At 41.7% G+C, this 72089-nt stretch overlaps 3 protein-coding genes across 5 annotated transcripts; 1 reads left to right on the forward strand and 2 right to left on the reverse strand.

Moving 5' to 3' along the window:
- Positions 1 to 1342: 1342 nt before the first annotated feature.
- On the reverse strand, positions 1343 to 5928 carry LOC127317152 (ERAD-associated E3 ubiquitin-protein ligase HRD1). Of its 2 annotated transcripts, none has more exons than XM_051347670.2 (8): positions 5493 to 5928; positions 4842 to 5403; positions 4598 to 4774; positions 4367 to 4516; positions 4069 to 4283; positions 3744 to 3885; positions 2745 to 2931; positions 1343 to 1713 (listed from the first exon to the last, which is right to left on the reverse strand). In XM_051347670.2, exons 2-8 carry the CDS (start codon positions 5372 to 5374, stop codon positions 1630 to 1632), a joined length of 1488 nt encoding a protein of 495 aa, XP_051203630.1. In that variant the 5' UTR covers positions 5375 to 5403; positions 5493 to 5928; the 3' UTR covers positions 1343 to 1629. The 2 variants fall into 2 exon arrangements, with proteins under 2 accessions (XP_051203630.1, XP_051203631.1); XM_051347671.2 differs by having other exon boundaries at positions 4087 to 4283; positions 5493 to 5926.
- Positions 5929 to 7410: 1482 nt separating this feature from the next.
- On the reverse strand, positions 7411 to 9904 carry LOC127317151 (protein FATTY ACID EXPORT 1, chloroplastic). Its single transcript, XM_051347669.2, has 6 exons — positions 9612 to 9904; positions 8741 to 8939; positions 8290 to 8457; positions 7966 to 8012; positions 7846 to 7886; positions 7411 to 7757 (listed from the first exon to the last, which is right to left on the reverse strand). The coding sequence occupies exons 1-6, from the start codon at positions 9774 to 9776 to the stop codon at positions 7658 to 7660; spliced, it is 720 nt and encodes a 239-aa protein (XP_051203629.1). The 5' UTR covers positions 9777 to 9904; the 3' UTR covers positions 7411 to 7657.
- Positions 9905 to 20113: 10209 nt separating this feature from the next.
- On the forward strand, positions 20114 to 35837 carry LOC127317150 (proteasome activator subunit 4). Of its 2 annotated transcripts, none has more exons than XM_071824547.1 (35): positions 20114 to 20443; positions 21886 to 21988; positions 22086 to 22198; positions 22278 to 22400; positions 22774 to 22875; positions 22967 to 23132; positions 24894 to 25010; positions 25475 to 25542; positions 25628 to 25729; positions 25819 to 26035; positions 26171 to 26398; positions 26489 to 26616; positions 26716 to 26833; positions 26920 to 27135; positions 27213 to 27362; positions 27451 to 27527; positions 27609 to 27826; positions 28910 to 29123; positions 29238 to 29317; positions 29387 to 29504; positions 29586 to 29756; positions 30058 to 30226; positions 30311 to 30354; positions 30579 to 30621; positions 30700 to 30845; positions 31147 to 31241; positions 31369 to 32267; positions 32965 to 33249; positions 33326 to 33421; positions 33751 to 33929; positions 34268 to 34349; positions 34607 to 34728; positions 34837 to 34929; positions 35198 to 35441; positions 35522 to 35837. In XM_071824547.1, exons 1-35 carry the CDS (start codon positions 20280 to 20282, stop codon positions 35561 to 35563), a joined length of 5532 nt encoding a protein of 1843 aa, XP_071680648.1. In that variant the 5' UTR covers positions 20114 to 20279; the 3' UTR covers positions 35564 to 35837. The 2 variants fall into 2 exon arrangements, with proteins under 2 accessions (XP_071680648.1, XP_051203628.1); XM_051347668.2 differs by having other exon boundaries at positions 20116 to 20443; positions 35288 to 35441.
- The last annotated feature ends 36252 nt before the right edge of the window (positions 35838 to 72089 follow it).

Below are 72089 nucleotides of genomic sequence, written 5' to 3' on the forward strand. Positions count from 1 at the left end.
TTTCTCCTTTTTCACACTGGATTTAAAGGAGTTTTAACGACATATCCTACCATACTCCTCACATTTCCCCACAGGGTTTTAGAGGAGATAATTCCATGACTCTAAAGATGATCAATCACGAGGACATGGAAAGGATTAGGGAGAGTGTTATGATTTAATTAATAGATTGATTAAAGGGATAATCCTCCCATGTAATTCTCTGTGTCGGTTTGCAATATGGCAACCGTCATACCTTGCACGGTTGCACCCCCTCGAACGACATCTCTTCACTCACGCCCGTTCTCCATGTATATAAGCGATGCTCATCAATGAAATAAACAACAGTTGAATCCGATTGTCTCCGTTTGTCTACAATCTACTTCTAATAAGTAGTTCAGATTATCAAACCTCCTTGGGAGGCAAACATCCGCAGTTTCACATGGACACGGGTCATCTGACGCACCTTGCATTTACCTGATTTTCGGCATGTGTCATGGACTCAAAGAGGTGTGTCTTACCACATGTAATCCTCTTCCATTGCACATTGAGTGCACATGTGCTGGAATCACGATTCATGAATAGCTGAGATCTTTAGTGGTGAAATGTTACGTACTAGTACAAGATTCATTATTTGTCCAGGCTCGAGTGACATAATTATCCAACAACTAAGGGGCAAGGGCCCTAACCAACCTAGACTTAGCGATCCCTTGACCCCTTACATATATGAGCATACAAATCCATTCTTAGGTTTGTGTGACATACTCCTTTTCCTATCTCTCGGGAGAGCAAATTAAGTAGGAACGGAATACACAAGTTGAGTGCAGTGGGGGTGGGAGACGTCGCGGAATAAACATGTTCTACTGGTTGAGCTGGGTCCTCGCTCCAGATTTAACAATGTAGAAACACCCCTGCCGACAGAGCTATACTTGTTGGTAATGCAGCTCGGTGTTGAAATAATTCTACGTAGCTAGATGACCTGCAAATGGTTGAAACACGCTTTGCTGCTACTGCCAAATATGTCATGACTACAGACAACTTCCAAACTAGTTAGTTGGCTCGAGGGAACAGGAGACACGGAGCTACTAGCCTATCAACCTCAGCGGTAAAGAACACGAATTTAGACTGAAACAGCTTCGCAATGCAGCTAGTGAGATTCTGTTCAAAAAGGCCCAGCAGGGGTACTGATTCTAGGCTGTAACACCATGTGATGAAAAAATATGTTCTTCATCAATACAATAGTTTCAGGATTTCACTAGCATATATAATCATATGAGCTCGACCAATCCAAATGCCATTTTCAATCCCAGCAGCCAAAAATTCCCGGTTCCAGTAGCATAACGAAGGAAAACAGAGTAGTCTAAACTTCTGATGGCACGTCGAGGATCATCTTTATCCCTCGCAGACATATGTATAATCTTGATTCATCAACAAGATAAATTAGTACCAGCTAGAACAAACAGACATCTGATGTCGACACGGAGGCTGCTAATATACAAATAACTAGACAGAGCCTACCAAAATAAACAAGACATCACGTCAGAGTTCCACATCAGGTATAGCACAACTTCCATCTACATCCTTTGTATATCCTCACAATCTCCATCTACAACATCTGCTTATCCTCTTTGCCTACTTACCGCTTCACTTATTTCAGGCATGTTCAGCACTCGCATTGTTAGTTGCCGCTGGTGTTGTAGCCCTTTCCTGCACCATTTGCAATTGAATTTGCAACACCTGGAGATAAAGTCACATGAATTATGTTGGCTAGCATCAACGGGGAGATAAATATCAAACGATGCCATTTACACAGAGCAAGATCTAGTTACTTCACTGCATTTGTTAGTTCTTACCACTAGACAAACATTTATATCATGAGAATTGTGGCAGATTATAATCATGCAGCAATGAAGAAGACTATCCTTTGAAGGTGATGAACTATGTTTAATTTCTAAAGCTGTTTCATAATTATTATAGATTTATAGTTTCCCATCAAGAATGTTACTCCATCCGTTCACTAATGTAAGGCCTTTTAGCTTTTTTTTCTTAATAAAATGCATGTATTTAGACACATTTTAGTGTGTAGATTCACAAATTTTGGTCTGTATCTAGGTCCACTTTGAAATATCTAAAAGGTCTTACATTAGTGAACAGAGTAAGTACTCCCTCTGTTTCTCAACTTTCTCTAGATATGAATGTATGACACATTTTAGTTCTAGATACATCCGTATCTAGAAAAGGTTGAGAAGCTTTTTTTGAAACGGAGGGAGTATAAGATATACTGGAATGTTGCACATAATTCTCTACAAAAATCAAGGATATCTCAAGCTAGTAATGGAACTGAATAACTATAATAACAAAATAAATGGGCTGATGGTATTCCTATCGATCTCACACTATTATAAGTGAGTCAGTTGCAGCTGCTATTGACTAACATAAATATGGGCAATAAGCCATAGATAGCAGAAACGTTGGGATATATCTAGTGCAAATCTTTTACTATATGCAACTAAGCAAAGCCACTTTGGTTTGAATATCAAATAAATAGGGAAAGTTGACAAACAAATATGACGGTAGTGCTTAAGAATCATCCCAAATTCACAGTTGTTTTGTACTGGGATTCTAAGAGAAAATGGAGAAGGGCATTCTCGTATATGTTATTCAGAAATTAATCTAGCTGGCTCCTTGCAGCATTTTCATATGCAGCACTAGCTATACAAATACCAAGTTACAGAAGACTGCTATAAGAAATGATACTCATATATTACCTCTATCTGGCTCCTGATAGCTTTTTCATATGCCTTTTGTAGAGCATTTTCAGGGTCCCTGCTGCTTGCTGTAGAACCAACTGGACCATGTGAATAAAAAGGCTGAGGTTCTAAAGGATGGCCAGTGGAACTACTTGCTTCTCCTGATTGTGAAGTACTTGGTGCAGCATGCATAGGTCCTGAATGTCTGATGATTGAATGAAAAGTAATTTGTGTTATTAGTGTTAGCATGCACCGGACAAAGTAAATGTCGCTGTTTCATACTCTATCAGTCAAATATTAAAAACTGCTAAACACAGTGACAAAACCAATCTCAGGTAGCTGAAACACAGTGACTAACACAAACTCAAGTAACTAAGTTAGACAAATGGTAACCACCTAGTCCTAGCAGATTCTATGTATGCCACATAATAACTAGTACTCCCTCCGTCCTACATAATCTTCGACATGTTTCGTGGGACGGAGGGAGTACAAAAATCAAAGCCCAAAACTGAATAAAGCATGTTAACTTAAACTTGAATACAATAACCGTTAATATGTTCAAAAAGAGCACACGGCTGAGTGTTCATCCCATTGTTGCCACGTTGCACTGTTTGGGTCAACAGATCAATGAGACAACCGGTGCAGAAACAAAATAAAAATGTCACAACCCACACATTATTCCAAAGACCAAAAGGCTTAGTGGCAAAAAGAAAATTGTTCCAAAGACCAAGAGCATCTATACATTTATCAAGGAAAAACAACAATTTTGGACATTTTCATGCAGAATATTAAACCAGCATCAACATAGATTAGGTAAATCTGAACAATTCATAACCAAACTGGCAAAGTTGGGGATATGTTCCAAGTTAGCAATGTAGCCAGCTTGCAACTGACATGTCTATAAACTAAGGAAGTTTCAAATTAACTAAAAATAACAATCATTTATTATCATAACTAATGGATCTTTAACAGGATCATGACAAGCTTTGCCGTTTAAGCTACTCCAGTAAAATATACCTATTCAAAGTGCTTGCTGGAGGATAAGCAAATGATCTCCCATACACGGAAGCAGCTGAAGCAGCAGCCTCAAGTTTTGCTTGGCGCATGTTCACGTTCTCACTTGGTGCTCCTCCTGAAGTTGAAGTACCAGTGCCTGCAACTGTTTTCCGTACTGAATCAGGAATGACATATAGAACTCCTTTCATCATCTAGTACTAACTGATAAAAGTGGTTAAGTGCGAAATTCAAAAGGCCACTGAATCAGGAATGACATATAGAACTCCTTTCATCATCTAGTACTAACTGATAAAAGTGGTTAAGTGCGAAATTCAAAAGGCCAGACCATTGAAGAGAAGCTCACCAGGTTGAGCTCCATGTTGCTGTGCTGATGATGCTGCACGTCCATTGTCCGGAGGGATAATTGGAGCTCTACATGTGGGGCAAGTATGTTGGCGCTCTAGCCATGACCTAAGACAATGTACATGGAACAAGTGCCCACAAAGCAGCTTCTTTGCTGTGGTCATCTCTTCACGGCAAATAATACATGTGGCATCGCTCCTGAATATATAAAGAATCTACATTATAAAGAAGTTCCCTTGCCGAATCAACTGAAACAGTGTCAATGGAATCAAATAACTCACGCAGTGAGTTCATCTGTTGTAGCATCTGGAAAGCGCTCATTCATGTTGGAAGTTATCTTTCTGTAGCGTACATAATCTGATATCCGGATTCTGAAGTTGCGAAAGGTCTCATAGAGCTCACGGATCAAGTGCAGCGGGACTCCGTAGTTCCTGATTTCAGTATAGCGGATCAACCCACAGAAGTTCAAACTAGAGTATACTAATGGGAATGAACATCTTCGAACAACTTACAGGAAGATTGCTATGAAGAAGAGCATATACAAAGACAAGTGCACAAGGTCACTGATAAGCTCCAAATAAAACGTATACACTGCCTTTTTCTCCCATTGACCTTCCATTAGCATGTCGCTGACATAGAATACATACTTTAGGAATGTCGATATTGTGGATGTTGCCAGTATCATATACCTGGAACAAGATCGGGTTATATGTTAAGTGCTGAAAGTTGAACTAGATGTATGTTTTCAGAACTTACTCAAAGGAAAAGAAGATCGCAACAGATGCCTCCCGCTTGTGAATGAGCGAGCCGAGCGAGTTCCACAGGAAGATGCAGTCGACAACAAGAAGGAAGGCCATGAAGGAGACGATCCTGGCGTGCGAGAGCGCCGGCACCGAGGGCGTGGTCTCGATGTACTCGACCCGCTTGTGCGCGAGCCAGTGCAGCGCCTTGACGAGGAGCAGCGCGGCGACCATGACGAGGAAGGCGAGGGAGAACTCCTGGCGGAAGATGGTGACGGCGAAGAGCACCTCGACGGCCTCCCGCCAGGCCTGCTCGTTGAGGCGCTCGGCCTCGGCCTCCCGGAGCGGGCCGAGGAAGGCGCGGCGGACGAGCTGCCAGGCGGCGCACATGGCGACGAGGCCCGCGTTGAGGAGCAGCACGAGGCAGGGCTTGGAGGCCGAGAGGTGGGCCATCGCCGGGTAGAACTGGCCCCGCGTGCTGAAGGCGTGGTACACGGCGGCCGTCGTCGCCAGCAGGCTGAACGCCGCGTAGGTCCGTAGCCGGATCATCTCCGCCGCGCGCCGCGAGTTCGCTCGACCTGGAACAGAAGGCGGGAGTCAGAGGCCCAATCCGCGAGGGATTTTGCGCAGATTTGCATCAGACGATGGTGAGTTCGTGGTCGCTTACCGGTAGGAGGATTCCGGGAGTGATTGGGCGGGGAGCTGCTGCGGTAGTCGCCGGCGAATTGGCGACGGGGGGTTGTCTGCGCGGCTTTCACTCCCTCGGAGACATAGGCACTGAGGGCGGCGGCGGTAGCCTAGTTTCCTCCGGTGGGGTTGGGGACCTGATTGGTTGGATTGGGTAGGAAGGGGACTCTACACGAAACGGGACGCCATGGACGGTAGCATCAAGGGTGTTCCACACGTGGAGTTGGACGGGAGATGCAAGAGGAGTGGACGGCCGGAGTCGGAGAGGAGAAGGTCTGCGCAGCGGCGGCGGCGGCGGCCGGTGTACTTTGTGGTGGTCGTGCCAGGGTGGACGGTGGTGGCGTGTCTCTACCCAATGGACGGCCTCCACGCGTAGAGGAAACGTGGCATTTGCGTCCGGTGACGATAAACAATCACCACATATTCTTCACAATTTTGGGGCTCTCCTCTCCAATCGTACTATTTTATGAGAAACAAGTACTCCTCCATCGGATCGGATGTCTCAAATTTATTTAAATTTAGATGTATCTAGACACAATTTAGCGTATAGATACATCTAAATTTAGATAAAGTTGAGACATCCTTTGTTAGACGGATGAAGTAAAAGTTTTTATCAGCTCATCCATAAGGTCAGCAAGTGAGAACTCTGATATATTATTTTTTTGCAAGAAAGATTCGTATCTATTACATAAATTCATAAAACGTACAAAGTACCTCAAACAAAGTAAAATTACATTGAGGTTCTTGGACCACCTATAGACCACTATTGCCGCCGGAGTGAGCCGCTGACGCGCTACTATCGCCGCTCCTTTACTGTAGCCAGCCTGACGTTATTGATGACAATTGGGAAGGCTTGGTGCGCGTGCCCTGAGGACCAGCGCCCCAGAGCTGAAGTTGTCACCATTGAATCCTTGAATTGATCCGATCTTCTAATACCAAACCTAAAGCACACGTAGACTAGACGAGATCCACCGGCGAGATCGCCGCCAACGAGGTGGATGAGGAGGCAGGTATACCTTATTATTGTCCCGCACAACGCCGTCATAGCCACCGTAACAACGATGTCGATTGACTTCTACAGCGCCGAACGCAGGTCCAAGATCCCCACCCCCTCCAGCCGGCGGAGCAGCTAGCAAAGGAGGCGGGGGCCCGTTGATTCCCGGTCGTAGACGGCGAGAACGAGGCAGATAGCGGCAGCTGCTAGGGGTTTCCACCCTAGCCGCCGCCTCTTTTTCTTTCACGGGATGAGACGGAGTTATGTTTAGTTAGAACTCTGATATTATCAAATGCTCCTACAAAGATCTACACTCGGTTTTTCTCTCTCTTTTACTCCTTTGTAACTGTATAGAGATGGCATCAGGTAATTGGAATATGATGAATTTGCCTCAGCAACCGGTGGACTATGTGTGCTTATGCTTGAATCTCATAGTTCTCTAATTGATATCTTGAGTTAAGTGCAAGTCCGAATCAGCACGAACGGCTTACATATGGCATTGAATTGAACGTCCAGTGAGACATTTCCACGGTTCCTGAAGTACACTAACTGAGGTCAGATATATAATTAGCCATCGCATATTACAGGTGCAAGAGATGCTCCGTTTGCTTGACCAACAAGGCCAGCCATTGGCCAAATTAAGGACGTACAAGATTTCTACGGATCTAGCAAGCAACTCTGACCGTCTGTGGTGCTGTGGAAGTGAACCTGTGAACGGAGGCTAATTTACAGGCCTGAAGTTTCAGATAGTTGGAAACCTAACGCTTTATGGCCAAGACACGCGTAAGCTGTACGTATTGGCATGCCTATGTTGCTTTTGCGGATAGGAAAATAAGGAACATGCGTTACATGTAAGTACAACATTTGTGGTTTTGGTAGTACAAGGCAATATCTGGACATGCAGTGCAATAAAAGCAAAACTTTGTTCAGGCATAAGAACAATGTTCAGGAACAAAATTTCATGCAGAACCAGGGCAAGTTTAACCTACTCTAGATCTTCCATCAATTACAAAGACAAGCAGATGAACTATGCTACAACACAACCTGTTATTTCCAGGGTTTTCTATAATTAAAAGAAACAGAACACACCCATATCATCCATACATTTACTAGAGCACGACCTCGACGGTAACACAAGTAAAGACTCTGACTTATAGAGCAGGAGCAGGAGCAGCTGCTGCCTTCTTCTTCTTTGGCGGCGGATTCCCTCCAGCAAGCAAGACATATGAGTAGAAGCAGATCATTGCAGCACTGGTGCCAAGAGAAGTTGTCAGGGGGGGGCAGAAGAGTGCAATGGGCAGCTGAAACATGATACTAACAAGGGGCAATCGAGGACTACCTGAGTGCGGCGTAAAAGCCCCAAGGAAGCAGTTTCTTCGTCTGTCCAAAAAGAGTGGATTGATCAGGATGCGATTCAGATTCAGCAGTTTTCTCACAGAAAATTGGCAGTGTTACTTACTACGGTGTACGCCTGACAGTGCTTCCATGCTACCGCAGCAGCAACAGCTGTAAATGATGAGCAGAGCAAGTTAATTAGCATATATTTTTTCCACAATGTGGCACTTCAGTTTGGTTTTATAGCACTCCCTCCGATCCAAAATAAGTGTCGGTGACTTAGTATATAAACTTTGTACTAGATTAGTACAAAATCTCCGACACTTGTATGGATCGGAGGGAGTAGCAGACTACCAGGTCCAGGATGAAATATTTCTATAAGCATCAATATTGGAAAGGCGCGCCGTTATTATCGGAATTATTAGGATGTTAAGGAAAACTACAATACCTCCTTGTGCCAGTATAAATGGCAAGCTGGACTTTCCACTCCTCCAGCCCTTGAGACTAAGCACAGCAAGTGCCAATATAGCAAGCCCAGGTGCAACACCAAAAGTTAAACTTACAGGACTCCTCCAGAAAAGAAATCCAACAAGGCCCATGGAAAATAATAACCCGCCTGGATTGGGGAAACTGTAATCAATATGCAAGGAAATCTAAATGTGCCAAGATCAGGTAAATCAGGCGTCAGATACGGATAACATAACAGAGTATTTAGCAGCTTTCACAAAACATGGCATGTCAGGTGTAATACAAGAAATTTGGAGACATTTTACTGAGTGGATGCAAGGGCTAAGCCAAAATAATCAGGTTACTTCAAGACTCAAATAACGACTAGCTTGTCATCCAAGCTGTGAGTCACACTGAACTTTGCTATAAAAGGTACAAGTTGCCATCATTACCAAAAGGGATCCCGAGGCAGAAGTCGTGTATTATCGCACTCTTCTGTTGTGGAGCATCTCCCAGGTCTATATCTACCTCTTCAGTAGCAGCCACCACGGTGGTTGGCTCCGGAATTTCATCTCCTGTATGCTCAGGAGCAGTGGCGTGTTCGACGGGAGTACCAGTACATTTTGACTTCATGCACATCGCCGTCAACGGCTGCAACACCACAAGCTACACTGTCAAAAGAGGAATAGGTCTCCACAGCGATAATTACCAAGTTAGGTCGTATGCAAATATGGGGGGGGGGGGGGGGGGGCATCTCAAGAAAGGGAGAGTGCTACGAGAACAGAAAATACATGAATAAAATTCATGGGGCGCAACTAAAGATTGTTTTGGTCAGAATTATACTCCTCCAAAGACAACTACAAACACGGCAGTGTGATATAAAAAAAATATGGCCTAACTATCTTAGCACGGAGGGAGGTGAGAGCTGGCATTTTCTTTAAGCTTTGGCCTCAATAAAATTGATATTTGCCTAGGTGGAACCAGACAATCCATATAGGAACCTAGCAAGATGCAGTACCTTAAGATCATCACTTGGTTCACACTTCGGATACATACATACTTTGATGTTCATAGCTACATCCCTTTTTAGAACTAAATAAAATGAACTAATGCGTTCTGGCTCCCTACCACTTCCCCTGTCACCCAACCGAACCAGAGCACTAAAATCTAGCCAGGGGTCGTCCCCCTTAGCAGTAGTACGTGGTAAACCATTTCTCGAGGAGAACGCGATCCCCCAAGCCCAGATCGCAGGAGGACACGCTCTGCAGCACATGTACATCAGGGCGGTTGTAGATCCAAGCGGAGAGAAGGGCGAGGACGCACCTTGGTGGCCAAGCTAGCCGGAAAAAGGCCACCGGAGCGGAGGAGCCTGGTAGAGGCGGCGAGCGGCGCGGGGCGGACGAGGGCGGCGCGGGAGGGGGCCGGCCACCTCCTGCTCGCCGCCGCCGGAGATCCGCGGAGCTGGGCGTGCGCTGCTGCGGCGGCCATGGTCGCGTCGGGTTCGCGGGTGGGCCGGGATCCGGCCAGAGAGGTCGTCGGAGGAGGACGGTGGTGGTGGGATGGGGCGAGGGCGAGGAGGAGTCGTTGGCCACTCGGCTGTCTATTTTCTTCTCCATTCTCCCTTGGCGGCGGCGAGCAAGTCGCACGTGGAAAACGGGAGGGAGCCACCGACGCAGGTGGGCTGTCGGCCCACTGAAGCTCGATTCAGAATATTATCGTCCGGAAAAAAAAAACTTGAGTAGACTAAAAATAGGTGGCGAATGGAAATATAAAATCTTTAGAACTAATAACTAATAAAAATATAAACTGGAACAAATTTGAATGTGCTAAGAGTCAAAAATTAGTAATAACAAATAAAAATATGTCAATTATATATATTCTTCAGAACAGACGCGAACATAAACCCTATAATCAAAAGGCCTAAAAGTAGCCCAATCATTTTTTCTAAACTTGTTATCATAATTCGTGTTGACAAATAAAAGGTGATGAACTGAAAAATACATTAACAAGAACAACTTTATAGTAGGAATTACAAATCAAAAACTTGAATAACCCAAAAGAGGTGATGAACATAAAATGTAAAATCCTTGGAACTAAAAAAAACTATACTTGAACAAATTTAGATGGACCAAAACCCAGGTCGTCTCTAGCTACTACCTGAAAAGGAGGAACATGTTTCTTTTTATGTCACTACGTCAACTCCTTTTCATCAGACAATCCTTCGTCCGATGCATTATCTCGCACGCCCCCAATGGGCCAAGCCCAACGAACCCCCAGGAACCATTTCCGATCATAGACGATTTGATCGTCAGCCTCTGGCGCTACCTCAAGGAGGACCAACGAGATGGCGCAGGAGAGGACTCGGAGTAGAACTCACAAGTCTCGATAGTTGCTTGTGGGAGTCCTTGTCACCGTCGTCAACGCCACACCCACCTCTATAGCGCCACTCGTCGGTAGTCCACCTCGAGCGGTCTAACACCCTCCTCAATCTGGGAAGAGAGACCATGGATCCGGCCTATACTCTGGATCTCCGTCGCGCTGGATACCAACCCCACGCCCTAGACTTCGCTGGAATGTATGGTTTCTCATCAATTCAAAAAATACACCGCCTACAATGAGGCTTCTTACATGTGGAGCTCCTGCAGATACACAATATAGCTACCTATGCATGTCGTAGTCCAATTTTGTAGGGTGATGGTGGCAGTATTTGGACCAACTTATTTCAGACCACCAAATGAAGCAGACATAACTTGGAGTCTGGCACAAAAAAAGCATAGAGGTCCTGAGATGCTTAGAAGCATTGATTCCATGCATTGGGGATGAAATAAATATCCATTTGGTTAGCAACACTTGTATGATGTGATACTTTAATCTTTGAAAGATTATGAATCATTGTTGCAGCGCTCTTGACGGTTCACTAGACTTACTGAAGGTAATGCTCTAGCGTGCAACTATGTGATCAGTGTCCAGCAATATACTAACGGGTACTACTTAGCCGATGGCATCTATCTAATATGTTCGACATTTGTCAAGACAATCTCAGACCCTCTAGGCTACAAAAAACTTGGGATACCTCATGCCAACAGAGTTATAGCTTGAATGTCGAGTGGGCTTTTGGTGTGCTCCAAGCTTATTTTTCTATTATTCGGTACCCTGCTCTTACCTCGTTGACACTCTCATGTATGGAAGGTCATGAATGCTTGTGTGATCATGCATAACACGATCATCGAGAGTGAACACACTGCTCTAGTTGTTGAAGCTTTGTATTGCCTACAAGGACCTTTTGCACAAGTTGATCACTAGGTGTTTACCGAGTTTGTTGCTTTCCTCCGGGTGCATGGGGAGATTAGTGATGAACACTGCAAATCTAGTGGAGCATTTTTTAATGAAAAAAGGAAGCGTCGCATGAGATTTGATGAAGTTGAACTTCTCGAATTTTATTTTATATTAAACTGTATGATTTTTTATTTCTATTTTTAGGTATTGTAAAACCTATTTTATGTTGAAAACTGCACATCTTTGTTAGAAATATGGTTAAATTTAGAAAAAATGGAAGTGTCGTATGAGGTGGCCGGCTAGGTGCATGCTCTCCACAAACAACTGTCCCATATGCCAGCACACCCCATACGTATGTGCATTTCGAGCCCTGACTAGAGATGCTCTAAGAGACCATTTAAACATTTGAATGTCAACATCATGTGCCTCTCATCTCCTACTTCACCCCAAAACAATATCAGCTTCGTGAATTTTTTAGTTTCATTTGAGCTGCAAGATAAAAAGGTACCAAGCTCCAAATTATGTAGCATGACATTGGTAAGAAAATCTTAATGCTCTTTTTTACCTATGTTAGTGCAACTTTGAGCTTTTGAGAAGTTATCGTGTACTTTTCTCCCCGACTTTCACATCTCCATTGTTTTATTATATACTATGCCGCGGGTGCGTTTGCAGACACCAGAGATGTCGGGCACACCTTTTTGGTTCGACAAGTGGCACAGGAACGCTTGATTCTATGCCGCCTCAGATCCACACAAGGGAACTTTTTTTTTACCCAGGTTTAGGACGCTCTTACGAGCTAATAGCCGTACGTCCTGCCATATTGGATTGGTTGTTATGAAATGGGTCTCGTGACGACTAATTTTCAAATGTGACTTTCGTACAAGTCCATTTTATTATCACGATAGACCTTGTCAATCTATATGTGAATTACTGCCATCCTTGTAATAGCTCGACTGTCTTCTCGATTCATGATATGTGATTCATTAGACTAACTATTAATCGGTCACTTAACCTAGTCACGCATGGCCATGCTTCCGAATCATATGATCCGAGAGGGCATAGAGAATATCTCTCTGATCCAGAGGGGTAAAATATCATCTTGGTTATCCACGTCACACAACTTGATTCTCAGGTGGCCTGAACCCTTGATACGTCTCCAACGTATCTATAATTTCTTATGTTCCATGCTAGTTTTATGACAATACATACATGTTTTGTTCACACTTTATATCGTTTTGATGCATTTTCCGGAACTAACCTATTGACGAGATGCCGAAGGGCCGATTCTTTGTTCATTTGTTTTTGGTTTCAGAAATCCTACTAAGGAAATATTCTCGGAATTGGACGAAATCAACGCCCAGTATCTTATAATTCCACGAACCTTCCAGAACACCGGAGAGGGGCCAGAGGAGAGGCCTAGGGCCACCACACATGGTGGCGGCGCGGCCCAGGGGGGGCGCCCCCCTGTTGTCTGGCTGCCCCAGACCCCCTCCGACTCCGACTCTCCGCCTATAAAAGCCTTCCTGACCTAAAAACTTCGGAAGAATAAGCCACGGGACGAGAAAAGTTACGCAGCCGCCGCCATCGCGAAGCCAAGATTCGGGGGACAGAAGTCTCTGTTCCGGCACGCCGCCGGGACGGGGAAGTGCCCCCGGAAGGCATCTCCATCGACATCACCGCCATCTTCATCACCGCTGCTGTCTCCCATGAGGAGGGAGTAGTTCTCCCTCGAGGCTAAGGGCTGTACCGGTAGCTATGTGGTTAATCTCTCTTCCATGTACTTCAATACAATGATCTCATGAGCTGCCTTACATGATTGAGATTCATATGATGAGCTTCGTATCACTATTAATCTATGTGCTACTCTAGTGATGTTATTAAAGTACTCTATTCCTCCTTCATGATGTAAAGGTGACGGTGTGTGCATCATGTAGTTCTTGGCGTAGTTTATGATTGTAATCTCTTGTAGATTATGGAGTTAACTATTACTATGATAGTATTGATGTGATCTATTCCTCCTTTCATAGTCTGTCGGTGACGGTGTGCATGCTATGTTAGTACTCGGTATAATTGCGTTGGTCTATCATGCACTCTAAGGTTATTTAAATATGAACATCGAATGTTGTGGAGCTTGTTAACTCCGGCATTGAGGTGCTCTTGTAGCCTTACACAATTAATGGTGTTTGTCATCCAACAAGAGAGTGTAGAGTGGTTTTATTATGTGATCAATGTTGAGAGTGTCCACTAGTGAAAGTATGATCCCTAGGCCTTGTTTCCAAATACTGCAATCATCGGTTATTCTTGTTTCTTTGCATCTTTACTTCTGCAATATTACTACCATCAATCGCACGCCAAAGAAGCTATTTTTACGCGCCGTTACTCTTGCTCATATTCATTCATACCACTTGTATTTCACTATCTCTTCGCCGAACTAGTGCACCTATACATCTGACAAGTGTATTAGGTGTGTTGGGGACACAAGAGACTTCTTGTATCGTGATTGCAGGGTTGCTTGAGAGGGATATCTTTGACCTCTTCCTCCCTGAGTTCGATAAACCTTGGGTGATTCACTTAAGGGAAACTTGCTGCTGTTCTACAAACCTCTGCTCTTGGAGGCCCAACACCGTCTCTACAGGAATAGAAGCGTGCGTAGACATCAAGCTATTTTCTCGCCGTTCTTGTCAGGAGGAAAGGTAAAAGGCACTCACACTCCGGTCCCAGGTAACTAAGTTATTTTCTGGTGCCGTTGTAAGTGCTCGAAGCTATTTCCTTTAGATCCTGCAATTGCATCTTTTTGTTTCTTGTTTTACACTAGTAAGGCATAATGGAAAACAACTGTGAGCTTTTTAATCTATTTCCTGAGTTAAGACATGGATGGTTTGATGCGAAAATTAAAAAACCTATGGAATCTTATTTGCATGCTAGTAGCAATGATATTAGTATGAACGCTTTGAACACCATTGTTGCTAATGATATGGAAAATTCTAAGCTTGGGGAAGCTGGTTTTGAGGAGCATGATATTTTTAGTCCCCCAAGCATTGAGGAGAAAATTTTCTTTGATGATACTTTGCCTCCTATTTGTGATGATTATAATGATAGTGGTCTTTTGGTGCCGCCTACTATGGAGAGTAAATTTTATTATGATTATACTATGCCTCCTACACTTGATGAGAATAATAATGATAGCTACTTTGTTGAATTTGCTCCCACTACAACTAATAAAATTGATTATGCTTATGTGGAGAGTAATAATTTTATGCATATAGCTCATGATAAGAATGTTTCATTTGATAGTTATATTGTTGAGTTTGTTCATGATGCTACTGAAAATCTTTATGAGAGAGGAAAATATGGTTGTATAAATTTTCGTGTTACTAAAACACCTCTCTTTTTGCTGAAAATCTTGAAGTTACACTTGTTTTATCTTTCTATGCTTGTTGCATTATGCTTCATGAATTTGTTTATTTACAAGATTCCTTTTCATAGGACGTGGGTTAGACTTAAAAGTGTTTCTAATTTGCTTTTTGATGCTCTCTTTTGCTTCAACTCTTATTTCTTGGGAGTGCATCATTGAAATTACTGAGCCCATCTTAATGGCTATAAAGAAAGCACTCCTTGGGAGATAACCCATGTTTTTATTTTGCTACTGTTTTGTTGTGTCTTGGAAATTGTTACTACTGTAGCAACCTCTTCTTATCTTATTTTATTGCATTGTTGTGCCAAGTAAAGTCTTTGATAGCAAGGTTCATACTAGATTTGGATTATTGCGCAGAAACAGATTTCGGTCTGTCACGAATTTGGGCAGGGTTCTCTGTAGGTAACTCAGAAAAATCTGCCAATTTACGTGCGTGATCCTCAGATATGTACGCAACTTTCATTCAATTTGAGCATTTTCATCTGAGCAAGTCCAGTGCCTCTAAAAAATTCGTCTTTACGGACTGTTCTGTTTTGACAGATTCTGCTTTTTATTTCGCATTGCCTGTTTTGCTATGTTTGATGGATTTCTTTGTTCCATTAACTTCCAATAGCTTTGGGCAATGTCCAGAAGTGTTAAGAATGATTGTGTCACCTCTGAACATGTGAATTTTTGATTATGCACTAACCCTCTAATGAGTTTGTTTTGAGTTTGGTGTGGAGGAAGTTTTCAAGGGTCAAGAGAGGAGGATGATATACTATGATCAAGAAGAGTGAAAAGTCTAAGCTTGGGGATGCCCCCGTGGTTCATCCCTGCATATTTCAAGAAGACCCAAGCGTCTAAGCTTGGGGATGCCCAAGGCATCCCCTTCTTCATCGACAACTTATCAGGTCACCTCTAGTGAAACTATATTTTTATTCAGTCACATCTTATGTACTTTACTTGGAGCGTCTGTTTGCTTTTGTTTTTGTTTATGTTTGAATAAATTCATGCTTATGTGGGAGAGAGACACGCTCCGCTTTTTCATATGAACACTGGTGTTCTTAGTTCTATCTTTAATGTTCATGGCGGAGTTGAAAACCGCTTCGTTAATTGCTATTTGGTTGGAAACGGAAAATGCTGCATGTGGTAATTGGTATAATGTCTTGAATAAATTAATATTTGGCAATTGTTGTGCTCATATAGATCATGTTTAAGCTCTTGCATCATGTACTTTGCACCTATTAATGAAGAACTACATAGAGCTTGTTAAAATTTGGTTTGCATGATTAGTTTCTCTAGAGTCTAGATATTTTCTGGTTAAGGTGTTTGAACAACAAGGAAGACGATGTAAAGTCTTATAATGCTTACAATATGTTCATATGTGAGTCTTGCTGCACCGTTTTATACTTGAGTTTGCTTCAAACAACCTTGCTAGCCAAAGCCTTGTACTAAGAGGGAATACTTCTCGTGCATCCAAATCCTTGAGCCAAAACATATGCCATTTGTGTCCACCATATCTACCTACTATGTGGTATTTTCTGCCATTCCAAGTAAATACTTCATGTGCTACCTTTAAATAATTCAAAAGCTATTATCTCTTATTTGTGTCAATGTTTTATAGCTCATGAGGAAGTATATGGTGTTTATCTTTCAACCTTGTCATTTACTTCTGACAGACTTTCACCAATGGACTAGTGGCATATCCGCTTATCCAATAATTTTGCAAAAAGAGCTGGCAATGGGGTGCCCAGCCCCAATTAATTAACTTGCATTAATAATTCTCTTCACATGCTTTGCCCTGATCTATCAGTAAGCAACTTAATTTTGCAAATAGACACTCCTCCATGGTATGTGAATGTTGGAAGGCACCCAAGGATTCGGTTAGCCATGGCTTGTGTAAGCAAAAGGTTGGGAGGAGTGTCATCAATAATGAAACTAAAATACATGTGTAAACAAAAGAGAAGATGGATGATCTACCTTGCTGGTAGAAATAACGTCCTTCATGGGAGCCGCTCTTGAAAGTCTGGTTGATAAGGTAGTTAGAGTACCCGCTACCATTCGTTGACAACAACAAACACCTCTCAAAACTTTACTTTTATGCACTCTATATGATTTCAAAACTTAAAAAGCTCTAGCACATGATTTAATCCCCGCTTCCCTCTGCGAAGGGCCTTTCTTTTACTTTATGTTGAGTCAGTTTACCCACTTCTTTCTATCTTAGAAGCAAACACTTGTGTAAACTGTGTGCATTGATTCTTACATGTTTACCTATTGGACTTGTTATATTGCTTTGTGTTGACAATTATCCATGAGATAAGCATGTTGAAGTTGAAAGCAACCGCTGAAACGTATATCTTCCTTTGTGTTGTTTCAAAGCTTTCTACTAAGAATTTATTGCTTTATGAGTAACTCTTATGCAAGTCTTATTGATGCTTGTCTTGAAAGTATTATTCATGAAAAGTCTTTGCTATATGATTCAGTTGTTTACTCATTGTCTTCATCATTGCTTCGAATCGCTGCATTCATCTCATGTGCTTTACAATAGTATTGATCAAGTTTATGATAGCATGTCACTTCAGAAATTATCCTTGTTATTGTTTACCTACTCGAGGGCGAGTAGGAACTAAGCTTGGGGATGCTTGATACGTCTCCAACGTATCTATAATTTCTTATATTCCATGCTAGTTTTATGACAATACCTACATGTTTTGTTCACACTTTATATCGTTTTGATGCATTTTCCGGAACTAACCTATTGACGAGATGCCGAAGGGCCAGTTGCTGTTTTCTGCTGTTTTTGGTTTCAGAAATCCTAGTAAGGAAATATTCTCGGAATTGGACGAAATCAACGCCCAATATCTTATAATTTCACGAAGCTTCCAGAACACCGGAGAGGGGCCAGAGGAGAGGCCCAGGGCCACCACACATGGTGGCGGCGCGGCCCAAGGGGGGGCGCCCCCCTGTTGTCTGGCTGCCCCAGACCCCCTCCGACTCTGACTCTCCGCCTATAAAAGCCTTGCTGACCTAAAAACTTCGGAAGAATAAGCCACGGGACGAGAAAAGTTACGCAGCCGCCGCCATCGCGAAGCCAAGATTCGGGGGACAGAAGTCTCTGTTCCGGCACGCCGCCGGGACGGGGAAGTGCCCCCGGAAGGCATCTCCATCGACATCACCGCTGCTGTCTCCCATGAGGAGGGAGTAGTTCTCCCTCGAGGCTAAGGGCTGTACCGGTAGCTATGTGGTTAATCTCTCTTCCATGTACTTCAATACAATGATCTCATGAGCTGCCTTACATGATTGAGATTCATATGATGAGCTTTGTATCACTATTAATCTATGTGCTACTCTAGTGATGTTATTAAAGTACTCTATTCCTCCTTCATGATGTAAAGGTGACGGTGTGTGTATCATGTAGTTCTTGGCGTAGTTTATGATTGTAATCTCTTGTAGATTATGGAGTTAACTATTACTATGATAGTATTGATGTGATCTATTCCTTCTTTCATAGTCTGTCGGTGACGGTGTGCATGCTATGTTAGTACTCGGTATAATTGCGTTGGTCTATCATGCACTCTAAGGTTATTTAAATATGAACATCGAATGCTGTGGAGCTTGTTAACTCCGGCATTGGGGTGCTCTTGTAGCCCTACACAATTAATGGTGTTTGTCATCCAACAAGAGAGTGTAGAGTGGTTTTATTATGTGATAAATGTTGAGAGTGTCCACTAGTGAAAGTATGATCCCTAGGCCTTGTTTCGAAATACTGCAATCATCGCTTATTTACTGTTTTACTGCATCTTTACTTCCTGCAATATTACTACCATCAACTGCACGCCAGCAAGCTATTTTCTGGCGCCGTTACTACTGCTCATATTCATTCATACCACTTGTATTTCACTATCTCTTCGCCGAACTAATGCACCTATACATCTGACAAGTGTATTAGGTGTGTTGGGGACACAAGAGACTTCTTATATCGTGATTGCAGGGTTGCTTGAGAGGGATATCTTTGACCTCTTCCTCCCCGAGTTCGATAAACCTTGGGTGATTCACTTAAGGGAAACCTGCTGCTGTTCTACAAATCTCTGCTCTTGGAGGCCCAACACTGTCTACAGGAATAGAAGCGTGCGTAGACATCAACCCTGTTATGGAACATCATTTGACATAACCTACGTTAACTTGTCCACAACTCAGATAAGCTTGGGTCTAACGATTTCATTGAGTGAGACATATAAATAACCCCGTGCTCGTTGTATCTCAATATGGTCCAGTCTGACTCGCTAAACACTTCAGGCGAGCACCAGTCCATGACAAGTGGAACCGAGTCATCCGCCGACTTGTAGATTAGTCTAAGTCGTGTGTCCAACACAACCTCGACAACAAAGGACAATCAGTATGAACAACATGAATACATAGTTCCGCACCCGAATCACGTATTCGATACTACATATAAGTACATTGTGAATTACATCATACATGATTGCCTCTAGGGAATATTCCCACCAGCTCCCACACTGTATCTCCCTGGTTCGAACTAAGATCAACATTTTGGTAAAGCTAATTCGACACAACCATCTGATTTTGCTGAGCAATAGTGAGATATATAAGGTAGCGCATAAGGATGGGGAGAAACATTCATGAGAGGAGGTGACTCTTCAGCGCAGGCAAGCACACGATTACGTCGATTAGTGTGAATCCGAGGTCCTGGACCCTTTTAGTTTCCCTAGTCCCTACCACCACACAAGACATCATGGGAGGTGGGGTTGGGGGAAGGAGAAGCCATCAACGTGACAAAATGAAAGGCCTGATTTACCCTTTTATATTTTATCATATCTATGATCTATCGTCACCGGAACATTGCTATATTTGTAAACTTGTCATATGTGTCTCATGAGTTTTACATGGTTGTGCGTGATAGCCCCGTTCTCCAACCTTCATGTGCTCAAACAAGTCTTGATGTGTACACCACTAACCCTAGAAGCCTTTCAGATGAAAAGGTGTAAATAAAAAATGAAGAAAATAAATAATCTGTAAAAACAAGTCAGAAGTCCACCGTACACGGTACACCGAGTCCACCAAAGCAGGCGGGCAGCACGGGCCTGCGTCACTGCAAACTGCAGCCTGCCTTGGAGGTGGAGCAGAGCAGCGGTCGCCGTCCGGCTCTCTCTCTACTCTCTAGTCGTCTCCCTCCATCCTTCGCTCGTCTTGGAGGCGAAGAAAGAAAGAAGAGAACCCCGCCGCCCATATCTTCTACCCGATTAAACCCCAACCAGAAACCATTTCCCATTCCCCACCCACTCCCACCCAACGCGCGCGGGATGCACCTCTACAACGCCTGGCTGCCGCCGCCGGTGGCCGAGGCCGCGCGGGCCGAGCCGCCCGCCTTCGCCGCCGCGGTGCGGGCCGCCCAGGCCGCGTGGCGCCCCGGCGCCGACCCCGACCCCGCCTACGCCACGCTCAAGTGGATCTCCGTCTTCGACCTGTAATAATCTACTCCTCTACACCCCCCTCGCTTTTCCCTCCGATGCGATGCGATGCGATGCGATTCGGCCCGATTCCCTTCGCTTTTGAGGTTCGGGATGCGCTTGGTAAGTGGGGTCGCGGTCCAGGTTCCTGCGTAGAATCTGGCCGGAGAGGTTTGGGGTTCCGAGGTTCTGCTTTCGATCGCCGATTTTAGGCGGGCTAGCCCGGGGTCCTCCTCGCCGTGGCGTGGTCTGCGCGTGCCTGCTCAGTGCCGATTTCGTCGCCGGTGGCGTGGCTGGGTGCCCGTTGGTGAATTTTGCTGCGCGTCATCCTGAGTGTCCGCTCCCTGGAGCTTGTTAATTTTTTTTTTTTTTTTGCGAAAAATTGGAATTAGCTCCGTGCTTGCTCATAGTCGTTCACAAAGTGTTTGGTTATTGACTTTGTTAGAGAATGTGAGAGAGCGTTTGCACACCTTCTCTTCATTATGAGGCGAAGCAAGCAAGCAAGCATACATACACGAACGAGCTACTCTGGTTAAAACACGACGTAGATGTATAATTAATGTGCGCCAACAATCCGAGCACATCAAATATGGCCGAGCATTTGTCTTTCCTCTCATTAGTACGACCATTTCCAGTGTGCCTCTAGTAAATATAAGACATGGTGAGTTGCTTTCTTGGAATCTCCTCTATATCTTCTCTTCATTAGGAGGTGAAGCAAGCAAGCATACACACAAGAATGTATAATTAATGTGCACTGACGATCCGAGCCCATCAAATATGTAGTATAATTAAGACACAAAGGAATATGAATGCTATACATGATTGAATTATCGTTTTAGGTTAATGTGGCATTTTTTTTTTAATCTTAGAGTAGCATGCTGGCTCTAAATGTAGTACTAGGATGGCTTGTATAAGTATTGCAGGGTGACTACGAATTCGACCGACCGGTGTCAATTGATTGCTCATGTAGCTCCGTAAGAATAATATGACAGCCTTCATGGGACCGTGACCAAGGGCTGGATTTTATATTGATGGCTCATGTAGTTATATATACTTATGCCAATTACGTAATAGTCTGATTGCTGTAGCCTGTAGGACTGTACTTGACAGTATGATTCCTAGAACTTGTATACTGTGGTGATTCTTTACGACAAACCTCGTCCCGAATTTAATCCTAGCCATACAAATTAAGATGGAACTGTTCAAATAACTCGCATAACGTGGCTTAATGCGAGAGTTATCAGTGGAGCCTCAGATTAGTAAATACAAGATTTGATACAAGTGAAGTTGGCTTGCACGACACTGCTTGGATTTTTCTTTCGAAGTGAGCCTATACAAGGAAGGGTGCAGCTTTCTTTCTGTTGCGGCATACCAGCAACGCAATTAGATCTAGTAAATATGAGGATTACAATTTTTTAGAATGTAACTAACATTAATGTTTTATTTTGTTATGGATTAGTTTTATCAAAGCAAAGAGTGATGTTGCTCCTGGGGATGTACATGCTCTTGTAGAGCTTGGGTTTGGAATATTTCACGCGTCACGGGACAAGTTTGTTGTTCAGGTAATGGCCTGCAATTAATGACTAATCTATGTATGGTGAACCTTCGTTTGCTCTTTGGTGAAATTGACATTTTGCTTTGTAAATGATCGGTAACCAGATAAAATGGGGAGGTTTGCTTGTCAGGCTTTTGAAAAAGCATGTGAAGAGGCTTTCACTTGATGTGCAATGGAGGCCGCTTTACGAGACATTGATAAGAACCCATTTCAAGAGGTACAGTTCTGAACACACAAATTTTCCGTTGTTGAAAGAAGTACAGGGAATATCAGCGTGAATGCCGTGCTTGTTTCAGAAACATGGGTCCTGAGGGCTGGAAAGTGCGACAACAACACTTTGAAACCATCACCACCTTGGTGCGAGCCTCTAGGGTTTTCTTTCCTGAAGGTGCGGCTGCTGAGATTTGGTCGGAATTCAGGTTTGGCGGCTTCTTGTTGGCATATTCAGCACATGCAACTTTAGGGAAACTTCCCAAGTACTATGCTTAGGGCTTAAGTGTCATGCTCGTACTAGTTTAGGGATCTATGATGCAATTGCACCCTGTTTTGTTTCCATGATAAGCCCAGTAGGTATACAAAAAGAGAAGCTGAACTCTTGTGTAATATGTGTACTGTTTTTTGTTCTTTGTATTGTTATTATCACTGTTGTTGCGTTCCATACTGCTAGTATTTTTAAAATTTAAAAATTATCGCAGTGCGTTAATTGTTTCTTATTACGACAACTGGGAGTTTATGCTCTCCATGTTCTGCTGAAATTGAACTGCATTACCTGATACTCTATTGGAACCACAGGCCCTTGCTGGAAAATCCATGGCATAACTCAGCATTTGAAGGTGTTGGATTTCTCAGGCTGCTTCTTCCTGCAAACTCAAGGAACCAGGATCACTATACAATGTAATAAAAATGGGCACACATTTAAGCAGTAAGCTTCTATTCTCCCCGCTGAACATAAATCATTTTAACTAACTTTGACACTGATTTGTAGGGATTGGGTTGCAGAATGTCTAGACATTTGGGACTCTGTCACAAATTGTAACTTCTGGGATATCCAATGGGCTTCAATCATAGCACGTTCTATTAAAAATTCCAGATCCCTTGAATGGGAGAATTTTCTGCCGCTACTGTTTACAAGATACTTGAACATGTTTGAGGTATGTCTGGCTTTCAGCTTGAATTCTTAGGCATTCTCTTTGTGCTAAAATTATAGGGGCAATCCCGACAGTATATGTTCTTTTAATATGGAGAAACATATTTACAAGGCAAGGGAGGGGAAATGTACAAAAAGCTGTACACATCAGGGAAGGAAAAGAAATTAGGCAATAGAATCAGACCTATACCTGCCGTTGGGGAGGATATGGGTCCACACCCAAATTTCCCCATACCCATTTAAGTTTATATTGTCCATGCCCAAATTTTCTGGCTAATGCCCATGGGCTACGGGTGACCGATTGGATAATCGAAAATCTGCATCCTATTCATTGTCGTGGGCCAACCGCAGCAGAGATGCGTATCTTGATGACTACCAGAAGCACACAAGTGGTGGTGGCGCCCAACTGCAGCAGTCGGCGGCGATGTACGGTGGCAGCCGGCGGATGACTTCCATGACCTGTGGTGGCGGCCGGCGACCCACGGCGGCTGACTGCCACGACCTGCGGTAGCCAAGTCCGGCGACCCGCGGCGGCGTCCGGCGGCTGACTACGACGACATGCTGCGGCATCCGACGGCCGACTGCGACGACATGCGGCGGTGGCGGCAGCGTGCAGAAGAATCGGGGCACAGGTGGTTGCAGCGAGAAATTTGGGATTTGGTCAGAGGAAGAAAGGGTAAAATGGGTAACCGATGGATGAGAGGGTATTATCCTCCCCATGCCCAAATTAAAATGGGTAATTCCTTTTCTGCCAATACCCTACCCATAAGTGTGGGTATGGATTTGGGTAAGGGTGGTGGGCAATAAAACGGCAGTCTTAATCAGACCTGCTAATCAGGATAGCTCTAGACTCTTTGCACAGCTAAAGGAGTGCAAATAATCTCTCTCCTAAAAAAGATGTTTCCTGGATCTAATATTAGGCGTGCCGTTGTCTAAAATCTGCACATTGCGATGTTTCCATATATGCCACTCATAAAAATTTCCTTGAAGAACAGCTGTCAAAAGTTCCTGCACCAACAGGCCATTGTAAATGCACATTTGAAAAACAGGTGGTTGCACATATATGTGCACAATCATTGCACAACACATATGAATAATCCTCCAATACATTGAAGTTTTTAGGCATGAACTATCGTCCGACAATGTCTGCAGCATTCATGCGGCAGATTAGGAGGAGCCGGGCAGATGCCTTGAGCTTTGGGGAGCTCTTGGATTCCATATCCATCTGAAGGAAGGGTTAGACTGGACAGTGGGAAAACCATCTTCATAGCTCCTTTTTTAGAAGTACTTAGAGTTGACCCAGGTGTAGTTCCAACTGTTATTGCTGCCAGTGTTTTGGAGGATGTTTTGAATTCTTAGGTTCTAGGAAGCTTGTGTGCTTGATGGAAATTATACTCAACACTAACCGTTGAAAGGTTTCCACCACTCAAGTTATCTCAAGGGCTGTAATATTTGTTGATTGAAATGAATCTGTTACTCCCTCCGATTCATATTACTTGATGCTAAAATGGATGTATCTATAACTAAAATGTGTCTAGATACATCTATATTAGAATCAAGTAATATGAATCGGAGGAAGTATTTGTTTTATTTATTTTTCAGTTGGCTTGTCTTCTCACCATGGGCACATTATAAAAGCTCGTCTAATGTTATCTAATCAAATTGAGCTCGTCTTATGTTAAAGTACTATTATATGGTAATAAATCCATCCAACAAGTTTTTTTTTTTTGCACGTTCATTGATATATTTCTGTTTCTGTGGCTAGGTTCCTATTTCAGGTGGGAATGGGTCATACCCCTTTCCAGTGGAGGTGCCTAGCAACACAAGATTTTTGTTTTCCACTAAGACCAGATCACCTTCCAAGGCAATTGCGAAGTCTGTTGTAAGTTATTTGCATCCTTTTGACCTTTTTCTTTATATTTGATGCCTTGGTATGGGAATACAATATGCACTAGTAATGAGCAGTGGTGGAGCTAGGATTTTAAGCATATGGGTATATGCAGTTATAAGAACATTGTTCCACTTCAATAGATTTTTTTAAAAGTTGTATACCCCTGCATCAACCTGGCACCGCCCATGGTAATGACCATTTTAATTATGATTTTAGTCTCTTGCTCAGTCGCTAGCTAGTAATTTGTGGTTTCTACTTTGCTGATGTAGTCATTAGTTATTACTGCTATTCATGATTTATTATTTATTACTGCTCTTCATTATTTAGTTCCTATGAAACAAGCTTGCCAAAGGAAATATATGCTACATTATAATATTTGTGAACATGATAGCTTGTTGCATTAATAACCAAAGCAATATATCACTCATGTATTTTATATTTTCGTTTTTTTCCAGGTGTATCTTTTGAAGCCTAAAAGTCTAGCACTGGAGCAATTTGAGAAGCTCATAAATTTTCTAGAACAGTTTGTCCTCTGGTTTTAGTGCTTCTTTTTTACTTGTTAGGCTGCCTTCTTACTTTGATTAAACTTGTGTCTTTCTGGCTTTTAGGTTCTATCATCCATCAAATGGGGGTCGTTGGACCTACTCATTGGAGCGTTTTCTTCGATATCTTGTTTTTTACTTCGAAAGACGCCTTCAAGATGAACAATTGTAAGGGATTAGTCTTAACTCGATCTGCAGCTTATAGGTTCTTCATTTTATTGCCTGCATTTTCATCTGATGTAATATTTGCACTGTAGTTACACAATGGATGAGAAAAACAAACAGCTTTGTTTGGGAAAAGAAGAAAGGGTGTCTTTTATCAAAGTAGTCCTGAAATTACTGGATCGTGGTCAGTATAGCAAGGACGATTCTCTTGCTGAAACAGTATCGATTGCAACTTCAATCCTGTCTTATGTTGAGCCATCCATGGTGCTTCCGTTTCTTGCAACAAACTTCCAACTAGCCTTAGAAACAGTAAGGATACATATTCGGCATACCTGTTATTATTTTTCTAGAGCTTGGATGTCCTTGTAACCTACAGTAGTCCTACAATCTGTATAGCTTTCAGTTAACTCTAAAGCAAGCTAATTGCCTTAATTTTTCTGACAGACTACTGCCACCCACCAGTTAAAAAATGCTGTCACTTCTGTCGCATTTTCTGGACGTGCACTTCTTCTAAGTTCTTTGTGTTCAACTCAGTCTGATGATAGTAGCACTGTTGATACGCTCAATGATCTTATTGTCACTTCTCTTTCAAATGCATTGCTTGGTATGGATGCCAACGATCCGCCTAAAACTATAGCGACAATGCAGTTAATTGGTTCCATATTTTCAAATGTGAGTATGTATTGTTTTACCTTGTCTTTCAATACTGGTCCCATGATAATGGTGTGTAACGTTTAGCTAACCATCGTTCGATGCTTATAGCTGGCTACAGTTGGTGTTAGTGATGATGTGCCTGCTTTCCTCCAATCTTCCTCTCTGTCAGACTGGCTGGACGAGTTCTTTTGTCGTCTATTTTCTGTGCTTCAGAATTTGGAATCAAGTAGTCCCATGTAAGCTGTGATTGCTAACTCTTGTATTTGAATTACCATTACTACTGATTTTTTTTCCTGACCAAGGTAAATGGCATTTGTATTATTTGGATGTGGCAGTTCAGAGGGTTACCAGGCCTCAATCATGTCGGGAACTTTTCTCGTTGAGGACAGCCCTCACTATTTCTGCATGCTAGAAATACTTTTGGGGAAGTTATCAAAAGCCTTATTTAATCAGGTATTGTACTGTAGTTAAACTCTCCTGAAAAGCTTAATCATGCGAATTTTATGTCATGCTCATCTTTGTCCCTTTCGAATTGGCAGTCCCTGAAAAAAATTGCCAAGTTTGTCAATTCAAATATCCTTCCTGGTGCTACTTCAGAAGTTGGACTTCTTTGTTGTGCCTGTGTTCATTCATATCCTGAGGAGGCTTCTGTCTACCTTCTAAAGCCTATCTTAATGACTATCATGTCCTCCTTCGAAGGCACTCCAACAACAGGCTATGTTGGAAGAGCAGTTCCTAACAATACAGCTACTAAGGTTTGTTCAAAACCGAAAACATTTATTGCTTGAGCTCTGACATGCATCACACACCAGTTGCTTGGATGCCCTTGCAGGCTACACTTTCTCCTGCTCTGGAAACAGCACTGGACTATTATCTGAGGGTTTTGGCTATATCCATCAGTTATGCTGGTCCCGCCTTACTCAACTATAGAGAAGAATTAAAGCACGTAATTATGTCTGCATTCCAGGCCCCTTCATGGAAGGTTTATATCCCCTATATTTTCATACATTTGGACAGACAGTATACCTTATATTTTGCATTTTAAAATCACGAATTTCCCTTTCCTCTAGGTCAACGGAGCTGGTGATCATCTCCTTCGCTCTGTTCTAGGAAACCTGGTTTCGTATTATCCACTGGATCAGTATAAGTATGTTTAGCCTATGTATACTATGCTAGTTTCTTCATTTATTTATGGATGTTGCCAATAAATAATTACGTGGTTTTGTAGGCCATTTTCTTGCCATTCTATTGCTAATATTATTGAACCATGGGGTTGTTCAAAAGCTCACCAAGGCAGTGAGGCTGAAATGCTGAAGTTTTCTCCAAAATGGCATGATCCCAGCCAAGATGAACTATCGTTTGCCAGTGAGTTGTTAGACTTTCATTTTCAATCAGCTTTGGAAGATCTTTTGGCTATTTGCCAGGCGAAAGTTCATTCTGACAAAGGTATATTCTAGTTCTGAGCGGAACATCACATATAGTTTTCTTGGTTTGGTTGTACACTACGAAGCACCGATACTTCAAAACTTGCTGTATCTGCGTACCGTACTTCTCCGATACTCCGATACTCCACCGATACTCCGATACACGTATCGCTGGCGTATCCCATTTTCCCACATTAAAAAAGAAAGAAAAGAATGCCGATACTCCGACGTTACTCCAACGATACTCCAACGATACCTGGAATCTACGAAGCACTGATACTTCAAAACCTCTGCTTGCTTTCTCCTTTCTGGTGTGCTACTTTTCTGATGGTGAAGAAGCACTGCAGGCAGCCAGTCTTTTGTTGGTGCTATCGATACCTGGAGTGAGATACCGACGACATGTCATCCGCAGGCAGTGGCATGGTAGGCAGCCAGTCTTCTTTTGGTGGTAGGCTAGTGCTAAGATAGGTAGCTGCCTCCCCAAGGTACTGCTGGCTGCTGCCTCCCATATGTACCTGAGATTGGTAGCAGCTGCTTGCTTGCTGCTCTGCTAGTGCTAGTGCTAGGCCTGCGTATTGCTGCTTGATTGTTGCTCTCCCGTTTGACCCGATTGCTTGGCTGGCCAGGAAGTGAGATGGCATCTGCAGGAGGTCAATCTTCAGTTGGTCCTAGTGCAAGCAATTCCATAGACAGAAAATGGGGCAGTACTTCTATGTTCTATCCCATCTTTTGTATGTACTTCATTATGATTTTTGATTTATGGTCTATTATATTTTTGCATTTATACATATACTCGCCGTATCGACGTTTCGCTGTTTTTTGAAATCGCCGTATCCCGTATCGCCGTCTCCGTATCGCCGTATCCGTGTTGCCGTATCGGTGCTTCGTAGGTTGTACATGTATGAGTGTACTAATTACTACATGTATTTTTGTATGGAAGAATCAGTATGTATATATGTATGTTGAAGTCTGTATGCTGATCGGCCTTGACAGGAAGCTGATCACGCCAATCAATGTTAATTATTAAATTATTTGCGTATTTGTCTCATTATTCTTCTTTCTGTAAGTGTTCCTTTGATATTTAGTTGTTTTGTTCTTTTGGCAGGAGATGAGAAGGAGCACCTAAAAGTAACACTATTGCGCATTCATTCTGCATTGCAGGGAGTAATGTCATGTTTACCTGAAATGCGTCCATCATATAAAGATGGGAGGTCCAAGGTAGTAGAGCCCAGTTTCTTTATTGCAGGATCTTCTGGTAGCACCGTTGGCAGCTCTGAAATGCGTGAAAAGGCTGCAGAACTTGTGCACTTAGCTTGCAGGTAACATTTATTGTACACCATCCAGGTTTACTTAATATAATAGTTCTTAAGCTTATATTTGCTCTTAGTATTTGCAAGTTTGGTTAGTCTCAGCATTGGCATTTCTTTTCACAGGTACTTATTGAAGGACCGAACTGATGATAGCATTCTCCTAGCACTTGTAGTACGCGTGATCGATGCTTTGGCAAACTATGGTATGGTAGCTGAAGTTCAAACTCATCTTTAGTACTTTTGACTGTTTATGTAAGAGTGTACTGCTGTAGGTAGCTTGGAATATGATGAATGGTCAAGTCATGTTCAAGCTTGGAAATTAGAATCTGCCGCCATCATTGAGCCTCCATGCAACTTCATTGTTCCATTTCATGCTCAAGGAAAAAAGAGGTAGGTCTGTCCTATTTTGTGTAATCTGATTCTACTTCATGGATTTTGATTGTAAATCATTTTTTTTTTTGCTTCTGTTAGGCCTAGATGGGCCCTTGTTGATAAAGCACACTTGCATAATACGTGGAGATGTGCACAAGCATCATACCAGAGATACCGTACAAATGCAGATGTGTCTCCATCCAGCATCATGGTTACTATGGTGAATGATCTCCTAGATCTCTCACTACACAATTATGAAACTGTTCGCTCGTGAGCTCTCTTTCCTTCTCTCGATTTATGTATATGTGACTGGTTGCTGCCAAAAAATTGTAGTATGTATTTCATTTGAATATTGCCTCAACATTTGCAATACATATTAATTCAAGAAACTGCTGTATACATTATGGCTCTTCTATTGTTCCTCTCTATTTTTGAGTTGTCTTTGTTTGCTCGATATTGATAATGGCCTCATTGCATATGAAGTTTTGATCAAATGGTCATGCGGTCATGTTGTAATGACCTACTTTAATCTGTTATGATGTTTCCCTATTATTAAATTCTTTTGATACAGGTATGCCGGAAGATCCCTAACAAAATTGCTGAAGCGCTGGCCTTCTCTAATCTCCAGTTGTGTTCTTATCTTGACTGAGAATTTGCGTGACTCAAAAGCCCCTGAACATGTGGTGCTTGGTTCTTGCAGCATTCTCTCATCACATACTGTGTTAAGACACTTGACAACTGTATGTCTATTTCAAACTTCATATACTTTATAATTAAGTTATGTCAGTAAGGTTGATAATGTTAACGTTCATTGTTCAATGTAGGACTCTCTTTCCCTCTCTTCATTTATCATGGGAATTTTGGAAAGGTAATTTGCAAATACTCTAGGTTCTCTTATCATTTATAACAGTTTAGAACTATCAGCAGTGTTTCATTGTATTACACATTTCATTGTATTCTACATTTCATTGTATTTTACACACAAACAAATATGAGTACTGAACAGAGGAAAGAAATCCTGCAGTGTGTTTTTTGTTAAACAAGGAACTGTATTGATATGTATGTACTAAACCAAATCCTTTTCTTCTGTAGCTCTCATCATGAATCACTTAAGTGCCAGAAAGCTATTACTGAGGTATATTTCATTAACAGAAGATAAAGAAAGTAAAAAACTATATTTGCCACTGAAATGATCTGTATGTAATGTTTGCAGCTCTTTGTGAAGTACAATATACGTTTCTCTGGAATATCGAGGGGTTTCTTCAAAAGTTCTGAAAGTCAGCCTGACAAGCCGGGATTTATCAGTTTGTTTTCTCAAATTAATGCTTTGGGCTTTGAGACTAACAGTCTCCATTGGCGGTAAGCCATTTGTACATGACAACCATCTGTTCATAACTGTCATATCTGTAGTATGATCTAGCACTTTTGTTTTCTTTTCCTTGAAAGATCAAATATCTTTTTGTTTAATGTAAGTATGGCAAACATTCTTTCCAACAGTTTCTCTTTTTTAATTTTCCATATAGAATTTCACTCGAATTCTATGCATTGCTATAATTGGTATACCCACCAGCAAATTCACCATGCCCACAACCTGTGCTGCCTCATCTACATAGATCCTGCTACTTGCAATTTACTTTACTTGTAAGTTGCATACTTTCAGGTACAATCTGATGGCCAATAGAGTACTTCTGTTACTAATTTTGGCATCCAGAAGTGAGCCTGACATATATTCACAAATTCTGGCGGAAACTGCTGGTATGGATCGTTTGCTCTTATAGCATGGAAATGGGACATGTACCACATGCATGTTCCTGAAAGACCAACTTGGGCATTTCTGTCATGACTTTGTCCTTTATTGTCTAAAATGACTGTTTTATGTTAGGTCATTTCTTAAGGGATTTGAAGAGTCAACTCCCCCACTCAAGGATGCTTGCAATATCTGCGCTGAACACACTATTACACGGAACACCTGATAAGGCATCTGTTAAAGACTCACAACAACCATTAGATCACCTAGAAGAAAGCAGCATTTTGTCCACTGGAAATTTCTTGAATGACATAATCCAGGAGGAAGGATTTATGAGTGACACACTAACCAGTCTATCTCATGTCCACATTATTTCTGATAATGATGGTTCATCGAAAGCAAGTTACGGAGCTTCATCTTTTCAAAGTGGGTCTGACAAAGCAATGACTTACTTTTATTTTGATTTCTCTGCCTCGTGGCCATGCACCCCTAGTTGGATTTCTTTAGTGGGCGGTGGCACGTTCTATTCCAGCTTTGCTAGGATATTCAAAAGACTTATACAACAATGTGGAATGCCAGTAATATCTTCACTTCAGATTGCACTGGAAGAATTTCTGAGTTCAAAAGAGAGATCGAGACAATGTGTAGCGGCTGAAGCCATGGCAGGCATGCTTCACTCTGATGTCACTGGGAATTTGGAGTCTGGGAGTGACTGGTTGATGCTTCAGTTGCAGAAGATTGTGTTAGCTCCATCTGTGGAATCAGTTCCTGAATGGGCAACTTGCATTCGATATGCTGTTACTGGGAAAGAAAGATCTGGAACTCGTGCTCCAGCTCTCAGGCAAAGAGTATTAGATTGCTTATGTACAGCAGTTCCTCAATCCATAGCAACTAGTGTACTTGCCAAGAGATATTCTTTTCTGTCTGTAGCTCTGATTGAAATTTCTCCACGCAAAATGTCTCCAGCAGAGGAGCAGTATCATGTTAAAATTCTCAATGAACTGCTTGACAACATGAGTCACTCGTCTGCCCAGGTAACATTAGATAACTTCAGTGTGAGAGTATTTTATTATTCCATTTGTCATTATTTGAGTTGATACTGTGGTCACACCGAAGGAATTTTTCCTCGACATATTTAGCAACAGGTTCGCCTTTGTTCTGGAAGGACTAATTTGAGTGTTGAATGTTGTACACTAAATCTTCACATTCAGCCCCCTTCACTATGATTTAGGGTCTATGTCGATGTATGCATATTGCTGTAACCAGTCTTAGACTGCTGGATTAAATTCCTGTAGATTGTATTACACTTGTTAATGCTTGAAGTATTTTCTGGTGAGTGACTGGCATAATTGTTAGATGAACCAGCTTCGGGCTACCGGAGGATGCATACCATGCTTATATGACTTGATCTCTTTGGGGTGTGACTATCGACTGACATAAATGTCCGATTTGTCCACACTAGCTACTGGAGGAATACATGACAAAGCACCTTTTACATTTCGAACTCCATTAATAAACTCATTTTTGTTAGTGTTGGCACAATTGCACAAGTCTAACTCCATAATGAAAATTTATCTTTTATTATTAGTTCCAAAAATAATGAGCAATCCATCATAACTTCCCTCCTATTGGCTCCCACCCCCATTGCCAATTGACACTGAACAGAAATATTAATCATCTCGGATGAATATGAAGTCTTATTTGTTTCTTTTCATTCATTTTGGAGTTCAGGTAAGAGAAGCGATTGGTGTGGCCATGTCTATCACATGCTCTAACGTGAGACTATCTGGGTCATTTGGGCCTTCATGTTCTTCGGGAGAACTGTGTGGGGATGTAAGCATGACTGAACAAACAGGAAATGAATATTGGTCCAAACGTTTGACAGATGGAGCTACCGAATTATCTGTGCGTATACAGAACAATATTCAGTCTAAGCAACTGGAGTTGGCATCGGATTTGGGCACTGAAAATGGCTTGGACAATAAAGATGACGCTGATGCTAAAAGAATGGAAACGGTGCTTATTTCATACCTTTTCTCCGGGTCGAAATCTGTACTATTCCATTTCTTATTCCAGGCTTTTTCTTTTGCAGATTTTTCATTTCATGATCGCATCTCTGAAGTCTGGGAGATCTTCTGTTCTATTAGATGTTATTATTGGGCTCTTCTATCCTGTTCTATCACTACAGGTATATAATATTGTAACTTTGCCATGGTTGCTATAACCCTATCATAGATGAATAGGATTTTCTTTCTTGCTTGTTTTTTCATGGTATCATTAGAGCTCTAAGAATGATGCAGTGAAAAACTTTCTTTTTTTGTGTGGTTGATGTCTCTTCATTTTGAGGAAGGGCAGAAGTTGATCCTGCCTATTTAAATTCTTGTAACATGCAATTTTCTTGTGTCCAAAGTTTAAAGTTTGTCAAAAAACTTTAGTATGGAGTAGGTCATCTTTCTCTTAATTAAGAATGACTTAAGTGTATTCTGACACTTTGATGGCCCTATGTGTTTTTTCCAGGAAACATCAAATAAAGACTTGTCATTGCTCGCAAAGGCAGCATTTGAATTGCTAAAATGGCGGATTTGGCAGCGCCCTTTTCTTGAAACAGCTATTACGGCTATCCTCTCTTCGGTCAATGATCCTAATTGGCGAACCAGATCTGCGTTGTTATCATATCTCAGGACCTTTACGTACAGGTTCAAATCCTCTCTTGTGGTTGCTATTTTTCCCATAAAGGTTTCACAATGTGTTGTGCGTTGTTAATTTCATGCTCAGTGTGAAAGATTTGTCTTGATAGTACTTATCAGTCTCAAAACCTAAGTCATTGCTACAAACGGCACTCTCGTTGTATCTATTGTACTGTGAAATGAATTGGTGAAGGGTATTGTATCTTATATTCTCATTAAGGGTGATAGGAACATGCGATATAGTCTCTTTACCCAATACTGTTTCTTTAGTTGTCATGTGGTTTGTGATTCTCCCAGTGGTCCTGGAGCTAAAGGAGAGTTAATGCAATATATTATTTTTGTCACAGGCACACATTCCTTCTTTCTGGCTCAGAGAAATCACAAATCTGGCAAACAATTGAGAAGTTACTTGTGGATAACCAAGTTGAGGTGTGTATTTGGCCTTTATTCATTCAACATTTTGTTTTCCTCAATTGCGTTATTCAAGAAGCTGTGTACTATTTGTCTGCTTGACATGAAAATATGAGCTAAATTACTGTTACTATGCTAGTCGTTGCCTTGTTATAAAGCACTATGATTGTGCTGTTCTTGTTAGACATCCTCTAAGTGAAGGTACCTGCTGCCAGTTGTATGAGCTTACTGCTGGTGTTCTTGCAGTAAGGAAATGTGTACAATTACTGTTTCAGGTCAGGGAGCATGCTGCTGGTGTTCTTGCAAGCTTAATGAAGGGTATAGATAAAGATCTATCCAAGGATTTCCGTGATAGATCATATGCACAAGCCCAACGTATCCTTGATACTAGGAGAAGGTAAATTTTGTACTGAATATCTGATATTACCATATAATAATCTTTTCGTATCACCTCTTGTTGACCGGATAATTTGGTAATATCGATCAATGTTTTTTTACTTTGCAGAACTCCAAAGTCAGGTCACCCTGTTGCTACCATCCATGGTGCAGTACTTGCTCTGACGGCTTCGGTGCTTTCTGTCCCGTACGACATGCCAAGGTACTCTCTTCGTGGCTTTTACCTGTACTTGTTGCATATTATCACTCTGTACCATAATATAAGATCTTATTACAACCAATTTACTCATATATTGGTTGTAATAATATATTTTATTATATGGGACAGAGGGAGTAGTAGATTACTAGCAGGTGACACTACACCTTGACAAGGAAAGCAGGACACCCTGTCCGCAGTTGATCTCTTTGATTATACGCTAGCAACATAACATTTCATGGTTGCTCCATATTTACCTTGACAAGGAAAGCAGGCTGCACCGTGGGCAGTTGATCTCTTTGTTTACACTAGCGTCAGCTCTGTTGATAGTTCCATTGTTCCATACTTGCATGAGTCTTTGCAGCTGGCTTCCTGGTCACGTAACCCTGCTCGCCCGCTTCATCCGTGAGCCATCCCCCGTGAAATCTACTGTGACCAAGGCCGTTGCTGAGTTCAAGAGGACGCATGCAGACACGTGGAGCATCCAGAAGGACGCCTTCACAGAGGACGAACTGGAGGCAAGCTCGAGATCCTCAGTTTGCCGTTGCATGAGTCAATGTTCATTTCTCACAATTTTTTTACTCCGTTTATGTTGCAGGTTCTGCGTGACACGTCGTCCTCGTCGTCGTACTTTGCTTAGACGCAATGACCGATCTTTTACCAGGAAGAAGAATACTTGCACGTGCTGGTGATAGAAGATTTTACGATTTATAATTTTTAAAATCAAGGACCTGCTGGTGCTGATCATAGATTCATAGTTACATATTGTTGTATTATAGTTAGTTTAGTCAATAAAGGCTTTTCTTCATACAGTGATGCACGTTATACAAATAGAACAAATGCTTGATATATGGACTTGAATGATTCTGTAGTCTGAAATTTACTTGTGCAATTTTATTATTTTGTTTCGCCAAGCTCTGGGATAGCAAACCATGAATATTACAAGAACTTATTTCAAGTTAAGCCGTGAATTGAGCCCATTAATATTACAAGAGCTAAATTTGCTGTTATTGCTTCTCTAGATGTGTTCCAGACATAAAAGATCTACTAATCCAAGACCTAAGACAAAGAACTTAAAGTTGCTTCTTAATACCGGTAAACATATATTTAAATTTCCTAAAGCACAAAAAAAAATAGTATGTCGATTTGCACACATTTTACAATTTAACTCTGATTTGATGCAAAACTAAAAATATGTAAAAACGACCAATCATCGTAAGCCTCGTCTGGTTCGATTCATCAGCTGGAACAAGCTGATATCATGGGGCTTACAGATGTTTGTCGATTGTCGTGGACAAACTTCTTGCAGATTGTCTGTTTCCTGATACGAAGTGTCTGCGTTAAAAAAAACAGCTTACTGTACCTGAAATGTTATGAAGTTCAAGAATAATTGGCAGTTGAAATGTGTGCAGAAAGTTGTCAATTTACTACGGTGTACAAGTTGTTTCTACCAACACTGCTCTTATTGATCATTGGTACGTAAATGGGAACGTCGGAGTGGAAGGAGCTCTCCTGTCGTCATTCACCTAATTAGACATGCGGTAGATGATAACAAATAGAGAGGTTTCTGAGATCCTCTGCATTAACCGGACTTGAGAGGTGCCTGAGGTGCTTTATAACCATGGCTGTGTCCTGAATAAGGATCATTTCCTCCTTACTTTTTTTTTTTGCCATGAATCAGAAAGAAAGAACTCAAAATGCATCAAACTGTTTCAGCCTTTAACATAGGCTATTTTTCGCCCTTCTTTTACCATCAGCTGTAGTACACTTATAGGAGCTGACGATCGTAAGGCGAGCTTACTCTTTTAGGACCAGTTCCACTTCCATCAACACGACATTGTTTTGCAAAGTAGGTGAACTGTTAATGAGAATTTTATTCGAATACCCTACATTGCTTCAAAGACACAAATATCTTCCTCCTACACCTGATTGTCGCAGACAAAGAACGAGCCGTTGAAAGGATGTGTCCATATTGATTTTTCCCAAATGTAGAACAGAGAAAAAGGCTCGTATAAAACTATAAAATCAAGAATTTAATGGTTAATTAATAAACATAAGTAAAAGAACAATAAAATTAAATCAAGCCAGTTCTTTAATGTTCATAAACATGATGGGCTGGAAGTGATAGTGTCATGGACCCTAGATTTCTTGACCTCAACTCCTGTTCATAAAGTAGCTGAAGAAATGCTACCTATTGATTTTCATAAAACTGCCTCAGTCGGCCTCTCAGACATAAAACTGAATTGACTTTTAGTGACATTTGTCACTCTCTTCAAGCGATGCTCGATGATTCTTTCCCAAAATTTCATAGTATGTCTCATAAGCTTAACCCCTCGGTAGATAATACAAATTTGAATATCTTCTTTATTCTTGAAGATATGTACTAATATGTTTTTTTTTTCCACTCTTTGGACATCTTGTCTGGCCGAAAAATGTGGTTGAATATCTTAGTTAGCCATATAATTGCCACGTCTCCAAGGCTTGTCCACACCTTAATTGGTGCATCATCAGGGCCAAGGGGTCTTTCCTTCTTTTATCCTTTTGAGGGCCCTTTTAACCTCAAGCTGTTGGATCCTCCGCACGAAACGTCTATTGGTGTCATCAAAGGAGTCATCCAGCTTGGAAAAAGTGCCCTCGTTTCCATCATTGAATAACTCATCAAAGTATTCCCTCCATTTGTTCCGGATCTCTTCATCTTTCACTAGAAGTTGATTAGCCTCATCCTTGATGCATTTAACTTGGTTGACGTCCCTCGCCTTCCTCTCCCGAATTTTCGCCATCTTGTAGATATCCTTCTCGCCTTCCTTTGTCCATAGGCTATCATATAGCTCATCATAGGCCCACCCTTGCTCCACTCAAATCTCGCCTTGCATTCTTCTTGGTCTCTTTGTACTTCACCATGTTGCTTGTGCTTCTACTATGTGCCAACTCTTGTAGCACTCATTCTTCTCCCTAATAGCCCTTTGGACATCCTCATTCCACCACCAAGTGTTCTTATCTTCTATCTTTTTACCCTTTCTCACTCCAAGCACCTCCCTAGCTACCTTCCGAATGCAAGTACCCATCTTCACCCACATTTTCTTCACATCTCCTTCTCCGTCCCATGATCCTTCCATCAACATCCTCTCCCGAAAGGTCTGTTGTGCTCCCCCTTTGAGCTTCCATCACTTCGTTCTTGTAATTTTGATGCCTTTATCCCGCATCACATGAGCATGAAAACTAAATTCGGCTACCACAAGCTTATGTCACACCACAACACACTCCCCACGGATCACCTTCCAATCTGAACAAGCCCTCCTGTCCCTTCTTCTAGCGACGACAAAGTCAATCTGGCTAGAGTGTTGGGCAATATTAAAGGTCACTAAGTGAGATTGCCTCTTCCTAAAAAAGGTGTTAGCGACTAGCAAGTTATAGGCTGCCGCAAAGTCCAAGATGTCTTTACCCTCCTGGTTTCCGTCGCCATACCCAAAGCCTCCATGCACACCCTCAAACCTATATTAGTTGTGCCCACGTGGCCATTGAGATATCCTCCAATGAAGCGCTTCTCATTTGTCGGTACACTTCTGGAGACATCCTCCAAGCCCTCCCAAAAATGCCCCTTGGCGCTCGTGTCGAGTCCAACTTGTGGGGCATAAGCACTAGCAACATCCAGAAGAGGATTCCCAACAACTAGCTTGACTAGGATGATCCTATCCCATTTCTCCAAAGGTCCACTACTTCATCCTTAAGGCTATTATCTATGAGGACGCCTACCCCGTTCCTAGTACCGGATAAATCTGAATACCAAAGCTTGAAGCTGATATTCTCGATTTCCCTCGCTCTGACCCGCCCGTGACACAAAGGACACGCCTCCTGATTGCAACATCCACTAACTCCCGTAGCTTCCCGGCCAAGGATCCTACGTTCCATCTACCCACCTGTAACCTATTTGCCTCGGCTAGAATCCTTGCCCTTCGCATCCGTCGAGAGAGATGCAAATACCATTTCTCACTTAACACTACATCCGGGCGAAAATATAGCGCGCCACGAAGGCGGTGGCAGCCTGACCCTTGCTCATTTAACACCAAATCCAGGTTCCTATATGGCACGCCACTAAGGCGGTGGCGTCCCAACCCTTGCTCATTTAACACCACACCCGGGTTCCGATATGGCGCGTTGTTGAGAGGGTTACACCCCAACGAATTTCTATTAGGTGTAATTTTTTTGATAAAGGGAATATATTAATATCAAATAGATACCAATTACACCCAGCTGCAATAACGCACCACCCTAATGGTACTACAGATGCACATAGCCAAAAAAAGGAAAAGAAAACTAAGAAACAAAAGTCCCGCTACAGTATCTCGGGCCTAACAACAGCAATACATCCACCGCCAAGACAACAACTGAAATACAGACTCTCCAAAAACGACGCCTCCAAGAAGGGAACAGTGCTCTAACACCGTCATCACCCGATCAACGATCTTAGGTTTTCACCCTGAAGATAGTCCCCGCTCTCAAAACAATGCTTCCAACAAGGTCATTGCCAGGCACAACCAGTTAAGGCCAAACCTTGGGTTTTCACCCCGAAAGGTAGGATTCTGAACTTTACCTGTGTTGTCACCCCCACTTTCATACCGCTGCTGTGAAGCCCGGAACACCAAGCAAGTCCCTCAACAACGCGGAGACTTGAACCTCCCTTAGCTAGTCCTCCCCTCCGGCCTTCATGAACTTCTCTTCTTCCGACTTTCATCATGGATCCATAGTCACTTGATGTCAACACAGAAAAAGAGCTTCGCGCCGCTCCCTCCAGAACCAATCGGTCGGAATAAAAGCATGGGTGCGCATGATCGAATACCACTGATCCAGCAAACTCCAGGCAAAAAGCACTGTTACATTCCCTGGCGGAGCCTTCCGGAACTCAACACTCTGGCCAGATCACAAGTCCAGGCCTCCGGTGGGTCTTCCTCTTCACGCAAGAGAGACCCTAGGACCACCGCCTTTATTCAGGTCGGACCCCCACGTCGGTGACCATCCCGGGCTGGCCACTCCAACCCTCCATATGCGACACCATCGCCGACTTCCATGCTTGTGGTGACCCGGCATACCACTGCATGGTGTAGTATGCAAGTCTGATATAACACCAATGAAACACCGTTCCACTAGTATTATATCGCTCAGAGTGGTACAACAGAAACATATGCGGGTCCAAGGCATGTCTATAGAATTACAACATTGACTCTGTTACATAAGATCATCACAGCCTCCTACTTTACAATGAGGTAAAACTGCAAATAAACTCCAGAAGAACGACTCGTAGTCTTGTCTTATCACGAACTCTAATTGTAGAGTATTTAACTAGCTATAGAGGCTATGAATAGATTCTAGCTAAATAGGAGCTAGGTTTAGGAAGCTAGTTCCCTTCTATGGCTAAACTAGGTTTTCTCCTTGTTGGCTGTGTATCTGACTCCTCTGACAGGGTCCTGTCTCTTGAAGTAGATGTTGACTCCTCGGCCTTCAAGTTGCACTGTAGATCCTCCTTTGATGTCTCCATATCTAAGCAGGGGATTTAAGAGTGGGATGAGTACGAGCGTACTCAACAAGTTCATTATAGGAAAGAGGTGTTTAATGCACTAGCTACGGCATTAGACCAGAAAGTCTAATACCAATGCAGGTTTTCATAACCATTTCTTCAAAAGGTTGCTTTTATTCAGAAGAACTATGTCCGTCAGCCTTCACCGGTTTACTAGAACTTCATGGAGCTCCTTTTCGGCAGCGTTCGCAGTTCCAAATCCCGGAACAGGGAGTGACAGGTCACGATTCATTACACTCTGCAGAGGTGTGTTGCTTTACCCATAAGAGATCTTATCCTTGTTGCCAACCGAGTTGCAGGCTCGTCCACACTTCCTTTGGTGTGAGGTCAGGAGTAAGGTCATAGCCAATCATATTCCTCCGCTACCTCGCACACCCACCCTTTGTTGCAAACCCCGACCCTGGGTCCTCGCCGGTCCCATTATTCCCGTAATTTCAGGGTGGACCCCGACCATGACAACAGTTCTGGGCTCTACCATAAACTCCTTCGCCGGCAGCTGCAACCCATCATAGACCGCATTACCGTGGGGAATTAGAGTGGGATCCCCACCCTCCGGTTGTTCCGCAAGACACAACTGCTACGGCAAGCAATGCTTTACCGTGGGGAATTAGAGTGGGATCCCCACCCTCCGATTGTTCCGCCAGATACAACTGCTACGGTAAGCGCATCCGTTGATGTACAAGAGGTGGAAATACGATTGACTAGTCCGTCCCATTCCAGATCTTATGGTTAACACGGGTATTACGGCACAAGAATCACTGGCGACATTTGTTGTTTAATCCTAGATGGATATAAACCCTTGCAATGGAACCTCCACCATATCAACACAATCCATGGTTCCATTGCCCACCACATAGTCATATTCATAGTTATGAAAGTAGTGGTTTTGGTTTTTTATGCAATAGTGATAACCATAGTACTTTGCAAGTAATTTGATAAAGATACTCAAATGATATGAGCAAGTGATGAACTTGCCTTTCTTGACTGCAAGATTATGCAGGCAAGGTCTTCGATACGCAATAACTCCAAATTCTGAAATAGCATCATCGTCCGGTAAGGACGATGTTTAAAAGATTGGCAAGGATGCAATAATGCATAAGAATGAGATGCAATCGCTCTAAGCGTGACCTAACCCCGATGATTTAGGATCAGTGAGTTGTAATAATTGGTTTAGGGTGTGTTGCACTTTTAGAGTGATTCACATACAAGGTTTTTATTTAGGTGTGATTACTTGGTACTATAAACAGGTAGATCATAAAGCATAATAATCAATTGAGTACACAAAGAATGATAATTGGCATAATGTTATCAAGTAAAGAACAGTGGTTAGTTTTAACACTATATGACATGGTTAATAATTAATTATCATATACTTCAAAAGAATAACTTTTGAAGAACATGTTCTTAATAAAGAACAAGTATGATAATTAGGTTGGTGGGTTCTATGGTTAACTATGGTTTTAATTGGTTTCTGGAGTAAGTGGTAGATGGATCACAACCTAGTTGGATTCATCAACACTTAGGGCTTGTAAGGTTGAGTTAGACCTAGGCATCCTAAGCAATTATTCATACAAGGTTTCTATCAGGACTGGATCATCTTATTGGTGATAGCTAGATAGGGTTTATAGGTCCTTATAAGCAGGGTTGATGATGATTCTTTATTTACTTCAAAAGAATAACTTTTGAAGAACATACTTCTTAAATAATAAGAAGTATAACAGTTAGGGTTGAGGTTGTCTAGGGTTTGCTATTGGATCTACTAAGTAAGGAATGTTGGTTTCCTAAATAGGATGATTAATAATTATCTCATACTGATAGGGTTTAGTGGAGCATGGTTAGGTAACGCTAAATAACTGGTGTGATTGCTACTAGGGTTCATCTCAATGGTGTGATGCTAAGCATGGGTAATTAAAGACGATGGTTTTGGTAATGGAAGCTAGGGTTTAGACTTGATTGATCCTGCTTGATTATCTAGGTCTGATGAAGATGGACACATGGGATACCCATATTTTATGTGGATTTGGAACAAGCATTTAGATGCTAAATATGAATCTATGATTACTAATGGAGTACCATGATCACATGTTACTTGGGTTTTAGGTTTGCGAACAATTTAGGGTTCACACATAAAATAGTGGAGCTAGGGTTTCTAGTGAATTAGGGTTTTGGGTTTACACATGAAATGATGAGTTCCTAGTTTTCTACCATATGGAACTAGGGTTTTCTAGCTACCCTATAATTCTTGGATTTAACTTCATTAAGTAAATTGAAGTTATTAATAATCTTTGAAATTAAAATAATGTTGGATATGGTATTTTACTATTTTTAATGAATTAATAATTAAGACAATTATTAATTAGGTTTTAAATCCTCCTATTAAGGATTTAATAAATTATAAGAAAAGGAAAATTAGTTTTAATATTTTCCTGGTTTTCTTACTGGTTTTTATTAATTTTAGAAGTTTTTCTTAATTATTGAATTTTAATTGAATTTGGAATTAAAATTAAAGGCTTAAATAACAAGTATTAAATAATTAAATTTTTATTAAAAATAAAAATTTCATTTTATATTTTTATTGGATAGGGTTTATCTTTATAAGAATTTTGATATCTTATTTATATTTTTCTGAGTTATAATGGATTTTATAATCATTTGCAAAGTTTCAAAGAATTATTGAATTGGAATTAAACTGAAATCTACTAAATGCACCCAGACCTAAGCTACCCCTAGCCACTGACTGGTGGACCAGTGGTCCACATCAGCTGCCCAGGTGGCGATGATGTGGCAAGGGAAGCACACTGCCGGCGATCGATCTGCGACGGCGCCGGCGTTGAGCTGCCCCCGCGGACGCACTACTGGGTTTGTTCGACCCAACACGTCGCGGTGAACCATCCTGTGGCGGCGCCGCCCCGATTGGGTCACCGGAGTGTGGCCGTCGACGAGGTACCGCGGCGGAGCTCACAGGTATATGGCTCGGGCATGATCTAGGATGAATTAGAGGGAGCTAAGATGCTCGGGAGATTCGGTAGCTCACCGCGAGCACGATGGGCTTGTCGGCGAGGTGAGTGGATGTTGCAGTCGCCGGAATTTCTCGATGCCGTCGTCGAAGAAGACGACCTGGCACGGTCGATTGAAGGTGCCTCAGCTTAATTCCTTGTACACGGTGACCAAGTCGAGGACGGTGATCACAGTGGTGGTCACGGCTTGGCCTAGGGAGGTCTCCATCGCCGGCGGTAATGGTGACCGGCGGAACCAGGGTTTCGGGTATGGGGAAAAATTGGGGCAGAGAGGAAGAACTTTGGGGCTAGGGTCTCGCCGCGGTATTTATACGGAGTCGGAGGGTGCCTCGTCACGTCGCCGAGCGAGGAGAGGACGCCAGCGCGAGGGAGAAGGCAAGCACGCCGTCGTGCTGTCCTCCAGGCACGATGGAGAGGATGAGGATGAACTCGTCCTCGATATTTTGGACGAAGGGGTACGGGCTGGGGTTTGGGCCGTGCTGGGCTTTGAGGTTCTTGGGCTGCTCTGCAGGGCTTCTGGCTGAGGCGATGCGGCAGGTAAGGTCCAGGTAGGCCTTCTTCCCTTATTTCTTTTATTCATTTTCTGTTTTATTCCTTGTTTTGAATTCTGGTTTTAATTCAAATTTTAATTGCAAGTTTCTTACTTTGTTATTTCCATTAAGTTGTATAGCAGTGATTGTTAAACCATTCTTTCCTTTTGGAACAAGTATTTATATTTGAATTATATTACATACTTGTGTTTTATTCAAAATGGCAATTAAGCATGAATTTATATCCTCATTTTATTTTTATGTTTTTCTTGTGTATCAATCTGTTTGAAGTATTAGAGTTGATACTTTGAACTCGAAGTATTTCAGAGATTGTTATTAGGGCTTGGTTTCTATGTGAGGATTTTGTCACATGCATATGATTTTATGTGAGCACATATTTATTAGGGTTTTATCATTTCTAGTACAACCCCCTTGTTAAGGTTAATACTATCACTACATTTGAAAGTATCTCAGTAGGGATTGTTTCCATCATGGTTTATCTTGGTTACAAAGGTAAATGGCTGATCACTACACATATGGTTTACTTATAGGATTTAGCATTAGGTGGCTCTTATGTTTTATAATTGATACATTGTATTTAATTAATGAACCATTAGGGTTCTAATGATATTTACCTAATGACATTTAGTTTGAATCTCAATTATAGCATGGGTTTATATCATGATCACCATAGTGATACATAAACTAGAGTTGAGATATATTTCTAGTTTATAGAGTTGAGATGACACCATATTGCATTTGCTAGGTTTTAATCTCCCCTAACCAAGGTAATATGGTTAGTTGTTTAATTGTTTCTGTTCTCCTTTGATCAGTAAGGACTTGAGAATTGGTTTTATCTTATACCAATAGTTTTCTATTATATCCTTAATCTATTGTTAAAGTAACTAAAGTTGTTATAGTTCTTTTTATAGTTAACTTTGGTCATATGGATACATGGTTTCTTCTCCATATAAGTATAGAGTGTTATTCTAAGGTTTTCTTAGATTCTTTAATTTATGGACTATAGATATGGTAGGATTCTAATTGTGATCACCAAGTGGTTCACAAGTAAAGGTTGGGATATAAGTCTAGGGTTGCTTACTAATGATCTCCCCATGATTTCATGTGGTGAATGATATCTACTTATCCTATTAGGGTTTACCTTATCCTTACATATCTCAAGAGCTTGATCATGGTTAGACATGATCAACTTGTTCTTGATATCATTTCCTCAAGTTCTTAGGTTTTATGATCATCACTCAATTTATAATGATCAAGGTTTGGCTTCCTAAGGTATCTCTCCTGAGTTAGGTTTCTCACTTCTAAGATCAAGTATTGTCTTGATCAACTAAGGTATAATATCTCTCTTATAGTTTCTTGGGTGGACATGGCTATGGTTGTCCCAATAGATTATATCCCAGGAGATTGCCTGAGATATTCTGTTAGGGTTATACTTAAGCAATGTTGATATACTCATCTGGTTATTTAGATAGTTCTCTTCCTCAAATCCAAGTATTGCCTCAACTAACTTGAGTGTAACACCATAGCTTAGGCTCTCTTATAAAGGAATGGTTATTCTAGGGTTTATGGTGTACTCACAATATCTCAATAGGTATTTAGTCTAAAACTCCACTTGGCTATCTGGGTTAAATTAGTCTCCTCATTACTTTATCAGTTCAAAGGTTGTCCTTTATTCTTAAATAGGTAAAGCTTGGATTAGTATGAATGGTCTCACTCATTTGTGAAGGAATTTAATACTAACATGAGGTTAGGCTCTATAGAGATTGAGGTGATCATCAATGTCTATGTTAAATATAAAGGTTCTCTCTCTAGGAATTGTCTTGAATAATATCCTAGTGTTCCTCTCAAAAATGATGATTTGAATACTTTGATGTATATCCAAGGTTTAGCTCCAGGTTTGTTATTGCTTTTCAAATAAATAATATAGAACTCTCACCTCTCTGGGTTTGATGTATAATAATTTGAAATGGAGAAGAATTATATTCCGTAGTTGGATCTCTTTGTGATAATTCCAATGTTGAAGTGGAATGAATACCATGAGGTTTCATTGTAGGATCATGGATAGTTTTAAAACATGGAGAAGATAGTCAAGAATGGTTTCTCCATTTTATTGTTACTTGGTTTGTAATTGAATAGATGTTCATATGCTATGGCAAGAATTACCATATTGTAATCTTTTATAAGATCAAGCAATTGATCATTGAGTAAAGTGTTGTTGTGTTGATTATTAGTTCCATTTGATCTAACCCCTTAGATCAAATCATCTTTACCCAAAACAAGGTTTTAACAAAGTCACATTGAGGTTTATAGCGCTTGACTTGATGAGTTACTTCAATTCCACCAAGGTCAAGTGAAACTTGATTCTTTGTGGACTGTTTTACTTTAAAGCGCGAAAATTCCCCAGATTTTCTATGCATGAATGCAATGCACACATCTGTTTCCTCTATTTTTGTAACCCCATTACTTGGGATATTACAGTCTCTACCCCTTAAACTAAACTTCGTCCTCGAAGTTTGATCTCTCTCACGTTTCCGAAGTGTGGATCTGACTTGTATAGACTAAAACTTTTCTCGAACTCCCTGGTGATCTCACTGGATATAATTGAATATATCCCTTGTCCAGATTCTTCCTGGAATCCATTAGGGTTTGTCTCTGAACCATGGTTCTTACTTCAATTCCATGATTTCTTTTAATATTATAATCTTGTTTCCTTTCTCATTGAATATTCAATGATTGGGACTTCTTCTTGTCCTGACAGTCTTAATTGAGGACTAATTGGTTAACATTCTCCTATTTGATAAAATAGGTCTTTGTTTTTCCCTTACTACCAAAACTGCAATAATGGTACTTGGTAAGGTATTTACTATGGAATTGATCATGGTGGTTTATTCCTCTAAGAATGGATTAGACTCATTTAGTCCATCCAATCATGGTTTAAGGCTGATTCTTATACCTATTTTGGATTCTTTAGGTTCCATGAAAGGAATCATTCTATTAGTCTTTAGTTTTGCTGTAGTCAATCTCCTTCGGTCTTTGTCCTTCTCGAGCTGTATTTGGTCTATGGTATTTTCTTCGTCCAACTTCTTTATGCTTGACTTCCTTGAGCTTTCGTACTTCTGAGTAAATACTACTCACTTTCTCAAGTCATAGTCCACTTTTTACTTCCTCGAGGTATGAATCTCGACTTCTGGTCTGACATCCTTCTGAAAGTAGTGTTCAATAATCTTATGAAAATAAGATCGAACTTCCTCTCAGTTCAGACCTTCTTCATCTATCTTGCTCAAAGTATTGAGTCATTGTACATCTAACTCGATCTTTACTCTACCCCTTAGAGTTTTCTTATGGTCTTCAGCTCCTTTTCTTCCAACTATTGGACTTATGATTGGAATATTGGTCTAGGTTCTAGCTTATGGTTTGTATTCTTCTAAGGTCTTACGAAGAATACTTGTGATGTATCCACCCAATTGTGAACATCCAATGTGAATCCTTCGACTAAATGATTATAGGTCATTGTTATTTGGCTAACAAAATTTTATTTGTTCACAACTTCTTGGTACAAATAATCCAATGGTGTACTACTTGATACCAATTGTGGCTATTTGTTATCTAAAAATGGATTCTATTATAGGTTCTGTTCAACTGGACGAGACATCTTCTACTTTATCTCGCAGTATTGATCCTATACCAATTGTGGTCATCTAATATCAACTATGGTCTTCTTATATCTGCTATGGTTTCATAGGTCATCTTCCTTTTTGTAGGGTTTATTGTTGCAAGAAAACCACTAGCTGACACTATGATTATAGTATCCGAAGTGATTTCCCATGTATTCCCTCTTCCATGATGACTAGAGATCTGCTTGAGCTTCACCATAATCATCATATTTCTCACCTTCATGCTTCTTTTGTACTAAAGTACTCCTTTGTTGAGGTAAGCATGGGTTTCTGATTGTACTTCTTTCAGAGTATTGTGGTTACTTCCCACAACTTTACTTCATTTCTCCGATGAACCTTCATCTTGCCTTCGGGATCTTCCAGAATTCGTCGCTTCCTCACACGAATACTATTACCCTCTAGATCTATAGCATCAAGTAAGGACTTGATATTGCAACATGCATTTGCATATCAACGTCAAACTTCATGTATGGATCTAGTCAAACAATGAAAATTCAATAAAATCCCAGAAGATTCAGCTTTGTGTTTATAATACACACCATCATAAGCCTGAATATACTAGTTGAGTAAGACATCTCTAAACATCAGGCTGAGATGTGTAGTATATAACACCACATAAGATAGGTTTATATCGTGATACTTAACACGAATATATGGGATTCTTCTATTTGTCTCAACCTTTACCTTAATTGCACATTTGCAATGAGATAAACTTGAAACAAAGTGGTTTGGGATGGTTAAGGTTAACCTAATTTTCTTTGGAAGTACTACTTAACTTTCATTTTATTGAGGACTATCTCACATAATGTATTTTGGTTCTAACCTGGCTACTCTAAACACATAGCTATTGGAATATAGCTCATGTACTTTCAAGTGTTTCTACCATAAACCTATGGTCATGATGTGCTTGGCACACTTCCCATGTTTTGGAACACAGCTCTTGCACTATTTGTTTAGCACTTGGCTTCTTATTGTTCTCTTCCTAAATACTTTAGATGTTTATCCCATAATGGTTCTCAGGTGAATCATATATGATTAGCAACTCTACCATGTAAGTAGACATATATTATTCCTATCACTCTTCCTTATTTCCCATGATTGACTCATCATGGTCTATACTACCTAATATGACTCATAGTTATTACTTACTATCAATTGTTTCACATGTCTAGATAATTTTAATTACTCATTACTTAACTTGGTCTACATCTTCTATTAGGATTTCTTAATTATCTTTATCACTTGATATTACTCCTATTACAGGTTTGGATAATTCTTACTTGACCAAAACATATGTTGGTACACATCTTCCAATAGGATATCTTCCTTATGGTTGTATCCTCTCTTTGGACTACCATGTATTGTATACCAACTGGGGTCTACTCATCTATTGTTTTAAGGACTTAATTGTGTACTACATGTTTGGGATTAACTGACTAACTTTACTTTATCTTGGTAAGTTAGGTAAGAAATGTTGACTCAAGTGTGTCAGGATTATTGTCAAGTGAATATCCATCTCAAGTCATAAAAAGTATTTGGTTTACCTAGGACAACTTCCTATAGACACTACCAATCCTATAGGTCTCCTTTAAAGGGTTTTAATCCTAGGGTCAAAGCATTTGCTCTGATACCAACTGTGGTGACCCGGCATACCACTGCATGGTGTAGTATGCAAGTCTGATATAACACCAATGAAACACCGTTCCACTAGTATTATATCGCTCAGAGTGGTACAACAGAAACATATGCGGGTCCAAGGCATGTCTATAGAATTACAACATTGACTCTGTTACATAAGATCATCACAGCCTCCTACTTTACAATGAGGTAAAACTGCAAATAAACTCCAGAAGAACGACTCGTAGTCTTGTCTTATCACGAACTCTAATTGTAGAGTATTTAACTAGCTATAGAGGCTATGAATAGATTCTAGCTAAATAGGAGCTAGGTTTAGGAAGCTAGTTCCCTTCTATGGCTAAACTAGGTTTTCTCCTTGTTGGCTGTGTATCTGACTCCTCTGACAGGGTCCTGTCTCTTGAAGTAGATGTTGACTCCTCGGCCTTCGAGTTGCACTGTAGATCCTCCTTTGATGTCTCCATATCTAAGCAGGGGATTTAAGAGTGGGATGAGTACGAGCGTACTCAACAAGTTCATTATAGGAAAGAGGTGTTTAATGCACTAGCTACGGCATTAGACCAGAAAGTCTAATACCAATGCAGGTTTTCATAACCATTTCTTCAAAAGGTTGCTTTTATTCAGAAGAACTATGTCCGTCAGCCTTCACCGGTTTACTAGAACTTCATGGAGCTCCTTTTCGGCAGCGTTCGCAGTTCCAAATCCCGGAACAGGGAGTGACAGGTCACGATTCATTACACTCTGCAGAGGTGTGTTGCTTTACCCATAAGAGATCTTATCCTTGTTGCCAACCGAGTTGCAGGCTCGTCCACACTTCCTTTGGTGTGAGGTCAGGAGTAAGGTCATAGCCAATCATATTCCTCCGCTACCTCGCACACCCACCCTTTGTTGCAAACCCCGACCCTGGGTCCTCGCCGGTCCCATTATTCCCGTAATTTCAGGGTGGACCCCGACCACGACAACGATTCGGGCTCTACCATAAACTCCTTCGCCGGGCAAACCGCAACCCATCATAGACCGCATTACCGTGGGGAATTAGAGTGGGATCCCCACCCTCCGGTTGTTCCGCAAGACACAACTGCTACGGCAAGCAATGCTTTACCGTGGGGAATTAGAGTGGGATCCCCACCCTCCGGTTGTTCCGCCAGATACAACTGCTACGGTAAGCGCATCCGTTGATGTACAAGAGGTGGAAATACGATTGACTAGTCCGTCCCATTCCAGATCTTATGGTTAACACGGGTATTACGGCACAAGAATCACTGGTGACATTTGTTGTTTAATCCTAGATGGATATAAACCCTTGCAATGGAACCTCCACCATATCAACACAATCCATGGTTCCATTGCCCACCACATAGTCATATTCATAGTTATGAAAGTAGTGGTTTTGGTTTTTTATGCAATAGTGATAACCATAGTACTTTGCAAGTAATTTGATAAAGATACTCAAATGATATGAGCAAGTGATGAACTTGCCTTTCTTGACTGCAAGATTATGCAGGCAAGGTCTTCGATACGCAATAACTCCAAATTCTGAAATAGCATCATCGTTCGGTAAGGACGATGTTTAAAAGATTGGCAAGGATGCAATAATGCATAAGAATGAGATGCAATCGCTCTAAGCGTGACCTAACCCCGATGATTTAGGATCAGTGAGTTGTAATAATTGGTTTAGGGTGTGTTGCACTTTTAGAGTGATTCACATACAAGGTTTTTATTTAGGTGTGATTACTTGGTACTATAAACAGGTAGATCATAAAGCATAATAATCAATTGAGTACACAAAGAATGATAATTGGCATAATGTTATCAAGTAAAGAACAGTGGTTAGTTTTAACACTATATGACATGGTTAATAATTAATTATCATATACTTCAAAAGAATAACTTTTGAAGAACATGTTCTTAATAAAGAACAAGTATGATAATTAGGTTGGTGGGTTCTATGGTTAACTATGGTTTTAATTGGTTTCTGGAGTAAGTGGTAGATGGATCACAACCTAGTTGGATTCATCAACACTTAGGGCTTGTAAGGTTGAGTTAGACCTAGGCATCCTAAGCAATTATTCATACAAGGTTGCTATCAGGACTGGATCATCTTATTGGTGATAGCTAGATAGGGTTTATAGGTCCTTATAAGCAGGGTTGATGATGATTCTTTATTTACTTCAAAAGAATAACTTTTGAAGAACATACTTCTTAAATAATAAGAAGTATAACGGTTAGGGTTGAGGTTGTCTAGGGTTTGCTATTGGATCTACTAAGTAAGGAATGTTGGTTTCCTAAATAGGATGATTAATAATTATCTCATACTGATAGGGTTTAGTGGAGCATGGTTAGGTAACACTAAATAACTGGTGTGATTGCTACTAGGGTTCATCTCAATGGTGTGATGCTAAGCATGGGTAATTAAAGATGATGGTTTTGGTAATGGAAGCTAGGGTTTAGACTTGATTGATCCTGCTTGATTATCTAGGTCTGATGAAGATGGACACATGGGATACCCATATTTTATGTGGATTTGGAACAAGCATTTAGATGCTAAATATGAATCTATGATTACTAATGGAGTAACATGATCACATGTTACTTGGGTTTTAGGTTTGCGAACAATTTAGGGTTCACACATAAAATAGTGGAGCTAGGGTTTCTAGTGAATTAGGGTTTTGGGTTTACACATGAAATGATGAGTTCCTAGTTTTCTACCATATGGAACTAGGGTTTTCTAGCTACCCTATAATTCTTGGATTTAACTTCATTAAGTAAATTGAAGTTATTAATAATCTTTGAAATTAAAATAATGTTGGATATGGTATTTTACTATTTTTAATGAATTAATAATTAAGACAATTATTAATTAGGTTTTAAATCCTCCTATTAAGGATTTAATAAATTATAAGAAAAGGAAAATTAGTTTTAATATTTTCCTGGTTTTCTTACTGGTTTTTATTAATTTTAGAAGTTTTTCTTAATTATTGAATTTTAATTGAATTTGGAATTAAAATTAAAGGCTTAAATAACAAGTATTAAATAATTAAATTTTTATTAAAAATAAAAATTTCATTTTATATTTTTATTGGATAGGGTTTATCTTTATAAGAATTTTGATATCTTATTTATATTTTTCTGAGTTATAATGGATTTTATAATCATTTGCAAAGTTTCAGCAATTATTGAATTGGAATTAAACTGAAATCTACTAAATGCACCCAGACCTAAGCTACCCCTAGCCACTGACTGGTGGACCAGTGGTCCACATCAGCTGCCCAGGTGGCGATGATGTGGCAAGGGAAGCACACTACCGGTGATCGATCTGCGACGGCGCCGGCGTTGAGCTGCCCCCGCGGACGCACTACTGGGTTTGTTCGACCCAACACGTCGCGGTGAACCATCCTGTGGCGGCGCCGCCCCGATTGGGTCACCGGAGTGTGGCCGTCGACGAGGTACCGCGGCGGAGCTCACAGGTATATGGCTCGGGCATGATCTAGGACGAATTAGAGGGAGCTAAGATGCTCGGGAGATTCGGTAGCTCACCGCGAGCACGATGGGCTTGTCGGCGAGGTGAGTGGATGTTGCAGTCGCCGGAATTGCTCGATGCCGTCGTCGGAGAAGACGACCTGGCACGGTCGATTGAAGGTGCCTCAGCTTAATTCCTTGTACACGGTGACCAAGTCGAGGACGGTGATCACAGTGGTGGTCACGGCTTGGCCTAGGGAGGTCTCCATCGCCGGCGGTAATGGTGACCGGCGGAACCAGGGTTTCGGGTATGGGGAAAAATTGGGGCAGAGAGGAAGAACTTTGGGGCTAGGGTCTCGCCGCGGTATTTATACGGAGTCGGAGGGTGCCTCGTCACGTCGCCGAGCGAGGAGAGGACGCCAGCGCGAGGGAGAAGGCAAGCACGCCGTCGTGCTGTCCTCCAGGCTCGATGGAGAGGATGAGGATGAACTCGTCCTCGATATTTTGGACGAAGGGGTACGGGCTGGGGTTTGGGCCGTGCTGGGCCTGAGGTTGCTGGGCTGCTCTGCAGGCTTCTGCTGGGCTGATGCGGCAGGTAAGGTCCAGGTAGGCCTTCTTCCCTTATTTCTTTTATTCATTTTCTGTTTTATTCCTTGTTTTGAATTCTGGTTTTAATTCAAATTTTAATTGCAAGTTTCTTACTTTGTTATTTCCATTAAGTTGTATAGCAGTGATTGTTAAACCATTCTTTCCTTTTGGAACAAGTATTTATATTTGAATTATATTACATACTTGTGTTTTATTCAAAATGGCAATTAAGCATGAATTTATATCCTCATTTTATTTTTATGTTTTTCTTGTGTATCAATCTGTTTGAAGTATTAGAGTTGATACTTTGAACTCGAAGTATTTCAGAGATTGTTATTAGGGCTTGGTTTCTATTTGAGGATTTTGTCACTTGCATATGATTTTATGTGAGCACATATTTATTAGGGTTTTATCATTTCTAGTACAACCCCCTTGTTAAGGTTAATACTATCACTACATTTGAAAGTATCTCAGTAGGGATTGTTTCCATCATGGTTTATCTTGGTTACAAAGGTAAATGGCTGATCACTACACATATGGTTTACTTATAGGATTTAGCATTAGGTGGCTCTTATGTTTTATAATTGATACATTGTATTTAATTAATGAACCATTAGGGTTCTAATGATATTTACCTAATGACATTTAGTTTGAATCTCAATTATAGCATGGGTTTATATCATGATCACCATAGTGATACATAAACTAGAGTTGAGATATAATTCTAGTTTATAGAGTTGAGATGACACCATATTGCATTTGCTAGGTTTTAATCTCCCCTAACCAAGGTAATATGGTTAGTTGTTTAATTGTTTCTGTTCTCCTTTGATCACTAAGGACTTGAGAATTGGTTTTATCTTATACCAATAGTTTTCTATTATATCCTTAATCTATTGTTAAAGTAACTAAAGTTGTTATAGTTCTTTTTATAGTTAACTTTGGTCATATGGATACATGGTTTCTTCTCCATATAAGTATGGAGTGTTATTCTAAGGTTTTCTTAGATTCTTTAATTTATGGACTATAGATATGGTAGGATTCTAATTGTGATCACCAAGTGGTTCACAAGTAAAGGTTGGGATATAAGTCTAGGGTTGCTTACTAATGATCTCCCCATGATTTCATGTGGTGAATGATATCTACTTATCCTATTAGGGTTTACCTTATCCTTACATATCTCAAGAGCTTGATCATGGTTAGACATGATCAACTTGTTCTTGATATCATTTCCTCAAGTTCTTAGGTTTTATGATCATCACTCAATTTATAATGATCAAGGTTTGGCTTCCTAAGGTATCTCTCCTGAGTTAGGTTTCTCACTTCTAAGATCAAGTATTGTCTTGATCAACTAAGGTATAATATCTCTCTTATAGTTTCTTGGGTGGACATGGCTATGGTTGTCCCAATAGATTATATCCCAGGAGATTGCCTGAGATATTCTGTTAGGGTTATACTTAAGCAATGTTGATATACTCATCTGGTTATTTAGATAGTTCTCTTCCTCAAATCCAAGTATTGCCTCAACTAACTTGAGTGTAACACCATAGCTTAGGCTCTCTTATAAAGGAATGGTTATTCTAGGGTTTATGGTGTACTCACAATATCTCAATAGGTATTTAGTCTAAAACTCCACTTGGCTATCTGGGTTAAATTAGTCTCCTCATTACTTTATCAGTTCAAAGGTTGTCCTTTATTCTTAAATAGGTAAAGCTTGGATTAGTATGAATGGTCTCACTCATTTGGGAAGGACTTTAATACTAACATGAGGTTAGGCTCTAAAGAGATTGAGGTGATCATCAATGTCTATGTTAAATATAAAGGTTCTCTCTCTAGGAATTGTCTTGAATAATATCCTAGTGTTCCTCTCAAAAATGATGATTTGAATACTTTGATGTATATCCAAGGTTTAGCTCCAGGTTTGTTATTGCTTTTCAAATAAATAATATAGAACTCTCACCTCTCTGGGTTTGATGTATAATAATTTGAAATGGAGAAGAATTATATTCCTTAGTTGGATCTCTTTGTGATAATTCCAATGTTGAAGTGGAATGAATACCATGAGGTTTCATGGTAGGATCATGGATAGTTTTAAAACATGGAGAAGATAGTCAAGAATGGTTTCTCCATTTTATTGTTACTTGGTTTGTAATTGAATAGATGTTCATATGCTATGGCAAGAATTACCATATTGTAATCTTTTATAAGATCAAGCAATTGATCATTGAGTAAAGTGTTGTTGTGTTGATTATTAGTTCCATTTGATCTAACCCCTTAGATCAAATCATCTTTACCCAAAACAAGGTTTTAACAAAGTCACATTGAGGTTTATACCACTTGACTTGATGAGTTACTTCAATTCCACCAAGGTCAAGTGAAACTTCAGTTACTGTGACTGTTTTACTTTAAAGCGCGAAAATTCCCCAGATTTTCTATGCATGAATGCAATGCACACATCTGTTTCCTCTATTTTTGTAACCCCATTACCTGGGATATTACAATGCTTCTCCATCTCACCGCCGGAACGCGGTGATAGATCGATAGATCCAGCACCACCAACCGCAGGCCGACCCTCTCCGGCGAAAAAGAGGGCCACCTCCACCGTCGTACCCAAGGCTGCTGCCCCAGGCGACCTCGTGTCGCGGGTGAAGCCCGAGATCGCCTCCACTCACCGACGAGAGGCGGGGGGGGGGGGGGGGGGGAATGGCACAGGCCAAGGACCTGGCCGCCGCCCACCACCAGCCCTTGCCGGAGTGATGCGGAGAGTCGACGGGAGGAGGGAGACCGCAGCACAGGCCGCCGCCGCCCATCCCATCCGGACCGGACGGTCCACTAGGGGAGAGCCGACGGGAGAAGGGGGCGCAGCGTAGGCCGCCTCCGCCCATCCCATCCCTGTCTCCGCCATGCATCGAGGAGGAGAGATCCGGCCGCCGTCCACCACACATCGACGAGGAAGGGTGATACGCGTACAGCACGCGTCCGTTGGGAACCCCAAGAGGAAGGTGTGATGCGTACAGCGGCAAGTTTTCCCTCAGTATGAAACCAAGGTTTATCGAACCAGTAGGAGCCAAGAAGCACGTTGAAGGTTGATGGCGGCGAGATGTAGTGCGGCGCAACACCAGGGATTCCGGCGCCAACGTGGAACCTGCACAACACAAACCAAGTACTTTGCCCCAATGAAACAACGAGGTTGTCAATCTCACCGGCTTGCTGTAACAAAGGATTAGATGTATAGTGTGGATGATGATTGTTTGCAGAAAACAGTAGAACAATATTGCAGTAGATTGTATTTCAGTATAGAGAATTGGACCGGGGTCCACAGTTCACTAGAGGTGTCTCTCCCATAAGATAAACAGCATGTTGGGTGAACAAATTACAGTTGGGCAATTGACAAATAAAGAGGGCATGACCATGCACATACATATTATGATGAGTATAGTGAGATTTAATTGGGCATTACGACAAAGTACATAGACCGCTATCCAGCATGCATCTATGCCTAAAAAGTCCATCTTCAGGTTATCATCCGAACCCCCTCCAGTATTAAGTTGCTAACAACAGACAATTGCATTAAGTATTGCGCGTAATGTAATCAGTAACTACATCCTCGAACATAGCACCAATGTTTTATCCCTAGTGGCAACAGCACATCCATAATCTTAGAGATTTCTGTCACTTCCCCAGATTCACGGAGACATGAACCCACTATCGAGCATAAATATTCCCTCTTGGAGTTACAAGCATCTACTTGGCCAGAGCATCTACTAGTAACGGAGAGCATGCAAGATCATAAACAACACATAGATATAAATTGATAATCAACATAACAAGTATTCTCTATTCATCGGATCCCAACAAACGCAACATATAGAATTACAGATAGATGATCTTGATCATGTTCGGCAGCTCACAAGACCCGACAATTAAGCACAATGGGGAGAAGACAACCATCTAGCTACTGCTATGGACCCATAGTCCAGGGGTAGACTACTCACACATCACTCCGGAGGCGACCATGGCGGCGTAGAGTCCTCCGGGAGATGATTCCCCTCTCCGGCAGGGTGCCGGAGGCGATCTCCTGAATCCCCCGAGATGGGATTGGCGGCGGCGGCGTCTCTGGAAGGTTTTCCGTATCGTGGCTCTCGATCGGGGGTTTCACGACGAAGGCTATTTGTAGGCGGAAGGGCAGGTCAGGGGGCCACACGAGGGGCCCACACTACAGGTCGGCGCGGCCAGGGCTTGGGCCGCGCCGCCCTAGGGTGTGGCCACCTCGTGGCCCCACTTCGTCTCCTCTTCGGTCTTCTGGAAGCTTCGTGGCAAAATAGGACCCTGGGCGTTGATTTCGTCCAATTCCGAGAATATTTCCTTACTAGGATTTCTGAAACCAAAAACAGCAGAAAACAAAGAATCGACACTTGAGCAGATCTTGTTAATAGGTTAGTTCCAGAAAATGCACGAATATGACATAAAGTGTGCATAAAACATGTAGATAACATCAATAATGTGGCATGGAACATAAGAAATTATCGATACGTCGGAGACGTATCAGCATCCCCAAGCTTAGTTCCTGCTCGTCCCGAGCAGGTAAACGATAAACAAAGATAATTTCTGGAGTGACATGCCATCATAATCTTGATCATACTATTTGTAAAGCATATGTACTGAATGCAGCGATCGAAACAATGTAAATGACATGAGTAAACAAGTGAATCATATAGCAAAGACTTTTCATGAATAGTACTTCAAGACAAGCATCAATAAGTCTTGCATAAGAGTTAACTCATAAAGCAATAATTCAAAGTAGAAGCATTGAAGCAACACAAAGGAAGATTAAGTTTCAGCGGTTGCTTTCAACTTATAACATGTATATCTCATGGATATTGTCAACATAGAGTAATATAATAAGTGCAATATGCAAATATGTAGGAATCAATGCACAGTTCACACAAGTGTTTGCTTCTTGAGATGGAGAGAGATAGGTGAACTGACTCAACAATAAAAGTAAAAGAATGGTCCTTCAAAGAGGAAAGCATCGATCGCTATATTTGTGCTAGAGCTTTGATTTTGAAAACAAGAAACAATTTTGTCAACGGTAGTAATAAAGCATATGTATCATGTAAATTATATCTTACAAGTTGCAAGCCTCATGCATAGTATACTAATAGTGCCCGCACCTTGTCCTAATTAGCTTGGACTACCGGGATCATCGCAATGCACATGTTTTAACCAAGTGTCACAAAGGGGTACCTCTATGCCGCCTGTACAAAGATCTAAGGAGAAAGCTCGCATTGGATTTCTCGCTATTGATTATTCTCAACTTAGACATCCATACCGGGACAACATAGACAACAGATAATGGACTCCTCTTTTATGCATAAGCATGTAACAACAATTAATTTTCTCATATGAGATTGAGGATATTGTCCAAAACTGAAACTTCCACCATGGATCATGGCTTTAGTTAGCGGCCCAATGTTCTTCTCTAACAATATGCATGCTCTAACCATAAGGTGGTAGATCGCTCTTACTTCAAACAAGACGAACATGCATAGCAACTCACATGAAATTCAACAAAGAGTAGTTGATGGCGTCCCCAGTGAACATGGTTATCGCACAACGAGCAACTTAATAAGAGATAAAGTGCATAAGTACATATTCAATACCACAATAGTTTTTAAGCTATTTGTCCCATGAGCTATATATTGTAAAGGTGGAGGATGGAAATTTAAAGGTAGCACTCAAGCAATTTACTTTGGAATGGCGGAGAAATACCATGTAGTAGGTAGGTATGGTGGACACAAATGGCATAGTGATTGGCTCAAGTATTTTGGATGCATGAGAAGTATTCCCTCTCGATACAAGGTTTAGGCTAGCAAGGCTTATTTGAAACAAACACAAGGATGAACCGGTGCAGCAAAACTCACATAAAAGACACATTGTAAACATTATAAGACTCTACACCGTCTTCCTTGTTGTTCAAACTCAATACTAGAAATTATCTAGACCTTAGAGAGACCAAATATGCAAACCAAATTTAAGCATGCTCTATGTATTTCTTCATTAATGGGTGCAAAGCATATGATGCAAGAGCTTAAACATGAGCACAACAATTTCCAAGTATCACATTATCCAAGACATTATAGCAAATTACTACATGTATCATTTTCCAATTCCAACCATATAACAATTTAACGAAGAAGAAACTTCGCCATGAATATTATGAGTAGAGCCTAAGGACATACTTGTCCATATGCTACAGCAGAGCGTGTCTCTCTCCCAAAAAGTGAATGCTAGGATCCATTTTATTCAAACAAAACAAAAACAAAAACAAACCGACGCTCCAAGCAAAGCACATAAGCTGTGATGGAATAAAAATATAGTTTCAGGGGAGGAACCTGATAATGTTGTCGATGAAGAAGGGGATGCCTTGGGCATCCCCAAGCTTAGACGCTTGAGTCTTCTTGATATATGCAGGGGTGAACCACCGGGGCATCCCCCTTAGAGTTTTCACTCTCCTTGATCATGTTGTATCATCTCCCTCTCTTGATCCTTGAAAACTTCCTCCACACCAAACTTAGAACAACTCATTAGAGGGTTAGTGCATAATCAAAATATACATGTTCAGAGGTGACATAATCATTCTTAACACTTCTGGACATTGCACAAAGCTACTGAAAGTCAATGGAATCGAAATATCCATCGAACATAACAAAACAGGCAATGCGAAATAAAAGGCAGAATCTGTCAAAACAGAACAGTTCGTATTGACGAATTTTATCGAGGCACCAGACTTGCTCAAATGAAAATGCTCAAATTGAATGAAAGTTGCGTACATATCTGAGGATCACTCACGTAAATTGGTATAATTTTCTGAGTTACCTACTGAGAATTTTGCCCAGATTCGTGACAGCAAAGAAATCTGTTTCTGCGCAGTAATCCAAATCTAGTATGAACTTTACTATCAACGACTTTACTTGGCACAACAAAACACTAAACTAAGATAAGGAGAGGTTGCTACAGTAGTAAACAACTTCCAAGACACAAAATAAAAACAAAGTACTGTAGTAAAAAACATGGGTTGTCTCCCAAAAGCGCTTTTCTTTAACGCCCTTTCAACTAGGCGCAGAAAGTGTGTATCAAGTATTATCGAAGGATGGTGCATCTACAGCGGGGTGTGGAGTTTTCTCAACCATGCATAGTATATTGGATACATAAGTTTTAGCATCTCCCTTTTCATTAGTCTTGGGCTTGCTACTCTCATCAAACAAATTTTCAGGAACAAGCCAAGCATAGTTATTTTCTAGTGCTTCATGCATTGCTAGGAGCTTACATGGTATTGGTGCTTTGATCTCCCCACCATCATTAATATTATTAGTGTACTTTATTCTATCCATATCCATATTTTCAAGGAGACTAACAAAATTGGTATAAGAACCAAGCATATTATATTTAGCAAAGACCTTTCTAGCCTCTCTTGCTATACCACCAAATTCTCTAAGAAGGGTTTCTAAAACAAAATCTTTCTTTTCCCCTTCTTCCATATCACCTAGTGTAAGAAACATGTGTTGGATTATAGGATTGAGATTAACAAATTTAGTTTCCATCATACGAACTAAAGCAGCAGTGGCAATTTCATAAGTAGGAGCAAGGTCTACCAAGTGTCTATCTTCAAAATCATCAACGGTACTAACATGGTTGAAAAATTCTTCTATATTATTTCTCCCAATTATAGACCCGCGCCCTACCGGCATGTTTTTTACGGTAAAATTAAAAGGAAACATGTTGAAACAAGTAAAGCAAATATAAGTAACTAATTTTTTTGTGTTTTTGATATAGCAAACAAGATAGCAAATAAAGTAAAACTAGCAACTAATTTTTTTGTATTTTGATTTAGTGCAGCAAATAAAGTAGTAAATAAAACTAAGCAAGACAAAAACAAAGTAAAGAGATTGGGATGTGGAGACTCCCCTTGCAGCGTGTCTTGATCTCTCCGGCAACGGCGCCAGAAAAAGTGCTTGATACGCGTACAGCACGCGTCCGTTGGGAACCCCAAGAGGAAGGTGTGATGCGTACAGCGGCAAGTTTTCCCTCAGTATGAAACCAAGGTTTATCGAACCAGTAGGAGCCAAGAAGCACGTTGAAGGTTGATGGCGGCGAGATGTAGTGCGGCGCAACACCAGGGATTCCGGCGCCAACGTGGAACCTGCACAACACAAACCAAGTACTTTGCCCCAACGAAACAACGAGGTTGTCAATCTCACCGGCTTGCTGTAACAAAGGATTAGATGTATAGTGTGGATGATGATTGTTTGCGTAAAACGAGAGAACAATATTGCAAGAGATTGTATTTCAGTATAGAGAATTGGACCGGGGTCCACAGTTCACTAGAGGTGTCTCTCCCATAAGATAAACAGCATGTTGGGTGAACAAATTACAGTTGGGCAATTGACAAATAAAGAGGGCATGACCATGCACATACATATTATGATGAGTATAGTGAGATTTAATTGGGCATTACGACAAAGTACATAGACCGCTATCCAAACATGCATCTATGCCTAAAAAGTCCACCTTCAGGTTATCATCCGAACCCTCCAGTATTAAGTTGCTAACAACTGACAATTGCATTAAGTATTGCGCGTAATGTAATCAGTAACTACATCCTCGAACATAGCACCAATGTTTTATCCCTAGTGGCAACAGCACATCCATAATCTTAGAGATTTCTGTCACTTCCCCGGATTCACGGAGACATGAACCCACTATCGAGCATAAATACTCCCTCTTGGAGTTACAAGCATCTACTTGGCCAGAGGATCTACTAGTAACGGAGAGAATGCAAGATCATAAACAACACATAGATATAAATTGATAATCAACATAACAAGTATTCTCTATTCATCGGATCCCAACAAACGCAACATATAGAATTACAGATAGATGATCTTGATCATGTTCGGCAGCTCACAAGACCCGACAATTAAGCACAATGGGGAGAAGACAACCATCTAGCTACTGCTATGGACCCATAGTCCAGGGGTAGACTACTCACACATCACTCCGGAGGCGACCATGGCGGCGTAGAGTCCTCCGGGAGATGATTCCCCTCTCCGGCAGGGTGCCGGAGGCGATCTCTGAATCCCCGAGATGGGATTGGCGGCGGCGGCGTCTCCGGGAAGGTTTTCCGTATCGTGGCTCTCGCACCGGGGGTTTCGCGACGAAGGCTATTTGTAGGCGGAAGGGCAGGTCAGGGGGCCACACGAGGGGCCCACACTACAGGTCGGCGCGGCCAGGGCTTGGGCCGCGCTGCCCTAGGGTGTGGCCACCTCGTGGCCCCACTTCGTCTCCTCTTCGGTCTTCTGGAAGCTTCGTGGCAAAATAGGACCCTGGGCGTTGATTTCGTCCAATTCCGAGAATATTTCCTTACTAGGATTTCTGAAACCACAAACAGCAGAAAACAGCAACTGACACTTCGGCATCTTGTTAATAGGTTAGTTCCAGAAAATGCACGAATATGACATAAAGTGTGCATAAAACATGTAGATAACATCAATAATGTGGCATGGAACATAAGAACTTATCGATACGTCGGAGACGTATCAAAGGGCTCCCGCCGCCGCCACACCCCGTGGGTCTTTGCCCCGGTGGTGCTAAAGGCGGCGGCGGTTAGGGCTAGGAGGGCGGGGTGCCGGAGGGTGGGGTAGTGCGGTTAAATGATATCTTCTGTTAGGTGTAATATCCATAGGAATGACTGGTTTTAACGTTGGCTCGCCAAGCCTATCGCAACCCGCATCCTTCACATGGGTTTGGGACCGGCTATTCCTAAAAGGCATAAGCGGAGTTGGCGCTCCAACTTACACTTGAATAAAAATTGTTGTTGGTAAAAAATCATAGAATTTCATGTGCATGTGTTAACTTCATTTGGGTTACAATCTGAAAGCTGATTGCCAGAAACATTTAGTTTTTTTGGCTTAATATCATAGAATATTTAAATGACTAAATTATCCTTGGCAATTTCGACTAACACATTAGCTCACTTTCAACCCTGCGCGAGTCCATCTTGGCACACACATCAACGGAAAACCCTGCTGCACCATGCCGCCATGACTCGCTATTGTCGATGTTGTAGATGCAACACTACTCCACGAGAAGACCCCTCCAGCTAGAACTTGTTCCACAACAATGCTCCACGACATCGAAAGTGTTGCCGTCGTCTGATTTGGAAGACCTAGATCTAGGGTTTCACTTTCCTCTGAAACACCTGTGCGGGGCAGAAGATTTGCAATGATGACACCTTCAACAAGGTAATGACACCCCCGGGCGGTGCCATTGTTATCCCCCACCAATGGAGCATCGCCTCCCAGATCCACCACGAGCCAAGCGTCCACAGGGGAGGGATCTGCCTCCACGCCTCACCGCATATCTTCCTTGAGGATGTTGATCAGACAAGTCTGGCCTTCGCGATGGTCGCCGTCCCTGCGATACCTCCCATGTACCACCTATGATGCTCTGGGGCATGCCCGCCCTCACCCTTTGTCTTTATCGGGCGGGTGTGGCCGCCACCGCCGGCGGCGGCATCTGTCTTGAGGAGGAGACTGAGCCACTCGCTAGGAGATCATTGGGTAACCTCCGGAGTGGTGGTGGTGGGGGTGGGGGGTGGGGGTGGGGGGAGGGAGATCGCCGAGGGGGAGGAGTTAGTGGCGGGGGAGAAGGCTAGCCGATGCTCGGAAGGAACCCTAGCCCCTAGGACATCATGATATTATTTGCTGCCGTGGGCATTCACACACCGTTCTTGACACCGACAAAGCCTATTTCTCCCTCTTCGGTGAGTAGGGGGTCACCGATGGGACCAGGAGGGTCTCTGACAGTACCAACAAGTGTGTCACCCGTTGTTTTGATGGGACCAAGAGGGTCACCATCTTTTCTTCTCACGGGACCAAGAGGGTCACCATCTCAAATGACACCAGCTGGGTGTCTTCGTTGCTGATGGGACCTGGAAGGTCACCCTCTCCATCGCCTGGTCAGGGTTGGTGCGATGGGATCACACTAGTAGGGAAATGCTTATAGGTGGAGCTTAGTTCTGTGGCGCACCAGCAGAAATGCGCCACAGAAAGATTTTTTGTGGCGCACGAGTAAGAATGCACCACAAAAATAAGCTATTTTTGTGGCGCACTACTGAACCGTGCGCCACAGAAAGTATGTGGGGCCCACATCCTGCCACCACCAATTATTAGTGTAGGTATTTCTGTGGCGCACATGGCGTGCTGCGCCACAGAAATAAGTGTTTCTGTGGCGCACTGTCTCTGGTGCGCCACAGAAGTAGTTGATTCTATGGCGCACTCGTGCTGGTGCGCCACAGAAATAGCGCCTTCTATATCCAACCCCCTCCCCCCCGCCCGTACTTCTTCCTCCTCCACCCCTCTTCCTCTCCCTCTAGCTACCGCCGCGCGCCGCCGCCTTCCATGGTGAGCGTGGCCATCGTCGTCGCCGCCGCCGCCTCCTTCCTCCGCGAGGGCCGCATGCCGCCATGCTCCACCCATTCCCGCCACCAGCAGCACAAGCCGCTGCGGCGTGGAGGAGGAGGGGCCGCCGCATGGAGGAGGAGGGGCCGGCTCCGCGTCAAGGAGGAGGAGCCGCTGCGTCTTCCTCCTCCTCCACCCCTGCCATCATCGTCAACCTCCTCCTCCACCCCTACCCGGCCCCTCCCTCTTCCTCTACCCGGCCCCTCCTCCAACAGCATCGTCGGTGAGCTCCAGCTCTAGCGCCTCCCCTCCCCTCCCTCTTCCTCTCCCGTGCGGGCACAAAGTGCTCGACGAAATTCTTTTGTCTCTTTGTCCCTGGTTGCCTCTTTAATTGATGCCTTATGATCCAAATTACTATATTTTTGGATTGAGTGATATGGCTACTGCTTGTTTGCTCTCCAAATTACCAAGTGATGATTATATATAATCCCTTTGGAGCATCTTCCCCATCCTATATATGTGTATTTGACCATGCTTATGATGGATTTCTTTTAAGGACTCTAGCTAGATTAGAGGGGGAAAAGTTGCTGCTTTGTTGCCTATGATAATGGATCATCAAATGTTTCCCTTTGTCCCTGGTTGCCTCCTTAATTGATGCCTTATGATCCAAATGACCCAAGTCCCTTGCATGATCCCATTTGTCCCTAATGTTGCTTAAGATGAATAAATTCCCTCTAATCACCATTTGGAGATCAAGACTAGTTCTTGATTTCCATTAGCTAGACTCCAATATTAAAAATGTCTCCCAAATATGGAGACAAACATTTTAACATTACCCCAATGTTATTTCTCTCAAATGGACAGTTTCTAATGGTATGCTTGCTCCTCACTGTACATTATCAATTCCCTACTGATCCTAAGTACCCATGAATATCTGGTGGTGTTCTTCTGCTGTTTAGTTACTGTCAACAAATGTGTTTGCATATGTGTGTGAGCTGCTTGCAGATGTTTATCCATTGTTGGCCTTTATTCTTGGTAGCTCAAAGTGTCATGCACTTACTGGATCATCAAATGTTTCCCTTTGTCCCTGGTTAATTGCCTCCTTAATTGATGCCTTATGATCCAAATTACTATATTATTGGATTGAGTGATATGGCTACTGCTTGTTTGCTCTCCAAATTACCAAGTGATGAATATATAATCCCTTTGGAGCATCTGCCCCATGCTATATATGTGTATTTGACCATGCTTATGATGGATTTCTTTTAAGGACTCTAGCTAGATTAGAGGGGAAAAAGTTGCTGCTTTGTTGCCTATGATAATGGATCATCAAATGTTTCCCTTTGTCCCTGGTTGCCTCCTTAATTGATGCCTTATGATCCAAATGACCCAAGTCCCTTGCATGATCCCATTTGTCCCTAATGTTGCTTAAGATGAATAAATTCCCTCTAATCACCATTTGGAGATCAAGACTAGTTCTTGATTTCCATTAGCTAGACTCCAATATTAAAAATGTCTCCCAAATATGGAGACAAACATTTTAACATTACCCCAATGTTATTTCTCTCAAATGGACAGTTTCTAATGGTATGCTTGCTCCTCACTGTACTTTATCAATTCCCTACTGATCCTAAGTACCCATGAATATCTGGTGGTGTTCTTCTGCTGTTTAGTTACTGTCAACACATGTGTTTGCATGTGTGTGTGAGCTGCTTGCAGATGTTTATCCATTGTTGGCCTTTATTCTTGGTAGCTCAAAGTGTCATGCACTTACTGGATCATCAAATGTTTCCATTTGTCCCTGGTTAATTGCCTCCTTAATTGATGCCTTATGATCCAAATTACTATATTATTGGATTGAGTGATATGGCTACTGCTTGTTTGCTCTCCAAATTACCAAGTGATGAATATATAATCCCTTTGGAGCATCTGCCCCATGCTATATATGTGTATTTGACCATGCTTATGATGGATTTCTTTTAAGGACTCTAGCTAGATTAGAGGGGAAAAAGTTGCTGCTTTGTTGCCCATGATAATGGATCATCAAATGTTTCCCTTTGTCCCTGGTTGCCTCCTTAATTGATGCCTTATGATCCAAATGACCCAAGTCCCTTGCATGATCCCATTTGTCCCTAATGTTGCTTAAGATGAATAAATTCCCTCTAATCACCATTTGGAGATCAAGACTAGTTCTTGATTTCCATTAGCTAGACTCCAATATTAAAAATGTCTCCCAAATATGGAGACAAACATTTTAACATTACCCCAATGTTATTTCTCTCAAATGGACAATTTCTAATGGTATGCTTGCTCCTCACTGTACTTTATCAATTCCCTACTGATCCTAAGTACCCTTGAATATCTGGTGGTGTTCTTCTGCTGTTTAGTTACTGTCAACACATGTGTTTGCATGTGTGTGTGAGCTGCTTGCAGATGTTTATCCACTATTGGCCTTTATTCTTGGTAGCTCAAAGTGTCATGCACTTACTGGATCATCAAATGTTTCCCTTTGTCCCTGGTTAATTGCCTCCTTAATTGATGCCTTATGATCCAAATTACTATATTATTGGATTGAGTGATATGGCTACTGCTTGTTTGCTCTCCAAATTACCAAGTGATGAATATATAATCCCTTTGGAGCATCTGCCCCATGCTATATATGTGTATTTGACCATGCTAATGATGGATTTCTTTTAAGGACTCTAGCCAGCATCACTTGGTTAATTACTACCAAGTGATGAGTAATCCCTTATGGTAATCCCTTATTTCTTGTTGACTTTGATGAAAATAGAGATATCCACAGTAGGGGATCATGTAAATGAATGCCACTGTGTTATCCTTTGAAGAAAATGGACTGTTTCTGATAGTTTTAAAAGGCTAGGTGGTGCTAGGTGATTAAGTTGGCTACCAAGACTTGTCTCATCTGGTTAGCTGGGATATGCTATGTATTGTTGCTTGTTTAGGCATATCTATCACTTACTGGATTTACTGGTTCTTGATTGGCCTCTCTTTTGCCAGCATCACTTGGTCTATATACCAAGTGATGAATAATCCCTTTGGAGCATCTGCTCCATGCATGCTATGTGTGTTTGAGCATCTTGACTTATGTCACCATGGTTGCTGGTTTGTTGGTGTTTTTGTACTTGCCGATGATTAGATGGTTGGTCGATCACTCGTACACTCGGGGGTGGAGCAAGTGAGCCTGGTGTGATGGCACAAATATCAATATCTTGTGCATCCTACCTGGCCTCACTTACTCCATCCCTGGATGTTAATATTTGTTTCGACCAACAAAGTATGAGGCATTCCATTTAGCTCATACTAGCTACTTCTTAATTGCATTGGCTCTTTCTTCCATTTTAGTGCCGATGATTAGAATGTTTGGTCACATATACGCCGCAATATACTTTGTAGACGGGCCCCCCTTTCCCTGGCCGCCGTTCCGTGAACGAGTCCTTGACGGGACAACAACGCCGACCTGCCTCTCCGGTGTAGAACCACGCCAGTCCAAGCCGCCTCCCTTGTGGCCACAAGGGAGGCGGCTGGGACTGCCGTGGTTCTGCGCCGGAGAGGCAGATCGGCGCTGTTGTGTCGTCAATGACCCGTTCACGGAACGGCGGCCGGGCAAAGGGGGCCCTTCTGCAAAGTATACTGCGGTGTATACTGCAACTATGGTTTATGACCATAGTATTTGTGTTGACCAACAATGTATGAGGCACTTATTCCATTTTGTCATTCCATTTGCTTTGGTATTTTCAAAATGCCGATGATTAAAATGTTTGGTCACCGTACACTTGGGGGTGGCGTAAGTGAGCCTGGTAAGATAGCACAAATATTAATCTCTTGTGCATCGGATTTGGTCTCACTTACGCCATCCCTGAATGTTAATATTTGTGTTGACCAACAATGTATGAGGCACTTATTCCATTTTGTCATTCCATTTGCTTTGGTATTTTCAAAATGCCGATGATTAAAATGTTTGGTCACCGTACACTTGGTGACGTAAGTGAGCCTGGTAAGATAGTACAAATATCAATCTCTTGTGCATCGGACTTGGTCTCACTTACGCCATCCCTGAATGTTAATATTTGTGTTGACCAACAATGTATGATGCACTTATTCCATTTTGTCATTCCATTTGCTTTGGTATTTTCAAAATGCCGATGATTAAAATGTTTGGTCACCGTACACTTGGGGGTGACGTAAGTGAGCCTGGTAAGATAGCACAAATATCAATCTCTTGTGCATCGGACTTGGTCTCAGTTACACCATCCATGAATGTTAATATTTGTGTTGACCAACAATGTATGAGGCATTTATTCCATTTCTCTTGTGCATCAGACTTGTTGGTCTCACTTTCTTCCATTTTAATCATAGTAGGAACTGGATGAAGACCCCGATGCAAGCGAGCCTGGTGGGTAGAGAGGAGGGAGCAAAGGAGGAACCGGATGAAGACTACTTTGTATCTCGAAATTGTGAAATTTGTATGAATTAAGAGTTAAAACATGTATAATACACCAGGAAGCACAAAATCGAGTATACATGTACATTGTTCTGTGGCGCACCAAAATAGAATTTAGTGGCGCACCTTTTTCTGTGGCACCGCACGTCCATATGCGCCACAGAACAACTTAATTCTGTGTCGCATGGTCAGGTGCGCCACAGAAACCCTATTTTTATGGTGAAGTTTCTGTGGCGCACCGCCCGTGCGCCACAGAATCAATATTTCGTACGTCACTGATGAGGCTTTTCCTACTAGTGTCACGAGGATCCCCATGCATCAATGCTTCATCGGCCACTGTCTCTCACATCATGTCCTTTGGGTGGGAGTGCTGGGATGGTCAAGCAAATGGAGCGGACGGGATCTCCAATGATGGATGAGGTGATTGCCTTCGGTGGCATCGCAGACCCATCGAACTGCGGGCGGCGGTCGAGCTCGCGCATTCGGGCAGCCTAATGCTGATGCACTGTAGCTGGAACGAGCTATGGAGATGATGCAACGACGCGACTCTTCGACACCTAGAGGTAATAGTTATATAAAGAAGCTTTCTTTTGTTGCTTTACGAGATTCTGAGATAGATAGTAGAGGTGCTAGATTGGGAATCTCGTTTGGGGAGTCTTCAAATCATGTTAAAAATTCTATTGCATCTATTAAAGAATTAGAAGAGTCGAGAAATTTGGTTTTTCTTAATAAAAGCTTACCTCTGGTTGATGAAGGTATATCAAGTTTAATTTTAAACAATGCTTCAAACCTATCAGAAGTTTGTTAGATGAGTATGAGAGGGTGCATGACGACCATGAGGGTTTAGTGCACTTTCACGTGAAAGCAAAACGTGCTTCTGCTAAAGTACGAGGGGCTCACCTTAGTGTGCGACGAAGTGCCAGGCTAAAAAACATAAATAAGCGAAAAACATGAAAGATATTTGGTGGAATAGTGACGGTCTAGAGACACTGCAAAACATTTGTTTATCTATGAAACAGTGCGGGAACACAAATTAGATTTTGTTGTCTTATTGGAGACGGGACGATCTAATTTCTCTGCACATTTTCTTAAACACTTGTCAGGAGGGTTAGACTACATGTGGTATGGTCCGTCATAGCCGATCTGGTGGAATTTTGGCGGGCGTTAATATAGAGTCTATCACGATCCAACGAGTGGGACTGGTGACTTTTGTGTTAAACTTTTTGTAAAATCAAAGGTTGATGGTTTTGAGTGGATATTAGTAGGTGTGTATGGGGCAGCTCAAGATGCCCTCAAACCAGATTTCCTTGCGGAGGTAGTGCGTATTTGCGATACTGAGACTCTTCCTACGTTGATAGGAGGAGATTTTAATATCATAAGACGATAAGAAGAGAAAAATAACGATAATTTTAATGCTCGCTGGCCTTTTTTTTGTTTAATGCCATCCTTGAAAATCTTGATCTAAGAGATCAATCTCTCTGGTCGGCAGTTCACATGGGCTAGTAAAAGAGAGAATCCAACCTATGAAAAGTTAGACCGTGTTCTGTAGCTAATGTAGAGTGGGAACATAAATTTTCATTGGTGTCGGTGCGTGCTCTGACTCGTGCGAGGTTTGACCATGCACCACTTCTTATTGATTAAGGAGACTCAGCTCACCTAGAATCATTTCTCTTTTGAACTATCATGGATGCGCCAAGATGGTTTTTATGAGATGATAAAAAATGAATGATACTCTGTTCGGTCGGGAAGCTCTCCCGTTGAAAGATGGCAAAATAAAATGAGGCATCTAAGGCAGTTTTTGCGTGGCTGGGCTAAGAACTTAAGTGGGGTCTATAAGAAGTAAAAAAGAGCGAGTTATCCTTATTATAGATGAACTCGATTTAAAAGCTGAATCGACTCCTCCTAGTGTCGCCGAGAGGGCGGCAAAAAAAAGAGGCTGATGCTAGCTTAGCTAAACTAAGGCGTGATGAAGAGACCAAATAGGCTCAACGCGCTAAGGTAAAACACATCCAAGAAGGGGGGAATAATACGAAATATTTTCACCTGATTGCTAATGGAAAGCATCGAAAAAAGGATTTTCCAGCTAGAACAAGATGAAGGGACTATAGTGGGCCAAGAAAACCTTAAAGTTTTTATAACTGAGCACTATAAGAAATTATTTGGTGCACATGTACCAAGCTATTTCAGCATGAGAGAAGAAGTCACTCATGATATTGCTCAGTTATCTGAGGAGGAGAGTACTATTCTCACATCACCTTTCACAGAAGAGGAGGTGTTAGAAGCAATCTCTCAAATGGAGCACAATAAAGCCCCAGGACCAGATGGGTTTCCTGCGGAGTTTTATCAAAAAAAATTGGGATGTCATTAGAATTGATTTGATGGCACTCTTTTTGCAATTACAGAATAGGAACTTACCTTTATATAATTTGAACTTTGGGGTTATCACGCTATTGCCTAAGAAGGAAGATGCGGGTAGAATTGAGCAATATAGACCCATTTGTCTACTTAATGTTAGTTTCAAAGTTTTTACTAAATTTGGAACTAATCATGCAATAGTAATTGTACAAAAAGTAGCGCGTTCTACTCAGTCGGCTTTCATACCTAGGAGAAACATCCTAGAGGGGGTAGTTATTCTCCACGAGACCATTCATGAAATTCATAGGAAAAAATGGATGGTGTTCTATTCAAAATTTATTTTGAGAAAGCATATGATAAAGTTAAGTGGTCTTTCCTTCAACAAGCTTTGAGA

Source organism: Lolium perenne, chromosome 7 (genome assembly GCF_019359855.2).
Source record: "Lolium perenne isolate Kyuss_39 chromosome 7, Kyuss_2.0, whole genome shotgun sequence".
In the NCBI taxonomy this organism is placed as follows: domain Eukaryota; kingdom Viridiplantae; phylum Streptophyta; class Magnoliopsida; order Poales; family Poaceae; genus Lolium; species Lolium perenne.

Coding starts and splice junctions, on each gene's coding strand:
- LOC127317150 (XM_071824547.1), top strand. CDS start 20,280: ATGCACCTCTACAACGCCTGGCTGCCGCCGCCGGTGGCCGAGGCCGCG. Junction 27,363..27,450: donor TCCAGGCCCCTTCATGGAAG/GTTTATATCCCC, acceptor CCTTTCCTCTAG/GTCAACGGAGCTGGTGATCA. Junction 29,318..29,386: donor CGATGCTTTGGCAAACTATG/GTATGGTAGCTG, acceptor GTACTGCTGTAG/GTAGCTTGGAATATGATGAA.
- LOC127317151 (XM_051347669.2), bottom strand. CDS start 9,776: ATGGCCGCCGCAGCAGCGCACGCCCAGCTCCGCGGATCTCCGGCGGCG. Junction 7,887..7,965: donor ACTGTCAGGCGTACACCGTA/GTAAGTAACACT, acceptor CTTTTTGGACAG/ACGAAGAAACTGCTTCCTTG. Junction 7,758..7,845: donor GGCTTTTACGCCGCACTCAG/GTAGTCCTCGAT, acceptor TCTTGGCACCAG/TGCTGCAATGATCTGCTTCT.
- LOC127317152 (XM_051347670.2), bottom strand. CDS start 5,374: ATGATCCGGCTACGGACCTACGCGGCGTTCAGCCTGCTGGCGACGACG. Junction 3,886..4,068: donor TGGTGAGCTTCTCTTCAATG/GTCTGGCCTTTT, acceptor TACGGAAAACAG/TTGCAGGCACTGGTACTTCA. Junction 2,932..3,743: donor CCAGCAAGCACTTTGAATAG/GTATATTTTACT, acceptor TTCAATCATCAG/ACATTCAGGACCTATGCATG.